Genomic DNA, 72,089 nt, shown 5'->3' on the forward strand with positions numbered 1-72,089 from the left:
AGAATCTCATCTCTAAAAGTTTAAAAAACAAATTTGGAATCGGGTCCAGAACACATGTGGTGGGTCTCACTGAGGAGAAAACTTCATCAAGAGTCTCAGCTTCTACCAGGACAAACCTGTCCAGTGTTTCCTCTGGTATAGACACACATTCAGATTTATCTAAAACCTTATTACTTATGGAGGATAAAGTATTCTTTCTGATGGTGTCTACCTTCCCTCTGAAGTGGGCTGCAAACTCCTCACAGAGAGCATCTGAGGGGGGTTTTTCTGAAGTGAATTGGACGTATGGTTTAAAATGTGGTTTATGGTGGAAAAAAGTATTCTGGGATTGTGTTTATTGTCTACAATGAGTTTGGAAATGCATTTCTTGAATTTCTTACTGCGTTATTATATGATTTAAGTAGCTCTGTATATATTTGATGATTTATAGTTATTTTATACTTTCTCCGCTCTGCGATCCTGCAGTTTTTCTTTAGTTTCTTTAGATTTTCATTTCTCTACAGTGAAGCACATTTTGAATTGTAGATTTTTGTGACTTTAAGTGGAGCGAGCAGGTCGAGAGCGGATTTCAGTAAAATCACATGAGGCAGTTGTCGGAGTGGGAGGGGTCTTTCTAAAAACTTCAGGAAAACCAGCAGCCACTTCAGGGGTGAGATGATGCATCCTTACCAAAAGTGGTGATGCTAAAACACACACAGTACTGGTCAGAGACAGCCAAGTCAACAACAGAGGACACCCTGGTGGACAGGCCATGGGTGATGACCAAGTCCAGGGTGTGTCCTCTGTTGTGAGTTGGCTGCATGACATGTTGACTAAAATCCGTGTAATTCAGAATATTTAAAAACTCCTTTGAAAAAGGGTCGGAAAGATTATCTATATGTAGATTAAAATCACCGCCAAATTGATCCTTTCAAAGGAGTTGTGCAGGATTGATAAATTCTAGTGTAAAACTGGGATTTTCAAAGAAAACCTGGATATTGGGATTAGCTCGCTACGTGGAATACCCCCCAGCATGTCAAAGGCGAAATAAATAATAATAATAATAAAAAAAAAAAACTGGCTGCTTGGCTTTTATTTTGAAGGTGCCGACCGGAACAGCAGTGATTTTAATGGTGAAGCTGAATTCCCGGTGGGTGTCGAGCTTAATGCTGGAGCACCAGTGTGTCTCTACGGCTCAGAGGAGTTGCAGCTGGCGCTTCAGGAAACCTGGATTCATCTGCGTCAGATGAATCCGATCCATTCGGTCTAACCGGGCGAACCGGAAGCTGTGTGTGTGCAGGTGTGTGTGTGTGTATGTGTGTGTGTGTGGGGACCACGCTGCACGTGAAAATGCGCTGAGCTACAGGTGAGTCAGAAAACATCCACTTTCACGATCAAACGTATTTATTCATTACCATATTTAGCTTGTCGTTGAACTCGCAACAAACTCAATGACACGACAGATATAATGAAGGTCGTTCCGCAGAAAATTAAACAAAGTTTGGATAATTTAACCAAAGTGTCGTCTAAAATGAATAAAAACTATTGTTAAACTGCTTCAGATAAATACAAGTTTTACATTATTGGCAACATTAAACAGTTAACTAACATGGATTTAGGGAATACAGTATATTCATTGTATTATCTACAGAATGAAAGAAAGCATCTTTGTTTTGCATATCAGTGACTAATCAGTGAACATGGTCCCTTGTGAGGTCTAAGCTCATCATGTCGCAACGTTAATAACATTCTCTGCAGGGATGAGACTCAGCTTGGACCAGTAACAGAACATCATTCTTTATGTTTACACATACCCAGGGTTTACACTGAGACAATGGACAATCCACATTAGCCTGTCAATGTTCAATCATTCAGTCAGTATCAGAGTTCAATGTTGATTCAGTTTTCTACCCACATTTATTATTGAACCAATTTATTAGCTATAGAGCAACACCATTACAATTGTATTTCAGTTAACCAGAATATTGAAACAGCATTGAAATGTCAACACAACTACAGATCAACGCATTTTCATTTATATCTTAACTGACAGAAATAAACCTCAAGAGGCCGAAGATAACATTAATTTTAGTGAACTAGCACACTTAAAAAAATCTGTTTATTCTCACTTAAGGAGTAACTAAACCCAAAAATAAAAAAAATTTGCTTAAAAACTGTATAATTGGGTCTTTACAAATGCAATCTTTCTGTTTCTGTGCATTTTTTGACATGTTTGTGTAAACTTAATTAAATCTGGAATCTAGGTCTAAAAACATCTTAGTGCTGCCCCCTGTGGGTTGAACAGTGGCTACTGCATTTTAAACTTGTGATTGAATGGGGCTGGTACAATTTCACTTCATTGGTACAGTCTCTTCCCACTCCCCCTCCCTCCCAGGATGGAGATCCCCCACACTTGGCCATGCCACTCTGTGCCTCCTGGCAACGCCCACTTTCGTAGCATTTTTCAAATCTTGACTAGGGGTGGAGCTACGTTTTCTGATGGAGTGCAGTCCCCCTTTAAAGTATATTTCCAGAGCATTTCCCTTTCAGAAATTGTGTGTGATTTTTCAAATATCTGTGATAATGCTTTGTATTTATTTTTGCTAAGCACGCCCCCTGCCCCGCAGAGCTACGTTCATACAGGACTTGTACTCACACGTGATTACGCGGGATGTGCGCGGACACGTTGGCAGCTTGACGAGTGCAAACAAACCGTAAAACAAACGGTACTGTCGCAGAGAAGAAGCACATTTGGGTGAAAGAAAGTGTTAAACATTATAAAATCCAGAAAAGGATGTGGAATGTACAGAGATATGTCATATAAAGACGTTGGGGACCAGTATGTGGACAAAATCATCGTTATAAAAGTTTTATCCACATGAAAGACCCAAGACCGGAGCACCAGTGGCATATTGTTACCGCTGCAGCTCTGCATAACGGACATTTTTGGCCATCTTTTTTGTGGTGTGAGAGGATGTAAACATCCGGATGTGAGGTAAACGTTTTATTTGTTGGTTTTTCTAGTAAAACTATCAAAATTGTCATCTCACAGCAAGATGTGTGTGTGTCAGTGCACCCGCATTAGCTTACCCGGTATGTGAGTGTAGCCTCTCTCTGTGTGTGTGTGTGTGTGTGTGTGTGTGTCCGTCCGTCCAGTAACGTTAGATTGCCGCTTACATGCTTCAAATTTAAGGAATATTTTGGCTAATGCAGAGTTGTTGAACTTTTCACAGACAAATCTTTAAAGTATAAATATATGACAACACAGCGTGACATGAGAATAATACTAATAAAACAAAGTGTTCTAGCTGTTTGTCGGCTACAGAAGCACATTTATAGACTAGAAACGTGAAGTCGCCATCTTAAAAAACAAAAGGAGAAACTGTTTGTGTGATGTGATTGTCAGCCACTAGATGGTGGCATCGGATCACAGAAATACGTTGGAAAGAGACTTGAAGCAGCGGTTTTATGTGCGTCAAAGCCACATAAAAATGTAACAATGCAAATGCAAACGCCTTGCTGACAGTTTCACCAAAAGGCATTCGCAATGGAAAGACCCTGAGCATAACCATGTATAACATCCACAAAACTTAAAAAGAGTTGCTTTGCAAAACCAAACTGCAGTGTGCCAAATAAACAAGTCAAATAAAAAAGATGCACAAACTCGGGTGAAAATAACATCAAATAAAACATTGATAAATGGTGTTATTGGTCATGGAAGTTTTCTTTGTTTCAAGTTTTAAAGGAGTTAAATTAATCCATTCACAGTGGTCTTTAATAGGAATTAATGCCTTGTAAGCTGGGGGGGGGGCACACTGGTGAACTAGACCAGGTTCTTGCTTTTTAAACCTTGGTCTAGGAACGTTCCACCGGAACCTCTGGGAGATGGGTGTAGGAGAATACTTTAATGTTCAGCCTGCCTGAAAAGAGTGACCGATTACATAAAAAAATAATTAAAAATTTTTTTCAGTGTTCCACACCTTTAACTTTACTTTACATGATCACTTCTACAATGCCCAAGTCCTCCTGACTGGTCCAGTGCATAACGAAGCCTTTTGTACCGCCTGACCAAAGACCAAGTCCTTCATCGTTAGGCCTGAGGTGATGACACATTTTGCTGGACGACATATTGTTCAACAATTATTGACGATAAACAAAATTATTGTCTACATTGTCGATACCAAAATAAGCACTTATATAACGGTAATATATCATAATAATGGAAGTACAGCCTTTAAAATGTAACAATTAAACATGTATTTAACATTGGAATATCCAGAACCAGAACTTCTAAATAAATAAATGAAACATACAAAAAATAAAATAACAAATAGAAAAAGACTTTCACTCTCTGTTAGAAAATATTGCACCAAAAGCAATAAAATAGACCCAAAACCATAAATACAATGGCCTATCCAGTGTCAACAACCAAAACTGCACTACAACGATAATAAATAATAATAGAGTTCTATCGTACGATTAATTGATTTTTTGATTATCAGCCCAGCCCTATTCATGAAGTGCCAGGTTACCGGGTGAGGGCATCTGAAACACACAACACACACTTTCGGTTAATCACACACTTCGATCAACTGCAGCGATGAAGGCTACTTTTAGCCATTAGGCTATTGTCAAACCTGCAAACGCGGAAAGTGTGCAAAAAGTAGAGCAGAGGAAGATAATCTAATAATCGATGCATTGAAATGCGGACATAAATGATTTTAAATAATCGAAGAAGCACACCATAATGTAATAGTTAGTTTTTTAACGGTGGCACTGGCGCCACATCCATCATATCAAAAGTAGGATGTGTCCCTCCCACACATTTGGCAAGTACGAAATATCGGTCCGCCTTTATGTGGTGTTGCAGGGCTGAGTGCTGGAGTTTTAGCCTGGGACCAAACCCAGATGGAGTAATTCTGACAGACTGAGTCGGATTTGGGCCGATGAATTATGGAAATCGGCCAGGTTGAGTCGAGCGGCTGTCAGGATGTAATCATCCATCTCTTTTATTTAGGGACACGTGGAAGTTTAGCTCCTCTAAATCTGAGACCATGGTCTAGATTCGTAAAAGGGTAGAATGCCTTCTCCGGGTCAGGGATGAGGTCCTGCCCCAAGTGGAGGAGTTTAAGTATCTCGGGGTCTTGTTCACGAGTGAGGGAAAACTGGAGCGTGAGATCGATAGGCGGATTGGTGCTGCGTCTGCAGTGATGCGGGCGTTGTACCGGTCTGTCGTGGTGAAGAGAGAGCTGAGTCAGAAGGCGAAGCTCTTGATTTACCGGTGGATCTACGTTCCTACCCTCACCTATGGTCATGAGCTTTGGGTGGTGACCGAAAGAACGAGACTGCGGACACAAGCGGCCGAAATGAGCTTTCTCTGAAGAGTGGCTGGGCTCTCCCTTAGAGATAGGGTGAGAAGCTCGGTCATCCGGGAGGGGCTCGGAGTAGACCCGCTGCTCCTCCACATCGAGAGGAGCCAGTTGAGGTGGCTCAGGCATCTGGTCAGGATGCCTCCTGGACGCCTCCCTGGTGAGGTTTTCCGGGCACGTCCAACCGGGAGGAGACCTAAAGGTAGACCCAGGACACGGTGGAGGGACTATGTCTCTCACCTGGCCAGGGAATGCCTCGGCATTCCCCCGGAGAAGCTGGCCCAAGTGGCTGGGGAGAGGGAAGTCTGGGCCTCTCGACTTCGGCTACTGCCCCCGCGACCCGACTCCGGATAAGCGGATGAAAATGGAAAATGGAAGTTCAGGAGAGTGAGCTCCTCTGAATGAGAGAGCAATCTTTGAGAAATATAAAACATTGTGCTGCTGTTCTACCTCGTAGAAGTTATTGTTCATCTTTATTTGTTTCATCATGAAAAATTGACGTTTAACTCAACCTAAAGAAAATCTGGGAGGAAGCTTTGGTTTACGTTAAGTTACAGTAGATGGTTTACTTGTTCACCTTATTCACTCCTGACCAGAGAGACGGTCGGTGCACCTGAGGAGATAATAAAAGCCAAAGTGTTCCCACTGGACAGGTTAGTGGAAAGGTTTGTAGTTAGCTAGTTAGTGAAGGAGAATAAAAATCAACATCCCAGATGTTATTGGAAGTTTTTTTTAGCAGTTTTAATTTCTGTATTAAACAGAACTTGTTCTATGCTCAGACATCCCTCAAATGAGACCAGTGGGTTCAAACAAACTCATCTAAACCAAAACATTCACTAAATATTTAACCCTAACCCTAGTCTAAAGCTACTCAGACATTCAAACTAATATCATGGATTTTCTGACCTAAATTAAAAATGAGGTTTGGGTGTGTTCTATCAGTGTTCTGTATTTTTTAATGTTTTCTTCGAATCTGCAGAGCATGCTTTTCCCACAGCCTGAGATGCGACTGTTGCATTGAAATCTGGGGAATTACACATAAAAAATGCATTAATCCATTTTGATTTTGCAAAAATAGGAATCATTGGTCTAAGCCAGGGGTGGGCAATCCCAGTCCTCGAGGGTCGCTGTCCAGCAGGTTTTTACTAGTTTCTCTGCTTGAACACACCTGGTTTGAATCTACTAGTGATTAACAGGCTGCTGCAGAGCCTGATGAGCTGCTGAACAGGTGATTCATCCAGGAATCAGGTGTGTTGGGGCCGGTAAACAACTAAAACCTGCTAGATAGCGGCCCTCGAGGACCAGGATTGCCCACCCCTGGTCTAAGCAGTCACAGAGCTTCAACCAGTGCATTATTCGCTGAGTAACGAGTATTAAAATTTGACGATCTGGTTGATTACAGGACTCTATAATTGATCTATAATGTATAAAATGTTTTACAATAAACAAATACAGTGGGGCAAAAAAGTATTTAGTCAGCCACCGATTTTGCAAGTTCTCCCACTTAAAATGATGACAGAGGTCAGTAATTTACATCATAGGTACACTTCAACTGTGAGAGACAGAATGTGAAAAAAAATCCATGAATTCACATGGCAGGATTTTTAAAGAATTTATTTGTAAATCAGGGTGGAAAATAAGTATTTGGTCACTTACAACAAGGAAAATCTCTGGCTCTCACAGACCTGTAACGTCTTCTTTAAGAAGCTTTTCTGTCCTCCACTCGTTACCTGTATTAATAGCACCTGTTTGAACTCATTATCTGTATAAAAGACACCTGTCCACAGCCTCCAACAGTCAGACTCCAAACTCCACTATGGCCAAGACCAAAGAGCTTTCGAAGGACACCAGGAAAACAATTGTAGACCTGCACCAGACTGGGAAGAGTGAATCTACAATAGGCAAGCAGCTTGGTGTGAAAAATCAACTGTGGGAGCAATTATCAGAAAATGGAAGACATACAAGACCACTGATAATCTCCCTCGATCTGGGGCTCCACGCGAGATCTCATCCCGTGGGGTCAAAATGATCATGAGAACGGTGAGCAAGAATCCCAGAACCACACGGGAGGACCTGGTGAATGACCTGCAGAGAGCTGGGACCACAGTAACAAATGTCACCATCAGTAACACACTACAACGGCAGGGAATCAAATCCTGCAGTGCCAGACGTGTTCCGCTGCTGAAGCCAGTGCATGTCCAGGCCCATCTGAAGTTTGCCAGAGAGCACATGGATGATACAGCAGAGGATTGGGAGAATGTCATGTGGTCAGATGAAACCAAAGTGGAACTTTTTGGTATAAACTTAACTCGTCGTGTTTGGAGGAAGAAGAATACTGAGTTGCATCCCAAGAACACCATACCTACTGTGAAGCATGGGGGTGGGAACATCATGCTTTGGGGCTGTTTTTCAGCTAAGGGGACAGGACGACTGATCCGTGTTAAGGACAGAATGAATGGGGCCATGTATCGTGAGATTCTGAGCCAAAACCTCCTTCCATCAGTGAGAGCTTTGAAGATGAAACGTGGCTGGGTCTTCCAACACGACAATGATCCCAAACACACCGCCCGGGCAACAAAGGAGTGGCTCCGTAAGAAGCATTTGAAAGTCCTGGAGTGGCCTAGCCAGTCTCCAGACCTCAACCCCATAGAAAATCTGTGGAGGGAGTTGAAAGTCCGTGTTGCTCGGCGACAGCCCCAAAACATCACTGCTCTCGAGAAGATCTGCATGGAGGAATGGGCCAAAATACCAGCTACTGTGTGTGCAAACCTGGTAAAGACCTATAGTAATCGTTTGACCTCTGTTATTGCCAACAAAGTTTATGTTACAAAGTATTGAGTTGAATTTTTGTTATTGACCAAATACTTATTTTCCACCCTGATTTACAAATAAATTCTTTAAAAATCCTGCCATGTGAATTCATGGATTTTTTTTCACATTCTGTCTCTCACAGTTGAAGTGTACCTATGATGTAAATTACTGACCTCTGTCATCATTTTAAGTGGGAGAACTTGCACAATCGGTGGCTGACTAAATACTTTATTGCCCCACTGTATATGATTTTCTGTGTATGGAGTCAGTTTATGGAACAATCTAGAATCAGAAAGAAAAGAAGCAAAATTCATTGACGACCAAATAAGAGTAAGAGCTTTATGGTTTCGGAGTTGAAAGCCAGGGAGAAGTTGTGTTTTTAGGCGTGATTTAAAAGCGGTGGTAGAGGGCGCTTGCAGGGCTGCCAACTCTCAGGCATAGGGAGCCTAAGTCACTTCCGCACCATGGTTCCCCGGAAGAACAAAAAAATTAATGCAAGTCAACGGGTAATGCTAAAAACGCTATTTTCTAATCCGCGTTGCCTTACGCCCTGAATCACACATATGTTGCACTGCAATTTAAATGAAAAGTAATGGTGGGGTTTCGACCACGCCAGTCACGTACTTTGACATTTATTAGCTTGTAAAAGTTCGTAATTAGCATGACTACACACCAAAAATTGGCACGTTGCATATGCGACATCACCACATAATCTCCTCTCCCCTAGCGTAGCAGCTACTTACCGCATGACCAGATTTATGGCGGTTCTTTCCTCCTGTGGGAAGTTTGCTGAACTTACAGCCCTTTTCCCTCGGTTTTCTCCATGTCTGGTTCGATGGCGTCACTTTCGTGAAGCACATTTGTAGTCCTGGACTTATTTTCACACAAAACCTAAAACAGCGTTTGCCCCCGTTCGAAAATAAGCACTTTCTTGGTATTAAAATGTGTCTTTTAAATTCAAGGACGTCATGTATGAAATCCATGGCACAAAACAAGCGGATTTAGAAAATAGTGTTTTTAGCCCTGTTGACTTGCATTCATTTATTCGTTCATCCAGGGACCCTTGATGTGGAAGTGACTGAGACACACGCACTCGACCCTCTTCGCACGCTCTCACGTCACATATTTCACGCTGAAGAATCCCCCCATGCTCACACGGTAGGCTCACGGAGATGAAACGGACCGTACCCCCCTACACACACACACACACACACACACACACACACACACACACATACACACACTCTTCTCACAGTAAATTCACAGAGACTAAACGGTCACACACACGCGCGCTTTGAAAATTTTCAAAAGTTGGCAGCCCTGCGCTTGCCTGACCTGGAGAGGTAGGGAGTTCCTAGGTACTGGGGCACAGATAGAAAGAGCTCTTTCCCCTCAGGTCTTCAAACGGCCTTAGGGACAGTGAGGAGGAGGTGATCTGTGGACCTAGGGGCATGAGGAGGGTGGTAGAAATGGAGAGGTTTGCTTAGATAGAGAGGGGCCTGACTGCTCAACAATTTGAAGACAAAAAGCAGAATTTTTAAATCGATCCTGATCTGAACGGGCTAATGGAGTGATTTAAGAATGAGTGTAATGTGCTGTCTTCTGTCAGCTCCACTCGGGAACCTTGCTCCTGAATCCTGAGCTGGAGTCGGGACAGAGCAGCTTCACTGATGCCGTACCAGCACGCATGCCCTGTTGATCACTTTAGACTACCTTGGTGGTTGAATGTACTATATACAGTTGTGCCAATAAGTTTACACACACTGGTGGATTTATTCTGACCATTTCTCAAAAAATATAAATGAAAACAGAAAAGTCTTTTTTTTCACTCAGTGAGTGATGTTGTGAAGCCTATCTTGTGAAAAAAACATGTGAACTCAATTCAAATCATAACAAAATCAAAGACCACAACGATCATGTAGAAACGTTTACACACTCCAGTTCCTAATACTGTGTATTACCCCCTTTAGCATCAATAGCCACGTTTACATGGGCACAATAAATCGGATTGAACGCCCAATCAGATCAAAAGTTCTGCATGTAAACATGTCAGTCGGAATAATCTGGTCCAATCCGGCCCGATCGGAGTGAAATTTCTATCCGATTGAGAGAGGTGGTTTTGTCCGATCGTCGTTCTGTTTGACGTGCATGTACACAGCCATTCAGATTGTTGGTGTAAAATAATGCCCGCTGCGCATGTGTGCAACAGCCGTCATTTGGACCGCCTGACTTTAAAATGACGACCCATTTTACGAGCATCGGCTTGTAAATTTGATGGCAAGCCGTCCCCGTTTCAGTAATATCGGATCCAGAACGTGATTTTTTTTTTGGAAGTAAAAATCTGATTATGCACAAATCATTCGACACACGTGTTCAAGTCTGTACTGGAAACACGCAGATTCGTTGCGGGTTTTGCAGCACGGATCCCCGTTTCTGTGAACGCAGCAGCTGTTTCTGCAGCAGGTGGATGGAGACGTGCTCGTAAAGGAGACCGGGTAACATCGGTTAAGCAGACCTGGTTTGGGTTTGAGGAGGCTGATGTTGGGTGGAAAAACATCCTCAGTTAAATATTCTGGGCGACTATCACGTTAACGCAGATGAGATGTGGTTAGTTTATTAACACATGATGAACACAGGCTTCCAAACTTTCTGAACATCTCCTGTTATTCAGTTTGAACCAACTTTTCTCAACAATTTCAGCTGATTTTCACATTTTATTAATAATAAACTACAACAGAGCTGAGTAATAAAACATGAGTCTGACACCCCCCCCAAACGTTCAGCCGTCACATCAGACCCACGTACCAGCTGATCAAGAGGCAGAGAAGAGGATAACCCTCCCTTATTTTAATATTGTTGTAATGCACCAAAGGCAGATCGCTGAGCCGATCTGTCGTGGTGAAGAGGGAGCTGAGCCAGAAAGCCAGGCTCTCGATTTACCGGTCGATCTACGTCCCAATCCTCACCTATGGTCATGAGCTTTGAGTAATGACCGAAAGAACGAGATCGCGGATACAAGCGGCCGAAATGAGTCTCCTCTGTAGGGTGGCCGGGCTCAGCCTTAGAGATAGGGTGAGGGGCTCGGACATTCGGGAGGGACTCGGAGTAGAACCGCTGCTCCTCCGGATCGAAAGGAGTCAGTTGAGGTGGTTTGGGCATCTGGTCAGGATGCCTCCTGGACGCCTCCCCGGGGAGGTGTTTCGGGCATGTCCTGCCGGCAGGAGGCCCCCGGGTCGACCCAGGACACGTTGGAGAGGGTACATCTCCAATCTGGTCCGGGAACGCCTTGGGGTCCTGCCGGAGGAGCTGGTGGAGGTGGCCGGGGAGAGGACGGCCTGGAGCTCCCTAGTTGGGATGCTGCCCCCGCGACCCGGACCCGGATAAGCGGAGGAAGACGACGACGTACCAAAGGCAGCGGGGTATTCAAAGCTTGGGGCTGCTAAACTGTTGCTTGGCTGAATCAAGCCAAGCTGCTGCCCGGCACCTGCCATTTATTTTGTGCCTGTTTCAGGTCTAAATCGCTGGGGTGTGTAAACATTTTGACATGGTCGAGTTGGTATTTGATTTGGTTACGGTGACTTGAAATGAGCTGACAAAGAAGGAACAACTTTTTATATAGTGCCTTTCAAGTTAAAAGTCATGAGGCGCTGTTCACAAGTACAAAATAATAAAGAGAATTCGCCATGAGTGGCAAAAAGGGGTTTTATGTTTTCTTTGAGAAATAGCCCCCAGGGTGTGTAAACTTACTGGCACAACTCTAAGTAACGAAGACTGATTCAAACTGGGAATGATGCGTGTCTCACAAAGTGTGTGAAACAACCGTTTTAGAGGAGTGGGGCTGTTCGGGAAGCTGTAGAAACAGACTAGATAAAAATCATGTTCATACCAACCTGTATTTGGATAGCGCCGTCCTAAGGTTCTACAACCCCCCCCCCACCCCCCCACCCCAAGGCACTTCACAACGCGAAAAGTAACTCACCCATTCACATGCTGGTGGGGATGAGCTACGATGTAGCTACAGCTGCCCTGGGGCGCATTGACAGAGGCACAGGCGCCACCGGTCCCTCCGACCACCACCAGCAGGCAAGGCGGGTTAAGTGTCTTGCCCAAGGACACAACAGCAGCATTCTCTCGGAGTCGGGATCGAACCTGCAACCTTCTGATTACTGGACAACCCGCTCTACCTCCTGAGCTACTGCTGTTTTATGTTGTTCTGCCTGAGTAAAAGTTATTTGCTAGTTGTTGATGAGGATTTTCGATGCTAAACACAAGTAATAATCAATCATACTGTGACCGAGTGCACTCCAATCAGAATGTGTCCTTTGATCTTTAAAGGCAACCAAAGCATAGCTGGAGGCAGCATTTCATATAGAGGAAGCAGAATAAATATAGTGTTCTCAATAACTGACCTCTGTGGTCCTCTAAAGGGTTTCAGAGGCTTCTACTGTATTTTATGTGCTATCTTCTATTGGTAGAGATGTTCTAAGACATAAGCGACTCTTCAAGATGGCTGAGTGAGGGGTTGGCTGGTTGCAGCCTCTCTCCTGTTAAACCTACTAAACTGATGGATTAATGACCTGTAGATATGACTACAGCTGATGATATGATTATAATACAGTATGACATCATCTCTTTCTCTAGACAGACTTAGACCAGGAATCAGTTTGTTGAATCTGCCCGATCCAAAAGGCCGGGGCTCCTGGTCACAGCGGTCCGGCTCTGCTTGTACTTTAACAGTTCCAGTCTATATTAGATTTCCACAGACAACCAGCATGACTACAGACTCGCATGGTAGCCAGATGGCTGTGTGAGCGGGCCACCTCACTCCCTGGAGCCCTTCTCATTCATTTAGGTCAGGTGTGTGGCAGCAGGGACACACTAGTGTTTGAAAGGGCCCAAACCCGAGGACCAGGGTAGGGAAACACTGTCCTACCTAACTGGTTGAACTGCTCATGGTAATACCAATGGCAAGGAAATGTCTGCCCATCTTGTGGTCTCTGACTCTAGTTCCAGATTCTCAGGATTTCACAGTCTTCAATTCTGTCCTGAGGGCTGATTAGCACCTAACCTCCATAGTACAGTATTCAGGGCGATTAAAGGGATAATCTGCATCTTTTGGAGTGGAGTCTATAGAAATGTTCTTAGCAAAAGTCTTACCTGTTGTGGAAGGTATTTGCAAAGCCTTAGATTGGAGGAACAGAGATTATTTAGGAAAGAAATGACAAGCAAGCAACTAAACTCAACAACATTTTTTATCCATCCATCCATTCATTTTCAGGCACTCATCTGAGAATCGGTGACTGGAGCAGCAGCCTAAGCAGAGGCTAGCTCCTCCTGGGGAATCTTATGCTGTTTCCAGGCCAGCCATGAAAAAGAACTCTCTGGAGGCAGGCGTTGCAGGTTAGCAACGTTAAAACCTACCTACCTGGTTACTCCACACACGTATTTCATGAGCGTTTTTAACTCAGAAGTACCCCTGAAGGGTACTTCTGAGGGGTACCAACTGAATTAGTTGTTTGTCCTTTTATCAAAACTCATTTTGCGCCTGAGAGGGTTAAAGCCAGGAATTAGGGATCGTAATAGAGGTACTTTTATCTTGCCCGGTTAAAACTGTATCATGATGTGCTACTTAAACGATGTCAACACATCATTACGCGGGTCAAGCACCGAGTTATTTAAGTTGTAAAGGCAAACATGGCTGAGATCTCTGTGTTCACTCATATGTGTACTCGGTCATTTGTGTTTCTGCATGTGATCAATTAAAAGAAGCACATCAGTGATTAGGTCCCCCCTTGCTCCTCCTGCCCCCCCGTGTGATTATCTGAAAAATTCAGAAATGATGATTAGACAGTCACTGTGTTCAGAAAACAAACCTACAGAATTTATCAGGAGATTATTAGAGATCACCATATAATTATTATTAAATATTATGAAACACCAGAGTACATATGATAGTAAATGCTGTAGTGGTTCATAAGGGTTATTGTCAGTGATGCTACTGTTCCTTTAAGGGTTAGGGTTTGGTGCCTTTCTGTAATTTTGGTGTTTCGGACAGAACTGAAAATGCCCTTTTGGGTCATTTTTGACAGAAAATTTTTGGTGGCCGAGTTTTCGGTGCATCCCTAATCACAGTACAAAATCTAAAGAGACAGGACATCCGTGAAAGAGGTCAATGCTTAACCAAACGTGTAGGGCTTGTTTGATGGGTTGCAGGAGAAAACCTTGTTTCTCTGTGAGAAATATGGCATCATCTGCTAAAAGTCTGATTGCGGAAACATAAAAACATGTTTTTCTCGACTGTATTATTCATTTCTTGTTTTCACATACATAGAGGACACAGGCTCAGGAATTACTGACCCTCAGGTCTGAAAATGTCCTTGTGCACTTTTCTGCTGTCTCAGTGTTCTTCCTTTAATTCACAGAACCTTCTCCCCTGATGGCAGTGATGGCAAACTCAACATGGCCGTACCCTGTCTTTGTCCCCCATTATCTGCTGCCTGGTGACCCTTTTGCTTCAAAACTCTCCAGAGAGGCTGACATCTTGGCAGCGTTCTACATCTGTATCATAGGTCAGTGGCGTACTGAGAAGAACCCTTCAGACTCATTTGTTCCATCAGTGTTAACTGTGGTCTGCAAGTTTCACCTCATGAAGCAGGGGAGGAGGAAGTTTTGAATTTTGAATGGCTACCGCTCCTCCCCCGCCCTTCCTGAAAGAGCCAAAAGCCACGTCTCCTAACCATGTTTCTGATATTGCTATTACGCTGAATGTGCCATTGGTGTCATCCAAATATTCTTTAATTCTATTAAAATTTGCATGAATACTCCTACTATTAAAGTGAATTATGGAAAACTTGTCCTCAGCCTTTATCACCTGGTTAAACCGAACATCTGAGTAATACTTGCTACAAGAGATCCTTGAAAGAAAATTATTTTCCGGATCCAAGTCACTTTCCATGTCCATAAAATTGTATTCAGTGTACTGAAAAATCTCAAAATCTGTATCCTGACTATCCAGATTAACATGATCAGAATTAGTAACTATTGAATCAGTTGATTGTGAGTCCACCATGAGATTTAGCTCAGTTTGTATGTCATCATACCTCCATTGGTTTAATACTTGTCCAACTACTCCATACTCCTGATATGCAACACCTTCGCTTGTTCAGGAGTTCCCTTCAGTTTGATATATATTTTACAGTTTGAAGTCCATTTATGTTGAATTTTTCCTTATTTTTTGAGGTATCTAGCCTTTCTTGCAATATCTGCGTTCTGTTTTGTGAGATGATCGTTCATGTAGGCATTGGTTCCTTTCAGCTTTTTACCTTGTTTGATGAGAGCCATTTTGTGCTTCCTATTGGCAAATCTTATTATCACAGCTTGTTTTTCACGGTTACTCCCTCGAGACAGCAGGTGACGTGCTTCAATGTTGCAAGAGTCCACTTCAACAGCCTTCGTCTTGAGGAAGGTCACCACCTGTTGTTCCACAGAAGTATTTTCTTCCTCATCAGGCTGTTGACCATTATTGGTATTAGCTGCTGCTCGGGCGTATGTTTGGGGTTTAATCCGTAAACCACTGACGATGACATCATTTAGTCTGGTGTACTGCTCCAATTCCGCCACTTTTGTCTCTAACAACAACAGACGCTTGTCTTTTTCAGCATTCTGCAGGTGGAGAGTCTTTACTTCCTCCACTAAGTTCAAAATGGTAATCTGCTGCTTTCGGATAGTAGAAATTTCCTCTGTCATAAAGTCCAAGGATTTTTTAATGTCATCTCCTTCTTCAGCTGTGATTCCTTTCTTTGGCCCCATGCTGGATCAAGCTGGCACCTGGTATAGCCCAAAAACCTCTTGCCCACACAGAAGCTGGTAGGTGGACTGTGGTCTGGAGCTTCTGGCTCACCCAGTGGCTGGCAGGTTGTGTTAACCTTGTTCCCAATTCCAGCTAGGCGCTTAATTGTCAAAAGGTAAGCTAACTGAGCTAACCAAACTAATCAGCGCTAACGGAGGTTGACGGGCGTTTTAAGCCATAAAACCGCTCTTGAGTGACTCTTCTACCATCTACCTAATAGGATGTAACACTTTTAACCTGAGGTCGAGTCTTTATTTCTGATGACACTCCAGCTATTTTAAATATCCTGTTAGGATGAATTCAGCGACATTATAAAGAGATTATTTCATTTGAAGCTTGTGCCTGCATATTTACTGCTGCTGTTGCCCATTTAAATGTTAATCCGTGCACCTTTAAAAACTGACAATCATATTTAGTCTGATTTGAATTGTTTGCAATAAATATTCCATTTACCAGAGATCAGTAAACTCCCTGGCTGCAGCTTTAACTGAAGATTAGATTTGCAGAAATGGGGACATGCTTTGGGGAGTACACACTAAATGTGGTTTATGATGTTTTTATTTATTCTTATGATCCGTTTTCACATCGACTGCATGTGGGAACGCTCCCAGGGCTCTGTCTTGGCCCAGAGCCTCCATTTGCTTTTGTTGGTTTTCCTGGTGCTGTGCATCATATGAGTACATGGAAAAAGAGGCATAATCTGCCCATTGTGGTAATTATTAAAATAATTTCCATACACCCCCACGCCTTGTAAAACCACATAAATGAAACTGCAGTTTAAGGGACTTGGGTGCAGATGGGGCAGACAGAATTTTGTCTTAGTTTGATGTGTACAGGATATTCAACCATGTATTTAAGAGACTAAACTACAAGAAAACTGCTTTATTTTCCAGCTGTTTGTAGCTTAAAAATACTTAAGGTTCTATGAAAATAGTTTTTCTGTTTGAACGATTTCTTTTACTTTTCCTTTTTTTTGTAAATTCCATCATTAACAACGGATCCACATTTTTGGACCCAAAGTTTATTTTTTTACGGTAGATCCAGAAAATGTTTAAATTAAGAAAATATGAGATATTATGAGTCTCACAGACACAAAGAATTATATTGATTTGTTTATTAGTGTGCCTACAAATGTGTTAATCATTAAATAAAAATATTCCAGCTGTTTTGTAAATTAATTTGCCCGTGTTGCATTAAAACTCTTTGTACGATAAACCAGACAGATCAATGTCACGTTATGCGGTTATGGACTCGCCCACCTTGGCTTGTGACTGCAGAAGGCTGTGTTGGTTTTGCTGTGGCGAGAGGCCAGAGCACCTCTCAGTTATTGTCAATGAAAAGATAAAATCGGTGTATTATCTAAACAGAATTTTCACAAGTTATGTACGTGATTTAACAATGAATGAAAAGGTCTAACTGCAGCTTCCTCTGACTTGCATGTATTTAGAAATTCTATTTTTACAATCCAAAAAAAAAAAAAGTCTGACATGTCGTTGCCTGTTTTCCCTTTCATTGACAGGAATCTTGTCTGCCATAGGGAATGGCTACGTCATTTATGTGACCATTAAACGGAAGACCAAGCTGAAGCCTCCTGAGCTCATGACTGTCAACCTTGCCCTATTTGACTTTGGCATATCAGGTATTTTAAAAATTTTAAAAGCTAAACAAACAACAGCACACACACACACACACACACACATATATATTTTTTTTTTTCTTAGGCCCAAACAGATGAGTTTCTGGCTACGCCACTGGTAGCTACGGTGAAAAGGCTCACTGAATCATGAACGAACAATAATTCAAACAATTAAAACCCAGAAAGCCAAACGAAAAGTTTAGGGCGGAACATTGACCCAGAGGATTTCTGATAGAGAAAACGCGTAATGACCTCTTAGAGATGGAGCAAACCACAGAAGAAGAAGAAGAAGAAGAAGAAATCATTTCTATAGCGCCTCTCAAGATAAAAATCACAAGGCGCTTCACAAAAACAAAAAATGTAAAAATATAAAAAAGCATTTAGAAAATGTTTAAAAATATATTTAAAATGAGCAAAAAATAGGCAATTGTGATTAAAAAATGTTAAGAAAGAGAGAGAGTGAACAGGAAAGAGGGAAATCAGTGGATCCTGAGGAAGGTGGAATAGGTGGGGAGAGCAGAATAAAGAGAGAGAGGTGAAGAAGGTCATACAAAAGCCAGCTTGAACAAGTGAGTCTTCAGCTGCTTTTTAAAGGAGACCACTGAGTCCACTGATCTCAGGCTCAGGGGGAGAGAGGTCCAGAGTCTGGGGGCCACAGCAGCAGATGATCTGTCACCTTTGACCTTTAGCCTGGTGCTGCACAACCAGTAGGCTTTGATCACTGGACCTCAGGGACCTGCTGGGGGTGTAGGGACTAAGAAGATCACCAATGTAAGATGGTGCTTGTCCATGTAAGGCCCTATAGACCAGAACCAGGATCTTGAAATGAACCCTGAAGTTGACTGGCAGCCAGTGAAGCTGGAGGAGAAGCGGGGTGATGTGGGTGTGTTTGGAGGACTTGGTCAGAAGCCGAGCACAGGCGTTCTGAACCACCTGTAGACGGTTCAGGGAGGTTCTGCTCAGACACGTGAAAAGAGAGTTACAGTAGTCTAAGCGTGAGGAGATGAAGGTGTGGAGAACTGTCTCAAGTTCAGAGCGGGACAGGATGGGACTCAGCTTAGCAACGTTCCTGAGATGGAAGAAGGAAGAGCGAACAAGAGAACTGACATGAGAATCCAGGGTGAGAGCTGGGTCAAAGGTCACGCCAAGATTCCTGACAGAAGGTTTGGTGTGGGAAGCAAGCTGACCAAGAGAGTCTCTGACTTTGGGAACCAGCTTGTCTGGGGCACAGACGAGGATCTCAGTCTTATCTTCATTCAGCTGAAGAAAGCTCCCACCATCCAGCTAGCGCTAGAGCTACAATCCCTCTTTTGTCTACCAATTAGTTGTAGAGGTATGTTGTGAAATACGGTTTAGTTAAGGTTAGGAACAGCTGTTTATGAAGGGGCACATTTTAACAGATGTTGTTCTGATGCCTGCTGAGAGATTTAGATGTTTAGATGTCCTTTTGCAGGAAGATGAAAACAAGTAACGAGCCAACTACTAACCTTACCTCTGTTGGTTTATGGTCTTAATAATTCGTGTTATGAGACAACAATCCACTTTTTTTACTTGTTGGAGAGTGTTTATAAGTCTCTGATGCCACATTCCATCATTTTATGGTTCTTTAGGATAAAAAGAAACTCCATGAGGCGTACTGAGGTGCTCTACAAAAACAAAGGACGGTGAAATGTGGAGAATTTCCAGCTCTGTCATGACCTGAGCTGAGACTCTGCCCTGCCGGTCTTCTGCGCGTGTTTTCGCGGTTGCAATACCTCTGCGCCCACAGGCTCTCCTTTTCTATCGTGCTGGAGGGCGTCCGGCGTGCATGCACCAGATACAGCATAGGGCTATGGTAAAGATTGCTGCACCCAAAGGGAACAGGAAATGCAACACAGGATGATTTGGTGGTGGTTAAAGTGTGAAATAACATTTTTGAACTACATCTAAATGCAGATTATACACAGCACGTATAGCCTATGATGTATAGATCATTAAGTTTCATTTTCATGTTTTTTTTTTTTTTTTTTTGTATTTTGTGGCTCTATCTTCTTCTTCCTGTGAGGTCAAAGGGCCATTTTGGTCTGAATTTTATGAAGCAAACAAGGAAGAGGCTAAAAGTGCAGTTCCGTCCTCATCCACTAGGGGCTGGCACCAAAACAGAGCCAGTTCCCGTTGACTCCCATGTTAAAACTGACAGATCATGGCCGAAATAAACATGTTTACAGCCTGGTTCAAAAAAACATTTTAGGTGTAGTAGATCTAGTTTACAGTCACGACAACTCTCAGGGGGGAGAATGTTTGTAAGCCTTCAAGTGCAACTACGTGGTTAATATTCTGAATGATTAATGAGCATTGGAGCCTCGTCAGAGCTAATGCTGGGAGCTAACTGGGGAAAGGCCTCAGCCTGGGCCTCACACTATCAGATGTTTGTGTTTGGATGGTAATCATATAATTATTTAGACACAAAGGGCAAGCTGTGGTTACTGACTGCACTTACAGACCATCCAAGAAGTTTCTGCTTCTTTTTTTATCAGTAAGTAAAATTAGATTTCTGCACTTTATTTTGCTGGTTGAATGGGGGGAAATGCTGCTTGCTCAAAAATGGGTTGAAATGAAACGTGTTGGTGGGGCTGGCTGACCGGGTACCAAAACTCATGAGCTACTAGCTAGCTAGCAGGGGCTTTGGGGCTCCACTGCGGCCAAAGATTTGTGAGATTGCTGCTGCCGAGAGGTTTGACGAGATTCAGAGATCCCCAGATCGGCTGCTTCATCCTTCTGGAGGAAGCCCAGCGAGACGGGCTCCCAGCCTCACCTATCTCTCAGCTGGGAACAGCTGCTACGCGCAGGTGGCCACAATGTTAGGTTTCAGTTGTGCTGCTCAAATGTGGAGCTCTCTGAGGGAGTTTACAGAAACACAACTGCTCTTTGAGTTGATTTTTGAGTAGCTTTTTACTGTGTTTCTCTCACTAATAGCGCCTGAGAAATTGTCGTTAGCTTGACTTAGCATGTAGCTAATCTCCCGCTGATCTCCAACCGAGATGGGGCATGACCTCAGGTAAGCAGCTAGGGCGCCCGGATCCAATCACAGCAGTCTGATGCTCTGCTTGCGTTTTAATAAAAAGCTCTACATGCTACCAGCAGGACAGCCTCACACAGAAGCCAGGTGGCCTTGAGGTTGGGCTACCCCGGAGCTCATTTTTAACTTACTGGGTTAGCTAAGTTAGCTAGTGGTGGTTCTAACCCTGTTGCAAATGTAACAGCCCCCACTCACAGCTCCACCTCTTTTCCAATCTTTGGATTGTCTGGGCACGAAGAGTCCTGTGAAACAGTCAAAATGGCGTTGGTTGGAACTTCCCATTTGGCTTCAAACCTGCACCCCACAGAGCAATGGGCAGGGTATGTCCATCCTTAATATATGTTGATGTGTGAGACTGGTGGGGCTGTGCCCTAGCGCCCCCTAGGGATGAGCCGCCACTGGTTAGGCATAGAGCAGCATTGGTTATGGTTAGGGTATGGGTTTGGCATTGCACAGCCACAAAAATGAATGGAAGTCAATGGTTGGTCCTCAATTAGATAGGAGGACAGGTGTGTGTGTGTGTGTGTGTGTGTGTGTGTGTGTGTGTGTGTGTGTGTGTGTGTGTGTGTGTGTGTGTGTGTGTGTGTGTGTGTGTGTGTGTGCACTCCCTAAAAAACGAGTAAAATGGCAGCAGCAGCTATGGGAGGGACACTGACTACAGTGTGTGATGTTATTGAGCTTAGTGGATGACTCTTAGTCATTTTAGTAAACTGTACATTGTAGAAACATGTTTGCTATAAAGCAGGGGTGCCCAATCCTGCTCCTGGATGGCCGGTATCCAGCAGGTTTTGTGGTTTTTCTGCTCCAACACACTTGATTCAGACGCTGAATCACCTGCAGCAGCTCATCAGGCTCTGCAGAAGCCTGTTAATCACCTGCTGATTGAAATCAGGTGTGTTGAAACGGAGTAAAAACTAACCAGCCCTCCAGGACCTGCTGTAATGCCTCCAGAATATATTTCTCCAGTACTGTGAAACAGAGACAATCCGTAGGTCAACCAACTGTTCATTTTTGAAAAGGGTGGGGGTGGGGCATGTCGCTCCATCCAAGTTCCAACATCATTCACCAAAACTAAAACACAGCAGAAAGGACATGATGGCAGACCTTTTTCATTATTTCCTTTTGCATCATCTAAAAATAAACCCTCTCTCAGAATAAATGCAGCTGTCTGGAGGTTGGTGCTGTCTAAAGCCACCTCCACATTAATATTATTAATTCTCCACATTACTGAAATGAGGTTTTGCCAAAAGAGTAATGGAAGAGTTAATCCTCAGGAAAAATCTTGACCGTCACACCAGGACCACCAGGTGAACCCTTTTAGCCAAATGATTTCTTTATTTTAAGATCATTGATGTGATCATCTACGAAGCTGTGATCAGCCGTGTGAACATGTGACCCTTATCAGTAAAAGACTATTGAGCTTCCAACACTTGCCCTGGAAGACAAATGTCTTTATATTTACTTTGTTTTACATATTAATTATTTTCTTAAGAGCTTTGGGACAAACTTGGATGTTAGTCTCCAGAATTCCAAGAAAATCTTTCCCTGCACAGCAGAGGAGGGATCGCACTGCAAACATTTGTACAGTTAATGCTGTTAAGCCCCTGAACATGTGAGCAATCATGTGCAGATGTGTGTATGTCTTGTTGTTTGTTAGCTAAATAGGAGCTTTCTACTATAATTGGTGGCATTTTTAGGACTATACTGTAAGTCCCTTTGAGAAGCTAAAGGAGTTACTAATGAAGCAGAAAGGCATGTTTGGTCAGCCTTAGAGGGCTTCTTTCCATCTGAAGAGTTTATGTGGAAAAGGTTCTGAGTACGATCTGTCTTAAGTGGATAGCTAACTTTGTAGTCTTTTTGGAGAAATGCTTTATTTTTATTTATCCTTTTTGGATCTGTGTTGTTGATTGGATGGGAGTCTAGTGTTCAGCTACCTGATAGGCTATAATGGAGTAATGGTCGTTTCTAGGTTTATCAACCCATTTCTTTTTCCATTGCACCACTCGTCTACCCATAGAAATATATCATTGTCATGGGCGGTGTCGGGCAGTAGCTAGGGGTTGCTAAAGCAAAAGCAAGATTGGGCCAAGCAACCCCAACTGTTGAATATAACAACATATATCTTAAAGCAAACCAAATTCTTTTATATCCAGAACCCAGATCTGAGAACAGAGATTCTGAATACATTATATTCACACACAGGTTCCAGATTATCCTTTAGTTCGCATCCACTCACAGTAAATAATAGTTTAAACAACTTGTCAAGTCTTAAGTGTTTGTAAATAAATTCTCACTTTGTTTATAAACCCGACTGGTTCTTGAATCAAAACGAAGTGTGTACGATCCCTTAATGAATAAGAGAATCTTAGAATCTTCTGACTAAAACAATAAGACCAAGCAGGTAGCATTCTAGTTAAAGAGAGTATCACCACTTATTGGTCACAAGTAGTGGTAATAATATAAATAACTTTTCAGGCAATTTACTTAACCCAATTTACCCTCTATTATCATATCATTACAACTACATGCATACATGCGTATGTAACTACTACATGCATACATGCGTATGTAACTACCACATGCATACATGCGTATGTAACTACCACATGCATACATGTGTATGTAACTACCACATGCATACATGCGTATGTAACTACTACATGCATACATGCGTATGTAACTACCACATGCATACATGCGTATGTAACTACTACATGCATACATGTGTATGTAACTACCACATGCATACATGCGTGTGTAACTACCACATGCATACATGCGTATGTAACTACTACATGCATACATGCGTATGTAACTACTACATGCATACATGCGTATGTAACTACCACATGCATACATGCGTGTGTAACTACCACATGCATACATGCGTATGTAACTACTACATGCATACATGCGTATGTAACTACTACATGCATACATGCGTATGTTACTACCACATGCATACATGCGTGTGTAACTACCACATGCATACATGCGTATGTTACTACCACATGCATACATGCGTATGTAACTACCACATGCATGCATGCGTGTGTAACTACCACATGCATGCATGCGTGTGTAACTACCACATGCATACATGCGTATGTAACTACTACATGCATACATGCGTATGTAACTACTACATGCATACATGCGTATGTTACTACCACATGCATACATGCGTGTGTAACTACCACATGCATACATGTGTATGTAACTACCACATGCATACATGTGTATGTAACTACCACATGCATACATGCGTATGTTACTACCACATGCATACATGCGTATGTAACTACCACATGCATGCATGCGTGTGTAACTACTACATGCATACATGCGTGTGTAACTACCACATGCATGCATGCGTGTGTAACTACCACATGCATACATGCGTGTGTAACTACTACATGCATACATGCGTATGTAACTACTACATGCATACATGCGTATGTTACTACCACATGCATACATGCGTGTGTAACTACCACATGCATACATGTGTATGTAACTACCACATGCATACATGTGTATGTAACTACCACATGCATACATGCGTATGTTACTACCACATGCATACATGCGTATGTAACTACCACATGCATGCATGCGTGTGTAACTACCACATGCATGCATGCGTGTGTAACTACTACATGCATACATGCGTATGTAACTACTACATGCATACATGCGTATGTTACTACCACATGCATATATGCGTGTGTAACTACCACATGCATACATGCGTATGTTACTACCACATGCATACATGCGTATGTAACTACCACATGCATACATGTGTATGTAACTACTACATGCATACATGCGTATGTTACTACCACATGCATACATGCGTGTGTAACTACCACATGCATACATGCGTATGTTACTACCACATGCATACATGCGTATGTAACTACCACATGCATGCATGCGTGTGTAACTACCACATGCATGCATGCGTGTGTAACTACCACATGCATGCATGCGTGTGTAACTACCACATGCATACATGCGTGTGTAACTACCACATGCATGCATGCGTGTGCAACTACCACATGCATGCATGCGTGTGGAACTACTACATGCATACATGCGTGTGTAACTACCACATGCATGCATGCGTGTGTAACTACCACATGCATGCATGCGTGTGTAACTACCACATGCATGCATGCGTGTGTAACTACCACATGCATGCATGCGTGTGTAACTACCACATGCATGCATGCGTGTGTAACTACCACATGCATGCATGCGTGTGTAACTACCACATGCATGCATGCATGCGTGTGTAACTACCACATGCATGCATGCGTGTGTAACTACCACATGCATACATGCGTATGTTACTACCACATGCATACATGCGTATGTAACTACCACATGCATACATGCGTATGTTACTACCACATGCATACATGCGTATGTAACTACCACATGCATGCATGCGTGTGCAACTACTACATGCATACATGCGTGTGTAACTACCACATGCATGCATGCGTGTGTAACTACCACATGCATACATGCGTATGTAACTACCACATGCATACATGCGTATGTTACTACCACATGCATACATGCGTATGTAACTACCACATGCATGCATGCGTGTGCAACTACTACATGCATACATGCGTGTGTAACTACCACACGCATACTTGTGTACGTAACTACCACACGCATGCATGCATGCATACGTAACTACTACATGCATACATGTATATGTAACTACTACATGCATACATGCGTATGTAACTACTACATGCATACATGCATATGTAACTACTACATGCATACATGTATATGTAACTACTACATGCATACATGTATATGTAACTACTACATGCATACATGTATATGTAACTACTACATGCATGCATGTGTATGTAACAGTGATTTTGATTGGCAGAATAAAGGTTTTCATCTTTTTCTGTACTTCATTTAGTTCCATTGGAATTTCATGTTTTCCAACATTAAGTAGCCTCTGTTCCACATTTGGTACGTTTGGTTCTGGTCAACCCACCCCCATGCTCCGCCTGCGTTAACGGGGAGCAGCGACCCCAAACACTTACCAAGCAACTGTACAACCACTGAAAGGACAGGAACTGCCATTTGGATCCTGCTGTTTATAAAAGTTTATGTGAAAACGATGTTGATGTGAAATGGGGCTGATTCTGTAGCTACCCAAAGGAAACTGCCATGGTTTTGTGTCTACATATCAGCAGTTCTTTTTCAAGTAATTCCAAGAAAACATTCGGTTCATCCTTCCTGCTGTCCTGCCCTGGAGGCTGTTGGATGTGTATCTCTTTTATGTTGCATTAGGGCTGGTGTGACACACGGCTCCGGGCTGTTCCTCTCTCCAGGAAAAGGCCCACATCTGACACACCAACAGTCAGGGACACGGTGTATTGAGAGGAATGACCCGAAGCCCTGAGCTGAGTTTATGAACTGTAGCTCTGTGTAAAACACATTCCTAGGAAAATACCAGTACTCTGTAAACACTCTTACTTTTGCACATAAGGATGCACATTTCAGAGGTTTAATGTTAATCTGTCAGCTCTCCAGGAGTGAATCACACGTAGATGCTTTAGTTTCTGTTTGTCTTCTGGTTGAGTCACCACCATCATGACTTGTAGCTGTGGCGTCTGGTGAATGTTTTTATTTTTTTAGTGGGGCGCAATTTAACAGGTGTGTCGAAATGAGCATGCCAGCTGAGATTTGCATGACCCGTTATGAGAAGGTGCATATGAATCTGTACTACTAACATGTTATTTGCTTCTTTACAAAATGATAGTTTATGGGCAGATAAATAAAAAAAATTACGGTTTATTTGAAGAAAAAACTTATAATAAATCTTTTAAGAAATTTGTAGTTTTGAGACACATTCCTGTTTTTTTAAACCAACAGCAAAATTCAAGCAGGCAGAAAAACATAAAAATACTCACTAAACATCAGTCTCTAACATGTTTAAATATAACGGTTCAAAAGCGTGAGCACCACCTCACCCCTGCCACATGGACCTCAAGGAATAAACCATCAGTCCTGCTCAGTGGTCAACTTTCCTCGCGGGGTCACCCATGAACATAGTGGGAGGGTTAAAGTTGTAATAATCCGTGTTTTAGACAGTGGCGGCTCATCCTTAGGGGCGCCAGGGCACCGCCCCACCAGTCTCATAAGAAGAAGAAGATAGGAATCACAAAATGTTTTTAAAAACATGAAAATTAAACTAAACCATCTATACATCATACAGACTATAAGTGATGTGTTTAATCTGCATTTAAGTGTAGTTTAAAAATGTTATTTCTACTTTTACCACAAACATAGTATTGTGACGTATTCCTGTTACTTTTGGGCGCAGCAATCTACCGTAGACCAGCGCTAACTGTGATCATTCCATGCAAACATGAAATATCAATCTTATTGACCTTTGAATGTTTAATCCAAAGATTATAGTGTTCTTTACTTATTCAGGGACCATAAACACACTTCGTATTAATTCAGACAGAGTCAAGTATATCGTTTATAAAATGAATGTATTTCTATTCCCCTAAACTAATGATTATACCTGACAAGGTATGAATAATAGTGAGTAATGTAATGGATATGAAGTGATTTAATGCGATGTGTGAAATGCTGGAATGGAGCTTTGATGGTTTAGCAAAACATTTCTTAAGTATCTGAGAGAATTTGTGAAGTCTGGGTTGTAAAATACTTTTGGCCGTTTGTTTAACCACAGATTTGTTTATAAAAAAAACATCCGATGCAATCTGTTGAATCTACGCACCCTTATGTGAAGATCCCCATTCAGATCCAGGGGGTCACGAGGTTGGGATGGACATGGACATCGAGGTACCAGGAACTCGTAGATTAGCTCCCATATGACCCGTCTAGTCTTGAGATATCTCCAGGTCACAACAGGAAGCTGGAATGCTTGTTTCCGCCTAAGGCTGTTGTTGTTGGCTCGTAGAAGAGCCGTTTTGTGTGTGTTACTCGCGGCGTTGCAGAGAGGCTTTGACTGGAGTTCAAAAGAGATGGTTTCAGAATCGCTTTTCTCCCGATTTGGTCAAATCGGGAGTCAGCTGGAAACTGAGTTAATCGGGAAGTAATCCCTGTTTTATTAAACCCATTGCTTATAAATTTTGGCAAATCAGAATTTGATATGTTTGAGGGCTTTATCAAAACATTTCTCAGACGTCCCACCTTCCTTCAGATACAAAGATGGTTAACCCTTGGTGAGGACGTTTTATGAATGTTTTAAAACACTTTTGTGAAGTGAATATTAACATTAATAAGTATCTTATTACAATTTTTATGAGTGTAGATATTGATTAACTTGTTAAATCAAACACATACTGATCCGGTGGGGATAAGATTTGAAATGGATCATTGTAAGAGCAAAATTCATTTTAAAGCCATCATTGATTAAAGCACAGATTATTCAACATTTGATTTCAACATCATGTTCATTCAACACACAGGATTAATTCCGATTTATGAGCTGTAAAGTTATTTATAATTCACGATGACTTTTCCTCAGAGTGAGAATGCAGGACTCTGCATGAGATCTTGAGTGAGAAGGTTTTGTCTTCTTGCAGTAGCAAGAACTGGGGCAGAGTCTTGTTTTGGATTTGGGGCCAAACAGATTGTGGGCACACGTCTGCAAATGAAAGGTTACTTAACCCCCAGAGACCCACGGTTGTAATATTGCAACATCAGATTTAAGTCTACAAAAATAAACCTTCCCCATTTTTTTTCTTTTTAAAACCACATTTACATTGCTAATAGGTCCTATTGTTCAGTTCTGCAACACTACTGGCTGTTAAAATGTGTAAATAGGCCCGTTTATCTGGCCTCCTAGAACAACATGTGAAAGGTTAAAAAAAGATTTTGCAGTTGTTTTCTAAATTTGGGTTTCTGGGGTTAATCAGAAAAGCAGGAAGAAATGTTATTTCTGTTTTGGCTTTCATCTGTCCCAGGAGCCCTCATACAGGTCATGCTAATGCTGTGAAAAGAGCTAATCACTCCTCCCACTTGGCCAGGACATGAATAGGCTAATGAGCTGCTTGCTGATTGGCTGGTTTAAACCAGAAGGCCTCAGATACTGGAGACTGCAGATTGGAGGAGGAAGGGCTCCACATTGACTACATTTAGACGCAGCCAGGTTATTTTGGTTTCTGAAATTTTTGGAATAACCCGTTGACATGCACGAGTAGAGAGAGTTCCCCCTTTAAAAATGGAATTTCTAATATCCCGATTCCATAGCTCGTGCTGTGCGTAATCAAATGTGCGCTTTCTGAGCTGAAGAGGGTATGAGATTCTGAACTTTTGCCTCAGACAGGCAGCTATTGAAAGGGTTATCCGGATACGAGCTTACATGACCTGATATTCGGCTTAGGAAAGGGTCACCCCAGGGGCAATAACCCGGTTTTAAGAAACCTAGTTATGAGCATAACCGGGTTTTTGCCGGTGTTAACATGGCCTTGTGGAACCGGGTTATTGCAAATAACTGGGTTTTGAACGGGTTATTGTTTATTATGTATATTTATTGGCTGCATGGAAACACATTCACTGTGACGTTTTTATGAGGTTTCTCAGAAAATAAGTTTTTTTCTGACATTTTTAAACTTTCTAATTTACAGAAAAAGTAGGTCACACACGGCTTTTGACTTTTTGGCGTGACCATCTAAGCTGTCTTCATTCACAAACAAGAAAATGTTGGTTTAAATTATTTGTCCCCTTGTGACCCTGTGCGACTATTGTTTTCAGATCAGATTTAATTTCATACATGGAAATCTCAACTTCAGAGTAGAAATAATGAACTGGAACACCCCCAAGGTCTGAGAATAAAAAAAAAATTCAACTTCGAGGTTCAATATAGCAGCTTCTTGTAAAACAACAGTAGCTGTGGTGGAGACGTTATTTTAGAAGATACACTTTTAAGGTCGCATCTAAAATCATTGGTATGTACAGTTGTATGTTTTCCCAGGTAACAGGAACGCACCGTGACGTCCGTCCTCCACGCAGCATAGGCAGAGAAGAGTAGAGGCTCCACCGACTGCTATGGTGGCGCATTTGCTGTGGTTAACAGAATGTTTTAGCTAGGCTTTAGCTCCGTGGAAATCTGGAGCTCGAATGGCGAAAGAACGCGTTCACAAACCTGTTCGTGCACGCCAGAAGGATCGCATTCACTTTAACCTTCATCAGGCAAAATACGAACGAGTTCATACTTTACAGCGTTCATCATGTCCTCTTCTTAGATAATAAGATCCTTTTCAATTCAGACACGTGAGGTCGTTTTGTGAGTTCTTATTTACCTCGACGAGTTTCGACCAACAACTGCGGTCCTCATCAGAAGTGTTGCCGATGTTTGACCTTACAAACAAAAAGGATCTTGTTAATTACGAACTAGATCAGTTCACGTTCACAAAACAAACAAACAAACAAGTTCACGAATGGTCATTTGATGGGGCGACGGTGGCACAGGAGTTAAGCGCTCGCCCCGTAATCGGAAGGTTGCAGGTTCGAGCCCCGCTCAGTCTGTCGCTGTCGATGTGTCCTTGGGCAAGACACTTAACCCACGTTGCCTGCTGGTGGTGGTCGGAGGGACTGGTGGCGCCAGTGCTTGACAGCCTCGCCTCTGTCAGTGCTGTGTGTGTAAATGGGTGATTGACTGATTGTGTTGTAAAGCGCCTTGGGGGGTTCCAAGACTCTAGAAGGCTCTATATCAAATAGAATAGAATAGAATAGAATAGAATTCAACTTTATTGACATTGCACATGTACAGGTACAGGGCAACGAAATGCAGTTTGCATCCATCCAGAAAGTGCTTTAGCCGTGATATAGATGTATTACAATATATGTTAGCAATAACATAGATGTGTAAGTACATTACAGAAATGGATCTATTACGTATGTTATAATGTACACGGTATGAAGTATGTTATGAATATTCTATGACTATAAGTATGGACAGGCTGTGGTTAATACAAGCAGTCCATGAGTTTAACGTGGGTCATGTGTCAGGAGGCAGAGTTCAGGAGTCTGACAGCTGTGGGGAAGAAACTGTTCCGGTACCTGGTGGTCTTAGTCCGGAGGCTTCTGTAGCGCCTCCCAGAGGGCAGCAGGGTGATCAGTACATGTGATGGGTGACTGTGGTCTCTGATGATTTTCCTAGCCCTTTTCAGACACCTCTTCCTGTATATGTCCTTTATGGCAGGAAGTGGTGCTCCGGCGATGCGCTGGGCAGTTTTCCCGACCCTCTGCAACGCCTTCCGGTCTGAGGCGGAGCAGTTCCCATACCAGACTGTTATACAGTTGGTCAGGATGCTCTCGATGGTGCAGCGATAGAAGTTCACCAGGATGTCTGAGGACAGGTTGTTCTTCCTCAGAGTCCTCCAGAAGAAGAGGCGCTGGCGAGCCTTCTTGACCAGCTTGGAGCAGTTGGTAGTCCAGGTGAGATCCTCGGAGATGTGGACTCCCAGGAACTTGAAGCTGCTCACACGCTCCACTGCCGTCCCCTTAATGTGGATGGGTGGATGTGGGTCAGCATTCCTCCTGTAGTCCACGATGAGCTCCTTAGTCTTCTCAGTGTTGCGCAGCAGGTTGTTTGTGTGGCACCACTTAGTCAGACGGTCCACCTCCTCCCTGTAGGCGGTCTCATCATTGTCACTGATGAGGCCAATCACCGTGGTGTCATCTGCAAACTTAATGATGGTGTTGGAACCATCAGCAAGTCTGCAGTCGTGGGTGAAAAGGGAGTAGAGGAAAGGGCTCATCACACAGCCTTGTGGTACACCAGTGTTCATTGTGATTGTTGATGAGCAGCGGTTATCCAGTCGGACATGTTGAGGGCAGTTGGTCAGGAAGTCCAGTAACCATTTGCAGGTGAGGGAACTGATCCCCAGGTCTGTCATTTTCCTGATGAGTTGTGAGGGGTGGATTGTATTGAATGCTGAACTGAAGTCTATAAACAGCATTCTGGCGTAGGTGTTGGTGTTGTCCAGGTGTGAGAGGACAGAGTGCAGTGTAATAGAGCTCCGGACCCCACGTGACTCTCAGTTAGTGGACGCCATTTTGGCATGCAAAAAAGGTAAACAAACACGGATGTAACCATGAACATGAACGGGATCCGCTTGGATTTTACTTCGTCGGAGTTTACTTCACACTTTAAAACAGAAGAAATCGTTTTATATAGTCAGAAATCAAATAGACTAAACATCTCCGACCCTTACCGTGCCCCTGGGATACTTTTTAAAAACGCCAGAAGATGTCGGAGCGGACTTCTTACCGGCACAACACCGGACCTGGGGGAATCCCAAGGGGTTCCCCCGGCCGGAGGAGCTGGGGAGAAGGTCTGGGACTCTCGACTCTACTGCCCGCTCCGACGCCAGAAGCTGTCAGAGCGGGCTTCTTACCGGCACAACACTGGACCTGACCGGGGAACCCCTTGGGATTTACCCGGAGGAGCTGGCTCCGGCGGCTGGGGAGAGGGAAGTCACGCTACTGCCCCCGCAACCCGACTCCGGATACGCGGATGAAAATGGATGGATGGACGGACAAATAACAGATTTACACGTAAGTAGTCTCGGTGTGTGATCTGACAATTGATCAACCATTGCTTAAAAATTAAATACAGCTTAGCCGGTTAATTGCTGTGATCATAAAACACGTAAACGGCAGCACGCAGAACTCACGAGGGAACGTTTTACGTGACGTTTACTTGCTGCTATGAGTAATAAGACAGAAAAAGCCACGCCAAAATAAGTTTAGGAAGCCCACTAACAATCATAATAAAATCATTTAAAATAAATACCACACACAGTTGAGGAAACGTTGGTTTAAGTACCTGACATGAAGCTGTTGCTGCATAAGTGAAAACCTTTACTCTCGGGATCCCACAGCTTCATTTTTGCCCGGTCACTAGCGCGTTTTATTACAATGATCCAACGTTTGCGGCGCTCCGGATCTTGGGGAATCCTGTAGATGGCTCATTCCTTATGTCGTCTGCGTCTGTTCTGCATCCTGGGGCACAACAGGAATCTACCATATTTCCCGTTTGATTGAGTTTTCTGACGATAACAAATAGTCCAGCTGCCGGCTTCTGCATGCCAATATGGCGCCGTTTCGATTTGAACTGTTGCATGCCGGGAGATGTGACGTCAACTCCCGGAGCTCTATGGAGACTGCATCCTCTGTGCTCCTGTTCTGGTGGTATGCAAATTGGTGGGGGTCTTGGGTGGGGGGGAGACAGGATTTGAAGTGTGCTAAGACCAGCTGCTCTAAGCACTTAGTGATGATGGGGGTGAGTGCTACCAGGCGGTAGTCATTGAGGCTAGATGGGTTGGAGTTTTTGGGTATCGGGACGATGGAGGTGGATTTGAAGCAGGCCGGTACCACAGCATGGGCCAAGGACAGATTGAATATGTCTGTGAGCACTCCTGCGAGCTCCCCAGAACACGCTCTGAGAACACACCCAGGGATGCCATCAGGGCCTGCAGCCTTGTGGACATTGATCCTGCTCAGCGCTGCTCGTACATCGGTGGGGGAGAGAGTCAGAGGTTGGTGGTCTGGCGTCATGTCTGTTATGGTTGTGGTTGTGAGGTTCCCTCGCTCAAAACGAGCATCAAAGTTGTTGAGCTCGTTGAGCAAGGAAACATCAGAGGATGCGGGGGAGGTTTTGGTGATCCTGTAGTCTGTGATGGTCTGGAGTCCTTGTCACATGCGTCGGGGGTTGGAGTTGGAGAAGTGTTCTTCTATCTTCTGTTTGTAATGGTGTTTGGCTTTTTTGATGCCCTTCTTTAGATTAGCCCTGGCTGTACTGTAGGCGTGTGCATCTCCTGTCCTAAAAGCGGTGTTGCGGGTCTTCAGTAGGAGACGAACATCCCGGTTCATCCAAGGCTTCTGATTGGGGTACATGGTGATCCTTTTCTGGGTGGTGACACTGTCTGTGGTTACGGAGATGTAATCCAGTACAGATGAGGCGTACTGGTCCAGGTCTGTGTTGGTGAACATATTCCAGTGTGTGTTTTTAAATCTGTCCTGGAGCACCGCGTCTGTCCCCTCTGACCACACTTTAATTGTCCTCACAGCAGGTTTCACACGTTGGATGAGTGGTGAATACCGAGGTGTGAGGAACAGGGAGAGATGGTCCCATTGTCCAATGTGGGGGAGGGGTGTTGCTTTGTAGGCTCCAGCCAAGTTGGAATAAACATGGTCTAAAGTCTTGTCTCCTCTAGTGTGGCAGGAGACATGTTGGTGGAATCTGGGGAGGAATGTCTTTAGGTTGAAGTCGCCAGCAACAATAAAAGCAGCCTTGGGGTGTTTATTCTGGTGTTATACACTGCAGTAAGTATGATCGAGGTGAGTTCTCTGGAGAGATAATAAGGTCCGCATTTGACCGTTTAAAACTCCGCATTGGGTGAGCAGTGACTCTCAGTAGTAGTGGAGTTCATGCACCAAGCATCGTTAATATAAATGCACAAACCTCCACCTCTGGTCTTGCCGGAGTCATCTGCTAGCCTGTCGGCTCGGTGTGTGTGGCGTCCTGCTAACTCGATAGCATTTTCCGGGCAGCTGTTGTTCAACCATGTTTCGGTAAAAAACATGGCATTTGAGTCCATAATCCGTCTGTTGTTAGTCATGGTGAGCCGTATCTCATCCATTTTGTTTGCCAGAGAACGGACATTGGCGAGGAAGATACTGGGTAAAGGCAGCCGATGTGGTGTTAGCCTTAGCTTGGCCCGTAGCCCTCCACGCCTACCTCGCCTTTGTTTACGTTCTCGGCGCCGTCTGCATGCATACGGTGTTCTGGAGATCTCTGGGATGAGTCGGAGATCGGCGATAAAACTGTTGGAGTTATAAGTCCAGATGTCCAGAATCTCTTGTCTGCTGTAGGTCAGCCACGCACAGCAATTCTGGATGAATAATCCGGTTAAAAGTAGATAAAAAAACGCTAAATAGCAGATTCTGGAGAGACACTGAGCCTCGCGTTGTTCACGCGCCGCCATCTTGGATCCATTAATACAGGCCATTTACCATTTGCTGAACGTGTTCGGGGACAACACCGCACACACACCACCTGGGGATAACTTAAAGTCTCTAATCAACCTAAAATGAGAGAGATCATAGAGAAAACATGCTAACTCCACATAGAAAGGCTGTGCAGGTTGATTCCAAACCAGCAGTGCTAGTAACTGCCCCACCATTCAGCCCCTAGGTCAGTTTTCATCATTCAGGCTTTGGGATTAAATAGACCAGTTAAAGAATATTACTATAAAATCATCAAACCAACTGAAAATTTAGTTTCCAATGAAGGTATAATTTTTCCATTCAACTGAACTAACACTAATTATTTTTTTCTCTCATCCCCTTTGTCTCTGTCCTCTTGCTGGTTTTTGCTTTTCTCCCTTTGGAACGTTTTTTCCTACCTTTTAGTTACAGGAAAGCCCTTTTTTGTTGCATCCAGTTTCTCCCATCGCTGGTTGTTCGGTTGGAACGGCTGTCGCTTCTACGGCTGGACAGGCTTCTTCTTCGGCTGTGGGAGCCTCATCACGATGACTGTTGTTAGCCTCGATCGATACCTCAAGATCTGCCATCTCCAATATGGTTCGTCAGAAATGTTCACTAACCCTTTAAAATGACAGCTTACAGGTCTGACGGGTTATGAAAGTAATCCTAATGAAAGCATTCAAACTAAATGAACAAACTCTTGACTAGTCTAATGCGAGTATAGTTGGCTTCATTTGTTGACATTTTTCTTTTGTCAAATAAATGTCACGTTTAAATAAACATGTTAAATTTGTTTCATTACTAGACTTAATTTTCTGAAGATGTTTTGCTTCTGACTCAAGGAGCTTTTTCAGTTCATACAGTAAGTTGCAAAGTACTAAAGGTATTATTTTTGTATTGTTACAGTAGCTTTTTGTACTAAATCCCTCTCGCATACAGAGATCTCAGCAGTTTCTATGCTAATTCCACTTATTGTGGGACTTTTTCAAACATCTCTTCATAGGCACATAATTCCTTAAATCAAACACTGATAGAAAACGGATGGACAGTTTTTATTCACATTTGGAGTTTTTAGAGGAGTTACCGTAATTTCCGGACTATAGAGCGCACCTCAATATAAGCCGCACCAACAAAAAAAAGGTTTTCTACAAACACGCCATACTCGAGTACAAGCCGCGGCGCAGCAGCCACATGCAGGTCTGCGGCGCACAGCGCATGTACGGCCGTAACATAAGATAATCAGACAGAAAGACGCTACACGGAGGTTTTTTGTTGTTTTAATTCAACAAAACTAATTTTAAACACGGGTGAACGTGCCTGCAAGTGTAGAAAAGAAAACAGCACTGATAGCATTCATATTTCTGGATGTTATAAAATAAAAACAGCACTGACACGTTATTACCGGTCATTTGCATGTTTAGAAGAAAAGAACAGCGCTGACTCAGCATTAATAAGCCCTGGATGGTTAGAAAATAAAAACTGCACACAAAACATGCCTGGTTAGTAAATAAAACACACTTGCCTACCAGAAGAAGTCATTCGCTCTCATATTCCTCTTGTGCACTAAAGCCATTAAAGTCCTCTTCTTCAGTGTCGGAGTTGAACAGCCTCAGAAGAGCTTCGTCACATACCTTTTCTGTGGCGATGTCAGTGTCGCTGTCCGTGTTGCTGTCATCATCCCCGGGGTGAAGCTGGCTTGAATGAGTTCTTCCCGCTGCCGTCTCCAGCACCGAACCATGGATTCATTCATGACAAGCTTACGTGCGGCAGCACTGTTTCCCTCCTTTACTGCCAGATCCATGGCCTTCAACTTAAATGCGGCATCATATGAACTCAAACGTGTAGTTACCATGATGAGGGGTATGGATTTGAAACAGATTCTTCGTGGTGCCGGCTGCTTGCATGTGCTAAATTAAAATGAGCACTTTCTTCGATTTCCACTTTTGACTTCCACCTGTTTCACTTAATGCTAAAGCGCCCCCTAGTGGCAGGTGCAGGAAAATCTTCAGTAAAGCCGCACCTCATTATAAGTTGCACGGTTCAAAGCGTGGGAAAAAAGTAGCGGCTTATAGTCCGGAAAATACGGTAGTTTTGCGTAATATGTCCACTATGTCTATTGGTGGAGCTGGACTCCACCAAGGCTGCCCTTTGCCACCCATTCTTTTCATAACTTTTTCCCGGCAAGATCCGGCTCAAATAAAGCCCTGATTATAACACTAGAAGCATTGCTAGGACTCTGACTCAGTGCTAATGCTAACTACAGCTACGCTACAGCATAAACACTTGCGGCTAATCCGAGTCCACTGCAACAAGCCTGGCTGAGACCGCGATGCTTTTATAACTTACAGCCACAGAGGTCTGACACCTTACATGGGACCCGGTTACGTTGCATGGGACCTTTCACCCATTGGTCGAGACAGATTTCAAACTGCTGTTGTAAATTTGTGTAGAATATTTTTGAGCTGAAGAGGTCGCTGGACTGAAGGTTTTAGGTTGAATCTTGATTTTTTTTTAAAGAAAATGCACCAAAATGCAAAAAGAACGACTACACATGTCTACAACCATGGACGTAATATTTTTTTGGGGGGGGGACATGCCCCCCCCCCCACTTTTTCCAAAGTCAAGTTTTGACCCCTGCACTTTTTACCATCCAAAAACAACATTACGCTATATTAAATTGACACTGGTTGAGCTCTAGGACCAAGCAGAAAACAACCGTTTGTGTTGAAGCCTGTTCCCCATTAGAGCATACTGTAAAGATACCCCCCCCCCCAGTCCCCCCCACTTCTAAAGTGAAAATTACGTCGATGTCAACAACACTATAGTACACTTATTTATACAAGTTATCAGCAAAAAGAAGTTGATTTTGGTGTGACTTGCTCTTTAAAACTATCAGTTTAAAGGCTTGGTACTTTGTTCTCTTCTGTTTGAACTGATAAAGCTTCTCAAATGAGAAGTAAAATGTTCCCTTTAATGTTTGAAAATGCATTGAAGAAAGCAAACTTTTCTGTCGTATAAATGTTCTGTCACAATCTCTAATGCACACTCTACAAACCTCCTCCGGCTTTACGCTGCAAACATGAAAAAAAAAGTCTAGCCATTTTCTCTCAGTTCCTTTATTGTGCCATCATAATGAGGGAAATTAGCATAGAACCCCCCAAATTACCTGTTGACGCTAAGGGAACATGGAGGAGCAGCGGCTCTACTCCAAACCCCTGCTGGTTATCAGAAGTCATCTCCTCACATCAGCCTTCCAGCACTCGCGGAGTACAGACGCTTCTGCTTTTGCTCCCTTATCTTTTTTTCCCAAGGCTCTTTGTCCTGTCTGCCCACAGAGCACCTCTCTGCATTTCTTCAGAAAAACCCTATTTTTTTAGAATGGATTTAATTAATTGGTCATTCAACGTGATTGACAAGATTTTTTCTACGATGAGAACGGAGGAGGGGGCTCCCACTTGCCCGCAAGGGACACACGCAGCGGGATATATGCTCGATTCCTGGAGGAAGTGGAAGATCGTATGCCTCTCTCAGTTGTCCATTGAGGATGTTGAAGATGTGTGGATATTTGGCCTGATGAGCACTGGATTTCTTCTGATTGGAGTGGGAGGATATCTGGTTTTCTGGAAATTTGGGAAGACGGGAGCGATTGGAGGGCGACCCGCACCCACGGAGAGCACCGTCCGTGTGGAGACCTCACAGACTGGGACGTTACTCGAGGTGAATCGTAAGCTGGTCAATGTTCTAGCTGCGATACCGGTATTAGTGCTCAACATGGATGTCATCTCGGAGAGGGTCACCGGACGGTGTGGAGATGTTTAAAACCTGAATTGGCTTCACTGGAGGACTGGAATGATCAGTTACAGACTTGAAGGCAGAGAGGAAATTATCTCTGCCTGACCCAAACAAAGTCTTGTTATCCAAATCTGACACCATGGCAGCCTTGTGATGCCAACAACAAACCCCCCACAAAGGAATGCAGACAGATGCTGTGAAAACCCGATCTACCCCCCCCCCCCCCCCCCCCGCCTTCGGGTTGGTGGACTTCAGCCTGGCGAGGTCATCAACCTGCAGGTGCTCTGTGCTCCTCACAAGATCTCCCTCCCACCTGTGGCTACAGTGGCTGAGCGCCATAGGGCTGCTCTCGCTGGGGAAACAGGATCCCAGCCCCCCCCCCATCTTCCTCTCGGTGTCTCATGTTGTGAATTGTTGATGTTTGTGCTTATATGTTTGAGGCGGTTTTTTATTTATTTATTTATGCATAGTAAAGCTACGCCCTGCCGGGAGTAACTCTGGTATGCCTTTTGTTTCCCTCCCCCAATTTATCCTCTTGTAATCCCCTTTTCATCTAATTAACGGTAGCGCGACTCTTGTTGCGAATGACCACAGCACCAATTCTTCTGTACTGAAACAATTGCCCCTCGGGGACAATTCAAGTTTTTTTTTATTTGAATTTGAATTTGAATGGGTGGGTGTGGGAGTTTTTAAAACATGTTCATGAGTCATCTTGGGCTGCTCTCAGAAATAGTCCTCCCAGTGACTGACCTGTGGTAGTAGTTGGATTTTAATGCCTGTATTTTTGAAATTCGTCAAGTATTTAAGAGGTGGTACATTTTTCTTCACAATGTTCCTCTGTCAGTGGTGCACATTCTGAATTGCAAAGGCTCTTAGAAGTTATACAAGCCCAAAAAAATAAAATATATAAAGCTAAATAAGGACATTAACCATAACAGTGTTCTGATGCTGCAAGGTTTGCTTGAAGTAAATCAAACATAAAGTATAACATGTTTCATCTTTGTCCCTTCTTTTCCACTTAAAGGGACATGGTTGAAGCGCCGCCACACCTTCCTCTGCCTGGCCTTTGTATGGGTGTATGCAGCCTTCTGGGCTACTATGCCTCTGGTTGGCTGGGGGAACTATGCACCGGAGCCATTTGGGACCTCCTGCACTCTGGACTGGTGGCTTGCTCAAGCCTCCGTTTCTGGTCAGAGTTTTGTCATGACCATGCTTTTTTCATGTCTCATTCTCCCAGCCAGCATCATTGTCTACTCCTATGTAATGATCATCTGCAAGGTCAAGTCCACTTCTGAGGAGATCTCACACTACGACGCCCGGATCAGAAACAACCATGCTCTTGAGATGAAACTCACAAAGGTGACTTAGATATTAGAGGAATGCAAAACTATGGTGTCATAAAGAATCTGTGATCCACTCCTTGTTTTCCATCATCTCCCAGGTGGCAATGCTGATCTGCGCTGGCTTCTTGATAGCTTGGATCCCTTATGCAGTCGTTTCAGTGGTGTCAGCGTTTGGAGAGCCAAACTCTATCCCAATCCCTGTGTCTGTTATTCCTACGTTGCTAGCCAAATCATCAGCAATGTACAATCCCATCATATACCAGCTCGTGGACCTGAGGCGCAAATGTTCATCCTGCTGTCTCATGGCCATGAAGAAAAGGAGGAACTTCAGAAAAACAAGGTAAAACAGGTGTGCACTCACAAATCCAGGAACTTGTTTTAAAAGTCTATGCTTGTCTCCTTATTTGCACAGAAGCGTTGAGTAGTTGATAAATGCGCTTTAAATATATGCATTATTATTATTATGTGTGCATTCGGCTGAAAAAGTGAATACATATCAAAGCTGCTATAACAAATCTACAGAACAATCTAGATTTGAACGCAAACACAGTCATGGAACACTCACCCTTCCCCTCCGGCATCTGGCGTGGTCGAAACACCCATCAGTACTTTTCATTTAAATTGAAGTACAACACGTGTGATCCAGGGCGTAAAGCTTGGTTTATGCTTGACGCATTCACTTTCCGCGCGGTGATGCGGCTCGCGGCTGGAAAGCGCTTCACAACTCGCAGCGTTTATGGTTCATGCGGCTCGTCTCTGCGGTGAGCCAATATTCTCCCAAACTGTAGGGGGCAGCATGGAGCTCTACAGCATGCATCCAACACTACACCATAGTAGAAGTAGAAATTACTGTTTACAACATGGCCTTTCAGCATTTTTAACAGCGTTCTCGTCTTTTCCGACAGTGCGAGCTATTTCTCTCCAAGAATTATTAACAACATGTTGATCACGGTGATCTCTGAGAGCTGAGTCATACAAATGTCTGTATTTACCAACCTCTGCCGTGCCGGTCCGCCATGTTTTTCCGCGTCCGACCGTCCGCGTGGTTAGAAATTTTCCGAGGTGCGCGTTGCGGAAATCTTGGGCCGTGCGGAGACGCGGTGGAGGGGCGTGGTTGTTAAAATGATGCAAAATGACGCAACTTTTCCACGTGGAGCCGTGCAGACCTCGTGGACGCGTCAAGCATAAACCAACCTTAACGCTAAGTTTATTAGAAAACAGCTTTTTTAGCCCCGTTGACTTGCATTCATTGTTTTGTTCTTCCGAGGACCCATGAGCCGACCGGAAGGAGGGAGACTTAGGCTCTCTATATGAAAGAACTTAGGAATTATTTTTAAATTTTGACAAAATATTTGTAACTACAGTGGTGTGAAAAACTATTTGTCCCCTTCCTGATTTCTTATTCTTTTGCATGTTTGTCACACAAAATGTTTCTGATCATCAAACATATTTAGCCATTAGTCAAAGATAACACAAGTAAACACAAAATGCAGTTTTGAAATGATGGTTTTTATTATTTAGGGAGAGAACTAAATCCAAACCTACATTGCCCTGTGTGATAAAGTAATTGCCCCCTGAACCAAATAACTGGTTGGGCCTCCCTTAGCAGCAATAACTGCAATCAAGTGTTTGCGATAACTTGCTACGAGTCTTTTACGGCGCTCTGGAGGAATTTTGGCCCACTCATCTTTGCAGAATTGTTGTAATTCAGCTTTATTTGAGGGTTTCTAGCACGAACCGCCTTTTTAAGGTCATGCCATAACATCTCAGTAGGGTTCAGGTCAGGACTTTGACTAGGCCACTCCAAAGTCTTCATTTTGTTGTTCTTCAGCCATTCAGAGGTGGATTTGCTGGTGTGTTTTGGGTCATTGTCCAAAGTTCCATAAACATGTACTTTGGAAGCAAGAGACAAAGGCTGAATTTGAGGATACTTCTGAACAGCATTCATTTGTGAGACTTCCAAAACATTCACATTTACAGTTTTCATGTTCTGCACTGACAATGACGGTGGAAAGAGGGTAGGACCACTTAGTGGGCCATCAATAACTGATGCTGGGTTCAAAGAGGACCAAATTATTCTTGAAGCTGTGGACGTCAAGCACAACTCTTTTGAAAAAGCCGTGTTTGGCCTCAAATCTCAACACCACAAGGAGTCGGAATGAATGAAACAGTTGGCTTTATGTGTAACATGAATTGTAAATTAACATCTTTTCGGATTCAAGTTTAATTTCATTATCTTTTAATACTTACAGTTAAAATTGTTACTGTCAGTGCAACAAAGAGATTAGTGTTTTCTCTCTATTTTGGAGTTTAGCCTAATTTACAACATACACTGTAAAACCTGATAAGTTAAGTTAACTCAAATAATTTGGGAAACCAATTGCACAAATTGATTTAAGTTTTGTTACTCAAACTATTTGAGTTGATTTAATTATGCGAGTAGAGTCAAATTAATTAAAAACAATTATTAAAAGTTAACAAATGTTTATGAAAATGTTTATGTTTATTAACTATTTTTATTTTGTATAGTCAACTTAAACCTTTAAATATGTGGCACTAAAATGCCGTATGTATTTTAACTTATTCAATATGCATTCATCTTTCATAATCCGATTGAGTTAAATGAACTTAAATGGTTCTTAGTTGAATAACTTAAAACTCTATTACAGTTAGTCAGTTCTATTGAGGAAACCGATTGCACCAAACCGTATTAGTAGTATTAACACTACAACAAACTCAGGCTTTCTCCATTCAGTTTTATTAACTTGAACTGCAGAAAACACTGAATGATTACAACTGCACATTTTTTTTCCAATTTGCTAAATGCTTTTTTACACTGTGTGTACAGAAAATGTTGCGTGAGAATAATTCCAGTATTATTAGTTGACATTAACCATCATGACCTAAATTTTAATTAAGAATATCCAGATTTATTGACATGCACCTAAGGAAAATGCAAACAAAGCTTAACTACAAGGATCTCATCAAGCACTATTAACACATACTGTAGGAATACAACATTAAATTTCAATGCTGTTATTGTACAACAGTTTGCTTAAAGATTAGTGTCTCCTCAACTGCTGGGGCCAAACCTCAATGGCAAAATGGAAAGATCTCATCTGACAATAAAATGCAATGATTACAAATGGACTGATCGTCAGTTACTATTTAACTTTGAAACTTACTGACATGAACCTATAATAAATACAAATATATCGTAGAGGAACAGTGATTAGTCTTCTTGAATACTGTAAGAATGCAATAGATGAAGTCAATATAAACATATGTAAAAAATAATCTGCAAAGATACTTGTAGCCTCCCAGTTTACCTTAAAAGTCTATCACAAAACTGTCAAGTATTTGAAATGTTTTTTTATTAGCTTTCTGCATATTGCTGTTTTAGAAGACTGAGAACCTGTACGTATAAAACTATTGACTTGAAGCCATTCAAAGATTAATGAACAAGCATGAACATGTGAAAAACAAACCCCATCTACACCAGCTCATTTTTCAGTGTCTGCAGTTTTGGTTTGAGTTGCTTTCTCTCATTGTCTTTACCGACTGTACACTCCACCTCCCTCTGCTCCCCCACTTGTCCAGATCTAGGCTACCATCAGATTTTAACCATAAGCCCTATCAAATAAAAATGTTTTAAGCCTAGTCTTAAAAGTAGACAAGGTGTCTGCCTCACGGACTAAAGCTGGGAGCTGGTTCCACAGGAGAGGAGCCTGATAGCTAAAAGATCTGCCTTTCATCTGATTTTTAGATACTCTGGGAACCTCTATGAAGACCTCTGCGTGCCCCCTCCACATCTTACCCTCATCTTTGTTTAAAAGTGCTTTTCAGTCCATCGGTCCCAGCGTGCTCTCTATAATTAATGCTTCTCTGGTCTCTGGTCAGGTCCCTGCTTACTTTAAGAATGCTGTAATCCACCCGCTTCTTAAAAAACCGAGTCTCGACCTCTCTCTCCATAGCAGCTTCAGACCCATCTCTAAACTTCCGTTCATCTCCAAGATCTTGGAAAAGGTTGTGGCTAAACAACTCACAGCTGCTCTTGATGAACATAACATCTATGATAGCTTCCAGTCAGGTTTTCGTAGAGCTCATTCTACTGAAACAGCTCTTCTTAGGGTCTCTAATGACCTTCTGACCCACAGTGATGCAGGGGACTGTTCTGTTCTGGTCCTGCTGGACCTGACTGCAGCCTTTGACGCTGTGTGTGTGTGTGTGTGTGTGTGTGTGTGTGTGTGTGTGTGTGTGTGTGTGTGTGTGTGTGTGTGTGTGTGTGTGTGTGTGTGTGTGTGTGTGTGTGTGTGTGTGTGTGTGTGTGGGTGTGCTCTGTCTTCTCCATCCCCAGTGAGCCGTGGAGGATGGCTGCTTATACTGAGCCAGGATTCTCTGGAGGTTTCTTCCTGTTAAAAGGGAGTTTTCCTCTCCACTGTCGCTATATGCTTGCTTAGTATGAGGATTGCTGTAAAGTCACTGACACTAGTCAGTGACTTGATGCAATTTGCTGGGTTCCTTATATAGGAAACAATTTACTGATTGGCTTAATGAACTGACCTGGATTAGAATGTTTATTATGTGAAGTGCTTTGAGACGACTCTTGTCGTGATTTGGCGCTATATAAATTAAATTGAATTGAATGGAATTGAATTGTTGACCATCACCTGCTACTGGAGAGGCTGAGAGACTGGGTAGGCCTATTGGATCTGCTCTGGAGTGGTTCTCCTCTTATCTCTCTGAGCGCTCCTTTTCTGCGGCCCTCTCCAAGTTTAGGTCCTCCACCACCTCCCTTACCCATGGTGTCCCACAAGGTTCTGTGCTGGGGCATCTGCTCTTCCTCCTCTATCTGCTTCCTCTTCAGCACATCCTGAGCTCCTTCAAAGGAATCTCCTACCATCTTTATGCAGATGACATCCAACTGTACATCTCCTTTAAGCCCCATGAGATGTCTAAGCTGCAGCTGTTACACACCTGCTTAGACTCTATCAAAACCTGGATGGTGGGAGCTTTCTTCAGCTGAATGAAGATAAGACTGAGATCCTCATCTGTGCCCCCAGACAAGCTGGTTCCCAAAGTCAGAGACTCTCTTGGTCAGCTTGCTTCTCACACCAAACCTTCTGTCAGGAATCTTGGCGTGACCTTTGACCCAGCTCTCACCCTGGATTCTCGTGTCAGTTCTCTTGTTCGCTCTTCCTTCTTCCATCTCAGGAACGTTGCTAAGCTGAGTCCCATTCTGTCCTGCTCTGAACTTGAGACAGTTCTCCACACCTTCATCTCCTCACGCTTAGACTACTGTAACTCTCTTTTCACGTGTCTGAGCAGAACCTCCCTGAACCGTCTACAGGTGGTTCAGAACGCCTGTGCTCGGCTTCTGACCAAGTCCTCCAAACACACCCACATCACCCCGCTTCTCCTCCAGCTTCACTGGCTGCCAGTCAACTTCAGGGTTCATTTCAAGATCCTGGTTCTGGTCTATAGGGCCTTACATGGACAAGCACCATCTTACATTGGTGATCTTCTTAGTCCCTACACCCCCAGCAGGTCCCTGAGGTCCAGTGACCAAAGCCTACTGGTTGTGCAGCACCAGGCTAAAGGTCAAAGGTGACAGATCATCTGCTGCTGTGGCCCGCAGACTCTGGACCTCCCTCCCCCTGAGCCTGAGATCAGTGGACTCAGTGGTCTCCTTTAAACTCACCTGCTCAGGTTTGGTGGGACCTTCATCACCTTCTCCTTATTCTGCTCTTTCTACCTATTCCGCATTTCCCATGGTCCACTGATTTCTCTCTTTCTTATTAATTTACTTACAATTTTAATCACATTTTTTGTCAATTTAAAAAAAATGTTTCATTCTTTTTATATTTTAATTTTTTTGTTTTTGTGACGCACCTCTTGATTTTTTTATTTCACGTATATTTATAAATGTAATTAAGGGTGAGAAAAAAACAAATCTATCCAGTTTGTTCCCAAACTGTTAATCAGATCTCTTCACCTGTTTGTTTAGAGTTAAACATTTAAAACTTAGTTACTCCTTTGTAAGTATAATGGAAATTGATAAAACAAGATAATTTCTGTCGTTTAATATTGAACTTTGTCACTACAATTTTAGGGGGGTTAAAGACTGTAAATGGTGTTTATAAATGTTTATTAATCATTTTAAAACCTACTGCACCTTTGTGGTGTAAGTAGAAGAAAGCCAACTTGCATACGCTTAAAGAAGGTTATAATGATGTATTTAGGACTCTGCTAGGGAAGCCTCGGTCCTGAAGTGCGAGTCTTTTATTTTGTAATGCTCACGTCTGGACTTTCCAGGCTTTGCTGAGAAATTTAATCTACAAGTTAATCCTGCAGTTGAAGAGGGAACAGGCTTGTCCGGATGCTGGTGGATCCCAGTTTTAGTGCAGTGCCTCACCAGTCGTGTGTGGAGACACTGGCATGCACGTCTTTTGTCATTTTTGCACAGCTTTATTTGTTTTTATGTTTATTTGTTCTTAAATGTGGATCCTGAGTCTGGTCATAAAGTTGATGATGATGATCACTGGTGAGGCTTCTGGAAAAGTCACCTTGAAAGAGTTTGTATTTGATGAGGTAATATTGAGTCGTTGAAGGTGACGCTGTCCTCTTGTCCTCCCGTGTTCTTTCAGGTTCTTCGCCATCTCTGGCTCGTTTAAGGACCCAGCACCAGACAAAGAAGCCCAGATTGAGATGTGAAAAACAATATGACGTGTCTCCCTGCTTCTACGTTGGTCTGCTTGCATTGTTCCCAATTTCCAACCAATAACAAGCTGCCCGCTGTGAAGCCCAGTTGGTCCAATCAAAGCTTCATTTGGACCCAGTGGGGTTACAATGACCTGGAGGACTGAAAACCTTGGCCTGCTGTGAAGTTACCATGCTCACGTTCCGAGTCTGATTTGGTTTTTCCTTCCACCTGAACCGTCTCGTGTTTCAGCTTCCTACATCCTCATCATCAAAGCTTTTCCTCCCAGCAGCACTTCCCGTGTTCTGCAGCGATGCATTTTCTTTACATGTCCTCTAACACACACAGGTGACATGTTGCACGTACGTTCCTCCTCTAGTAAAGCAGAATAGTTTTCTGTCATCGTCAGAGCAACGACTCGTGTTTGAGAAGCAGTCACATGATGGCATCGCCTTGGTGAACTTTCATGGTTGATTCTGTTTACATCATTTCGGATTTGGATGAATCTGCTACAGACCTTGTTTTGTCCTCCGCCTCTGGATTATAAAACGTATCTATCAGGATAAAGCACCGAATCGCCTGATGGATGTCAGAGGAAACACCATTTCATCGCTTTAGCCGATGAGATCAGAGCGGAAACAGATTGGAACGTTGATCCGAAGACGAGTGGAGTGGAAACCTGCACTACTCACAATGCACTGATCACAGTTTTGTCTTTTTATTGTACGTTTTCAGTAGCTGCAACACAGATACAGAACAGTATTGACATTAATACAAATGTTTTCTGTATGAATAGTTGTTGTGGTTGCAGGAACCGTGCTCGGTGATTTGTTGACGGTTTCTTTTGTTTTGAGCGCTCTCTTGTGGCCGTCCTGGCTCCTGATCCTGGTTGGTTCACACAGAACAAACTACGTTTGAGATGACTAACAAAACTCCTCCCCCTGAGGGTCTTTCTGTCCGGGACCACACGCGGGTGGTTTTGGTCTCATTCCTGAGGCTGTCAGGACTAGAATCATGACTTCCTCCAGTTTATTCAGGTTTTCACTGACAAAGATGGACTCATTCAGTCTTCTCTCAGGCTGTTGGTTTTCTTCTGCCGTCCTCAGACGAGTGTCCCAAATCCTTCAGGTGGAGCTCTTGAGCTGATGGTTCTGGACTGGTTGACTGGTTTCTCCCCCACACAAAGCTCCGAGCCTGCCATGCTGCTCTGAACTGCCTACATGAAACTACCACCCAGCTTCTGTTTGGGTGGTTGGTCCTTCAGATGAACCCGTTACGTGGAGAACCCATGGCACGTCAGGGGTACGGGCTGGGTGTGTCGTTCAGGGTTGGATCCATCAGGAAACCTGCAGGAAGACGATTCCCAGACGAGCAAACCAGTGCCATGGGAGCATACTTTCCCATGGCGGTGCTGTGATCAGCCACACACATGGACGTAATTTTGGGAGGGGACAGGGGGGACATGTCCCCCCCACTTATTCCAAAGTCAAGTTTTGACCCCTGCACTTTTTACCATCCAAAAACAATATTACGCTTAGGGATGGGTACCGAATTCGGTACTTTTTAAGGTACCGACCGAATTCCGTAGTACCGACCGAGCACCGATTCACGTCATTTCAAACGGTGCCTCGTTTCGGTACCCATCCATCATAACAAGAACTTGCCAAGACAGCTGCGCATGCGCAAGAGCGTTTTGTTGCCGCTGTGAACCAGTTGTAAACAGAGCAGCATGGTAGAGAGAACGCAGGCTAAAGCTTGGGTCCACTTCACTAAATGTGATGGGTAACTGGGTGATGATGAAACCAGCGACAACTATCTAAGTGAGACATCCTCATCTTAATCTGCTCCGGTAGGTAAATATAATTAGCTTGATATGTTAGCTTCCGTTTCGCTAATGGTGCGTTCGCTTTCTCCTCGGAACTCAAACTTTCCGACTAGAACAACATGAACGCGCTCTAAAGTTTGGCTTCACTTTACTAAATGTGACGGGTGAAGACGAAACCAGTGACGATCTAAGTGTGAGGCATCGTTTTAATCTGCTCCAGCAGCTAAATAAACTGTTTTAAGATATCGTTAGCTTGATATGTTAGCTTCCATTGCTACCATTGTTATCAGCTAATGGTGCATTCGCTTTCTCCTCGGAAATTCTAACTTCCCAGTAGGAAAAATCAAATGAAAAAAGATGGCAAAAGGAATGAAGATACACGGTAAATTTAGTTCACAGTAAAGATGTTTGCTTCAGTTTAATTATCAGCTTATAAAACTACAAGGACGATGTTAAAATACAAACAGTTGTATGTTATTTATCGTGATATTTATCAAATATTGTTATATATTGAGAAAAATATATATTTAATTATAAAAGAGAATTAAAATAATAAACACTCAAAAGTATCGAAAATTGGTACCGTTAAGTACGGGTATCAATTCGTAGGTACCGGTAATTAGTACCGGATCGATTCAAATGTCAAAGGTACCCATCCCTAATTACGCTATATTAAAATGACACTGGTTGAGCTCTAGGACCAAGCAGAAAACAACCGTTTGTGTTGAAGCCTGTTTCCCATTAGAACATACTGTAAAGATACCCCCCCCCCCCGTGTCCCCCCCACTTCTAAAGTGAAAATTACGTCCATGGCCACACACACGTTTAACATGTTTATATAGGTATATGTAGTAGCTTTGTATAGCAGCGTATTGCCACCAGAATCCACACCCTGCAGCACCCCACCCCTTCACACACGAGAAGGAAGTGACAGATGCTGCGCAGGCTCTTCACACATCTGGCATCTAAATGTTTCTCAGCACCACACTCTTCAAGAACATCTCCTTAAATGTAACTTGGAAAACAAAAAGCTGAATGGAACATTCACTCTGACACGTGTACGGTATGTAAACGTGAACACAAGCCATCATCTTCGCCACACAGGGTGAACAAAGAGCAATAAACAGAGTCTGTCGTACTTTTATGATGACACACAAGTGTTCCTGTGCTCCGGGTTGGCGCTGATGAAGCGCTGCGTCATGTCCACTCTCCAGCTGTCCCACATTATCTCCATGCAGGTGCATTCGAGGTGTGCAAGCCTCGCCGTTCTGTTAAATTCCCGTCTGTTTCTACGTAAATGCCCGGTCGTAAGGTGAACCCTGGTGTCGTGTGATTCCGTTCCGACCTCTGTGATATACGTACCGTGTGCTTCATAAAATAGTTCCTTCACATTCAACTGAAATGCGAAAAATCTTCCTTTTACGGTCGTGCTTTAAAGCGGGAGTAGTTGGTTATGGGCATGATGAGAAATTAGTGAATTGTTGGTCATGTGATCAGTTTGGACCAATGTGGCAGCCATATTTAGTTAACAAATATTCAACATGGCTGTCTACTCAGGACTCGAAAGCAGTGACTCTGAGTTAAATCTCCCAGAAACATCTGAATAGACACAAAACGGATTCCAGACAACGGACCGGCTATTCGAGCCCCACAACAAGTCAAGAAGCGACAAGACAATCAGGTGAACTACGGATGAGTACCTTTATTTATGTGTACAACATAGCTAAGTGTGTGTGTGTGACGTAGAAAATACAACCAAATATGAATAATTCCATGTGTAATTGTGTTCAATTCAACTCAGAACCAAATCTAAATTCAACATGCATGTTGGGGGGGGGGGTTGCTTCACCACCCCTAGGTCCCACGGCTTTGAACCACTCAGTCAAACATTCACAAAGCCTATTTTATTGGTGCAGGAGTTTCTCCTGCTGTCTCCTCCGTCTCATAAGATCATCAAAGCAGCCGGAGCGCCGACCCTCTGATGGATTCAGCGGGATGGTTAGGGTCAGGGTGGCAAGGCTGGGATCGTGGAAAAGTCTCCCGGTGAATGTTGGAGCAGCTCGGACTCTGAGTAACGTAACACAATGCTAAAGACACATTTCTATGACCACGCATGTTTAACTGCTTCTTCTTCCGTTTTTATTTGTTGTGTTTTCATATTCGCCCTCCTTGGGAAACACTTTGTTCAGGAACTGCTGTTGTGGATTTTCTTGCCCTTCTGCTACAACCACAGCAGGAGGAAGCGAGACAGACCCCTCCAGGTCCTCACGGAGGAGGAGGAACAAAGATCCCTCGGATCTGACCTGATGACCTGGTCCTTGATAAATACGTAGGGTTCTTTAGCTCTACTGAAATCTTTTTATTTCATACACTTTTTACATTTCTGTTGCACATTCCTGAACGGAACTGAGGAGAGGAAGAGTCGGACTTTTCCAGATATGTCTACCAACTCTTTTGGTGGGGCACCAGTTAACCTCATGGGTTGGCTTTGCTGGTATTCCCCTGAAACACAAATGCTGCAAACGTCAGGAGACAATAAATGTTCCTGAGATTTGAGTTCCTTAACTATGTTTTGTGAGAGAAACGTAAAACGCCGGACATTTTGGCAAGATCTGAAATGCTCTTAACCAACTCTTGGTAAGAAAATAAATTTTTGTTTCTTTTGGAAAGGTACGTGACGTTTAATTAACTCTATTTTCTGAAACCTGGCGGGTTCATCAACCAAAGTTCTGTATGTTCATATCTGCTCATAATAAAATATTTGATCTGGTCGTGCATTTTCACTCTATTCAGCATTGATTTTAGAGTTGAATGTTGAAAAGTGTTTGAAGAGACTAAAAAGGTAAACGGTAAAATAAAGATCTGAAAAATGTACGACAAGAAATGGAGGCATAGTGTTACTGGATTCAATTCAATCAAAAAAAAAACTTTAATCATCCCCGAGGGGCAATTGTTTCAGTACAGCAGAATTGGTGCTGTGGTCATTCGCAACAAGAGTCGCGCTACCGTTAATAAGATGAAAATGGGATTACAAGAGGATAAATTGGGGGAGGGAAACAAAAGGCATACCAGAGTTACTCCCGGCAGGGCGTAGCTTTACTATGCAAAAAAAAAAAAAAAACGCCTCGAACATATAAGCACAAACATCAACAATTCACAACATGAGACACCGAGGGGGGGGCTGGCATCCTGCTTCCCCAGCGAGAGCATCCCCATGGCGCTCAGCCACTGTAGCCACAGGTGGGAGGGAGATCTTGGGAGGAGCGCAGAGCACATTGACACCTGCAGGTTGATGACCTCGCCAGGCTGAAGTCCACCAGTCCGAAGGCGGGGCGGGGGGGTAGGTCGGGTTTTCACAGCATCTGTCTGCATTCCTTCGTGGGGGTTTGTTGTTGGCATTCACAAGGCTGCCATGGCGTCAGATTCGGAAAGTTTATTACTTCTGCAGGAAAAGGTCATGAATCAACTGAGAGGTCATGGCTACTTTAAATGAAAACACGTTTCATAGTTGTTTTTTACTTTCTACATGAGAGTAGACGTCCACAGATTGTCAGACTGAACAAAATGTTGAAACAATTCTGGAGACGAAAAATGCTAAACTGCTTATGAGGGACAGTCGGTACATAAAATGTGGGGAGAAAGAATTCTTTTTCTGATTCCCAGATTCCAAATTATAGTTGAAATGTGGAGAAAAAAGGACAGAAAGCCAAGGGAAAGCATCTAAAGACTAGTACAGGATTAGTCAACCTTCTCAGTGGCCTAGTGTTCACCCTGGTACTGGGTTATCGTGGGTCAAATCCAGAGCCGGATTAAATAAATGGACTACACTAGGCAGGCTGCATTTTATGCCCCCCCCCCCCCCCCTCCATCGATGTTATTTAATGAATTGAAATCTGAAACTTACCAAAGTTACTTATAAAAGTTCATTCACATTTTACGTAGCCTAGTCGTTGGTTACAAATTGGTTGTTTGTATGTAAAACATTCTATCAGACAATTTTTGATATGAATTATACGTCATTACACAGCTGTGTTAAATGCTAATAAATGATCCTCATCTTATCCATTGGGAGTGCCAATGTCAAGGCGGTACCAGTAAATAACCACTAGGTGTCATTATACTCTGTAAACAGAGCAAATATATTCATCTTATTTGCTCTGTTTACATTTAATCAACACATTTAATTAAAAAGATTTTCTGCTAAATACAATAGCTTACAACATTTATAAATGATGACAAATTAATCCCATGATGGTGGAAAGACATTCAAGAAGAAATAGATTCATTTGAATGGACTGAAGCATGTTTTAAAGGCGCAAAAACCAACTATAAACACGCAGCTTAAATGATTACAGTATAAATTTTATACAATCTATAATCTTAAAAGAAAGTATTTTAATAAAATGAAAACGTTATCTTAAGTTTTGATCTTGCTTTATGCTCATTCAGGCTGTTGTTGCCTCTGCTGAATCAGAAATTCTGTGTCTATTTTCTGAGTGTGAACTTATTGTTAGTTTTGTTATTTGAACATTAATAAAAATATTTAAAAATAAAAATGAATAAAACCAGCAACAGTTACCAAGGAAACCATTTAGCACGCTCCACTCCGGGATAATCTTCAGCCTTCCAGCATCACAGGCCTCAGTCGCAGCAGAAACACGTCTAAAGAAATGCTCCTTGGTTAAGCTTCGGTTCGTGTCTCCACATTTCCTCTGTGATGCAGAGAAATATGCAATATTTTGAGAGGGATGCTTTAGTGCAAAGTACTCACGCATCCTGTCATCAGTTTGGTTACCTGTAGTTTAGCTGGTTCCCTCTCAGCTCCTCTTGCCTCACAATTACCCTCTGGTGGAGGATCCTCCCACTGAACATCTTGTAGCGGATGCCAGAGTTGGGCTCATTTCTGAAAACAAAAACAAGACAGAAAAAACATTGATTGCTTAATCAAACACACAATGTTTCATTATGAATATAAAATAATAATAATAAGTACTCCAAATGTATATCTGCTCCAGAAGCTGGTGTACTGACAGCTTCTGGATGATCTCGCCTCCAAAGACACAATCTTTGTCTTTCATTTGCAACAAGATGTCATCTTGCTTCAGCTCAGCAGCTTTCTGTTTTCTGCAACTGGCCTTCAGTTGAAAAATTACAATTCAGTTAATGAAGGAGAAAGTTGAGAGTGTGTGTGTTTGCCTATATGAATTTGAGCTTAAGTATCGTCAGCCCCTGAAATCCCAAACATTGAATAAGCCTATATTTAGTCAGGTGAGAGTAGATACCATTCCATATCATACCAATTAATTTGTAAAGTTTGTTAAATAATTATTATGTAAATGTACAGTATTTAAAAAAATAATGATTGACTTCAAAAATGTAGAAAATATTCCATTAATTCGACAGATCAATTACGTTTTTCCATTTAAATAACTAATTTCACAAACTTGCATTGTTTTATTCTCAGTTAGCTGACATATTTTGACTGGTGGTTAACTGAACATTTTACAATGTAGATAAAAACAAACGTATTTAATAATATAATGTGTTGGCAATTTTAATTCAAGTCGAAGCATTCGATATAAAACAGGTGCGTAAACTCTCATTACCTTTCTCCTCAATGTTCATCTATGAAAGATGGAGCATTTAATAACATGCGCCTCCATCGTTTTATGTTCCTTGTGTATTTAGCATTAACACTCACAAGATGGTAGTGAAGGACCTCCAGCCTCTGCCCTTAGTGGAGACTCATGATTTTCAGCTGTTGGTGAGGGTTATTGACGCAAAATATAAACTTCCCAGCAGAAGCAAACTCACAGAGACCCATATCTCTACAAAGTCAAAGTTAAAATCTACATATGTCACTTGAAGGTCGAGCAAAAGCCAGGTTGAACAGTTTTCAGCTGCTTTTTGAAGGAGTCCACTAATAACTATTAATGAAAAGATAGAAAAAGTCGGCCTGAGTTTGTTTTAGTCGGAGGTAGAAGGTCTGCAGGTGCGTGAGTTCCTCTGACTTACACTTTCACTTCTGAAGTTACTCATGTCCACTTCTCTGTTGCTACCCGACTCGCGCGCGCTCACACACACACACACACACACACACACACACAATAACCACGGATTAAAACGTAAACAAAAGGCTCGTCCAGGTCACGTGATGCGGAAACAACAACCCCGCTGATGCAAACAGCTGCTACTTGCAGTTCCACCCCTCCCCCTCCCCCCCCCCCCGCCACGCACGTGCGCGGACGTACGTACGTAAGCGTGACGTCATAAAAGAGCTATCGCATTACTTTGTTGCCTCATCAGAAAAAAGACCTCAGTCTGTTAAGGTCGTTGTACGAAATGGATTACATCGCAGCTCTCTACAGGAACCGCTTACCACTGCTTAAGTCATCAGGTAAAACGCCTCGTGAGCTGAATCTTACAGAGTTGAAGTTTATATTAGACCAGACTAAGGCCAACGAGAAATTACTCTTAGCCAAAGTCAATGAACTGACATCAGAAGTTAAGAATTTACAAGAAGTTTTCTCTGAAAAAGAAACTGGGTGGAAAAACCAGTTGGACGATTTAACAAAGAAAAATACCAGATTTCAAAGGGAAGTAAGAAAGCAGACAAGTCAGCGGTCTAATGCAGTGCTTCGGCTGACAGAAAGTACGGCAAAACTAGAAGAAACCGAGAAATGCCTGGAGTCCTTGAAGAAGGAATACAAACATGTCAAACAAAGGCTTGAAAAAGACTTGGAAAAGCAAACGTCAATCCAAAAGTCCATTGAGGAAAAACTAAACAATTCAGTGCAAACAAACACTGAATTAAAATTACAAAACGAAGAGTTTTCTAAAGAAAATGAAAAACTTCAAGCTTTAAATGAGTCGTTATCAAAAGAAAATGATACATTGAAACGTTCACTGGATGACGAAAGAATTAGAAGAACAGACTTGAAAAAGAAATTTGAAAACTTAAAAGCTGAACATGAAGAAGTGGAAACGACCATCAGGACAAAGGTTGAAGTTCCGTTAAAAAATAAGATTAAAGACTTAATGGGCCACATCGACCGACTGAAAGCTGATGCTAAAAAAAAGTCTACATATGTAACACGTTTAGAAGCAGATAAGAAAACGTTACTATCAATAAAGACACAGCTGAAAAAGAAAAATGATGAGTGGCCAGAGAAATACTTTGAAATTACTCAGGAAAAACAAAAGCTTGCTAAAGAATTAGAAAACACACACATTCTTCTTGACAAAAATGCCAAAGATATCCAAAATCTAAATTTTAAATTACGCAATGCTGTCAGTAAACGATGTGATGTTGAACGAGAGAAAAAGGAACAAATTGAACTGAAGGATAGCAAAATAAAGAAATGGAAGACGAGAGCAAAACTCCAACTAAATGAAACCGCACTTTCTGAAAGTCTAAAAACTGAATATGGAAATAATCTGTTTAAAGCTCAGGATCAAATTCACTGTTTGGAACAGAAAATTAGTGTACTTACAGATGCCAACGCACTGCTTTCAACAGAGAAAGAGTCTTTAGTCAAGGCGACATCGTCCCTGTCTTGCCAGCTGAAGGAAGTTAAGATGCAGTTAGAAAACACAGAGCAGCAACTGTCGTCAGCTCGGAATAAAGATGCCCAACAGTCAAGCATCTTAGCAACTAAAGAAATGGAGAATGAGCAAATTACCAAGGAGCTTGAAATAACAGCGACAGAACTACAGAACGCAAAAGACGAAATTAGCGATTTAACAAAGAAAACTCAGGAACTTGAATCTGAAATCAAACTGTTACCCAGAGAGAAAATGGAAGTTCAGGGAAAACTTGACCAGCTAGCTGAAGAATTCTCTAAAAATGGCTTGAAATCAGTAGCAATGCACGTGAAAACGCTGCTAAATGGTATGAATGAAAAAGGCAAGAATAAATATACTGTTGGTCGTTTAAACCTGGAGTTAGAAAGCAAGAATTTTATGAAAACGATCACAGAACAGAAGACAGAAATTGAGGAACTGAGAGGCAAATTGCATAAAGCTATGGCTGCTCAGAGTAGAAATCTGTTGGCTAAGAGGAGAATCATTGATGTCAACAGGCCCTCATCTTCACATGAGTTAGTTATTAAACTGAATAATGACAAGTCATTTACAGGTCAGAGGACAAATATGGTTCAATTGAAGAAGCCCTGCGTGTTTCCATCTATTGGTGTAGAGGGCAGAACCGTCTGTGGAGCAAACTTAGACGATGGTTTCTGGATGGGAGTTACTGAGGATGCACAGTACCCCCTCCCTCCTCCTTAGAGCACTCAAAGACACAGAAAAGATTGTGGATGCATGATGGAAAGATTGACACTTTAGTCTTGCAGTGAGGTTTCTAGTTCAAATCCTGGCAGGAACCTTGCTTGGTAGCATCTTGTCCTTCAAGTATGCGTGGGTTTACTCCAGGCGCTCTGGTTTAAACAGAGCATCAGTCTTCAACAAACTAACTTCTATAGCGCCTCTCAAGATAAAAATCACGAGGCGCTTCACAAAAACAAAAAATGTAAAAATATAAAAAAGCATTTAGAAAGTGTTTAAAAATATATTTAAAATGGGCAAAAATAGGTAATTGGGATTTAAATGACTCGCCATCTCCCCCACCTGGAAGCAAGCTCAGAGATGGTTTGTTGCAGAAGAACATTCACCCCGGCTCATGACATCCGCGGACGTTAATGTGGTTCGAATGGCAGCATGCACACCCAAAAATTATACATCAAAACAAGCAGCTCGTCGGTGGGAGGTAGGCTGTAACTTTTGTACACAATTTGATTTACCACGGCAAAGTTATTAGCAAAAAACTTCGGAAAATGTCTGAAATTTGGGCAGATTGAGTTATCCTTTCAAACGTTGAGTGTGTGGCTTTTTTAGATTTGCGTTAGCACTGTCTTGTGCCAGGTGGCAGGACCCTTTTTATTATGTTTTCAGGAATTGTCTAGTTTTTCTTATGCAGCTCGAACGACAGCATGCACCCCTAAAATTACACATTAAAACAGCCCGCTCAGCCGTGGGAGGTGTGGCATATTATTATGGGTAGATTACCCAAGCTGGACCTGTTTAGACTTAAGAAAATCACTTTTTTCACTTTCTTCCTCATCGTATTGAAAATGAATCCAAATTCAATTCAATTCAAAGATACTTTATTAATCCCAGAGGGAAATTAGAGTTTCAGTGCACACAATCTGAGGTCAAACATACATACATAGGCATAGATACATGACAAGAATTGGTGACTGTGGTCATTTGCAACCCGAGTCGCGCTACCCTAATAGAGATCAGAGGGGTTTCTATATGAGGATTGAGACAGGTGGAGGAAAAAAAGGCACGTCAGAGTTACCCTCCGCAGGGAGGGCAGCTTTGCTATGCAAAAAACACCTCAGACAGAAATGCAACAGACTTCAGACATTACACAACATAAGTGTCCGACATAAGTGTTACGCATCATAACAAATGCTCAAAAAGTGAAAGAATAGCAGTAAAATCCTCTAAGCTTCACAGCACCAGAAACAGAAAAGCAAAAAGTCCAAAAAATACCGTTTTTCTTGAGAAACTAGAAGAAAAAATGTCCAAAAAAAGGCAAAACTTACATATAGTCAACAGAGCTACTCCAACATGCAGCCACCCAGAGCAGCGCAGTTCCACTTTCAGATTCAAATTTCATTACTGTCCTATAATCAATTTCCTTTTCTTTACAACTCAAAAGGTTGCCAGTTATGAGTTGTAAAGGTGAATGTAAAGGTGAACTATTTCTTCATGTTTAACAACGGCAAAGGTGTACAGGCTTTTATTTTGACAGCGTCATATGTATGTCGATGGTAGGGAGGCGCAACACAGTAGAAGCAAACGTAAATCTATTAGAAGTAAAGACGGAGCAAAGGGTAGACTATTAACAGTTCACAGAGAAGAAGACACAGAAAGTTTGAAGAATACTTCTGTCTAGCTTCAGTTGATAAGGGGAACAAGGTTTGTAACTATAATTCAGAATGTTGTTATGAAAACGGAACGTGTATGGGTACCTATATGATTGTATTAGTTGTGAAAAAGGCTACCAGTGTAATCAATTATGCATTATGGTTTAGTTTATGATGAAAATGTTTTATTTAAAATTTCTCTGTAGTTCAAGGTAAAGTGTTTTAAGAAAACTGCTAAAAAGAAGATCTTGTTATTAAGTACACTGGCAGGTAAATGCATCTGGTTGGCTCAGTATCACATAGTTTCTCTTGTGTTAGAGATTTTTATTATTGTGAGTTCATATTTTTATGCTTTATTAGGGAAAACACCCTGATGGCTGTAACGGCAGTATGATTTAGAGAAGTGGAGAAACAGTTACACATTCCTACATATCACCCTGTATTGATGAAGCACTACTGTCAAAATCTTGATCTAACAGTGTGGAAATTCCTCATTAAATTCCTGTTTTACCACAGATTTTGGGTCAGCTACTTCTGTTTTATCTGTTAGGTTAAGTAAAGGGAGCTGCCGTGTTTGTTTTCAGAATTAGCTCCACCCACAAAGATTTATGGGTGAGGTTGACAGAAAGAAATATTGATGAACAGACCATGAAATAGTGAATTCAATCATGAAATATGTTTTTTTAATGAATAAAATATTTGTATTGACACAATCCATACATTTTATTTTTTAATAATTTTTTATATATTTTGGGCTTTATCTATTTATTGAATTGTACCACTTTTGCCCCTCCAGTTGAATCATATTTAATTTCTTTATATTTGATCTTAAAAACAAACAATCTTATAATTATATAGATGATTCAGGGATTATAAAATTTAGAGTACATTACATTCATAGACAGAAGCTGGTTTATTTCATTTCATATGTATTTAGTGTCATGTTCTGTGTCCCTTTGTTCCCCAACCCCTCCAGTTCCCACTCCAGGTTCTCCTTTTGTGTCTTATAGCGCCCTCATGTGTCCTTTGTCCGCATCTCATTTATGTGTCTCCTGTGTTCATTTAGTTATCCTCTGCCCTCCCCCAGAGGGTGACAGTGTTTGGTTCTCCTGAATCTAAGTGCTGCTTTCGATATTGTAGACCACACTATTCTTTTAACTTGTTTAAAACAGATCGGCCTCTCTGGTGCCGTTCACAGATGGTTCACATCTTACCTCGCAGGCAGGACTTTTATGGGGAGTCTAGATACCTGTTCCTCCAGGGTCCATGGGATTGCATGTGGTGTGCCCCAGGGTTCAATTTTAAGCCCAGTGCTTTTTAACCTCTATATACCACCTCTTGGTGGTGTCATCAGGCACCCTGTGACGGTGTCCTGGCTGCTGCCGTGGATCTGCTGCTTTTGGTGCAGACGGCTCCCCCTGATGGTGTTTCCCTTCGTTTCCTTACGTACCTAACTCATCTGACCTCAGCCCACTGTTTACTTTTTTTCTCAATTGTGTTGTGTGTGTATGTGCGTGTCCCTGGGTTGGGGGGAGGGGTGGTTTAATTGTCAATGACATTTGTGGGATATGTGGGGTCTTTTTAATCTGTAAAGCACTTACAGTTACATTTTCTGTATGAAAAGTGCTTTATAAATAAAGTTTGACTTGATTTGATGAGGGGCCACAGGCCTGCCCTCAAAGACCTGCGGAAGACAGAGGAGATCCAAGCCCAAGTTTGGCTCAGCTGTTTGTTTGCTTCCACTGAATTTCAGACTAAAAGACCTTTTCCAGATAAGTGATTATGTACAATCTATTTTACATGAATGAATGAACTTGTTTAGATGAATCAGTTGCACTTTTACTGGACAAGGTAGAGTAGTTGTTCTAAAGTTCCTATTATTTGAATCCATTTGGGTCATAATTTCCTTCGTTGAAAATGACAGCAGCAGTAACTAAAGCTATAACGTCCTTGTGGTCATTTCAACACGGTAAATAATGTCTTTTCTGAAAGTCTAACTGTAAGAATGAAGTGGATGAGCACAGCTGGAATAGACTTAGTGCTTCTATAACCCTGAACAGGGTTTGACAAACAAAACATGTAGAGCATTAGCGTCGCTCTCATTTTCACTGAGGCCACAAACGCATCATGACCGCCCTCAAAGGGCTGGTTTTACCTGGAGGTCTGAATAAGTGCCATGGTGTTTTTGATAAATAACAGTCTCTGAGTATTACCTATTCTACTAACATATACCCACAATCAAATCATACTTTCTAACTTTTCAAGCAAAGAACAAAAAAAACAACTAAAATAAATGCCATCTTAAATGTCAACATAGGAAATAAACATAAGTTATTAGATTAACACTTAGTCACTGTTTGGAGAAAAGGCTCTCAATAGGTCGTCTGGTTCTGCCCCAAAAATATTCTAATGAACCCTCCTGCACATTTTTACACTTCTTAGTTTCTCATTTGCTGCACTCTGGTGCATTTTTTTAACAGGTTGTTAAAGAGCAAGTCACCCCTTACAACAGAGTTTCTCAACGGGGGCTGTAGCGCCCCCCAGTGGGCGTTCAGACTATATAAGGGGGCGTTGAAAGTTTTTTGCCACCGAAGGGGGCGCTGAGATGCTAATGGTGGGCGCTAGCGATACAGGACATTCATAACAGACAATGGCTCAGAATAAAAAGAAGTGCTGACAGTACAATGTGGACTACCTTCGGTATGGATTTAGTCCTTCACCCACGAATCCACAACTCCCCATGTGCCTGCTTTGTGAACAAGTTTTTTGAAACGAAGCAATGAAACCCTCCCGGCTTAAGGAGCACTTGTCCAAAATGCATCCAGACAAAGCTTCAAAGGAACTGAACTACTTTCAGGTAATTAAAGAGAGACACTCTAAGAGAGGTAGCATTAGCAGAATGTTTGCTCGAAGCATGATTTTACTGGACCGAGGACTATCGCTTCCTACAATATCTCGTTGTTAATACCTAAAACCACTTTTTTATGATAAAGTTTTTAATGACATATTTGTATGAAACTGTTTCAAACTCAAGGTTGAATTGTATATATATATATTTTTTTTTTATTATGATTTATGTATCAAAAACCTTTCTGTTTCTCTGCATGGGACATTGGTGGGCAGTAAGGGATTTCAGCATGACTTGGGGGGGGGGCATTTAGCTGAAAAAGGTTGAGAAACCCTGCGAAGCGTACTTCACTCCCACTTCATGTTTGAAAAATGCAACAAATGCTGTTTCCTAGCAGACCGAGAGGGTGGAGCCGCTAACAAATACACACACTCATGACATCGTGACATCATAATGTACCAGTTTACATCATAGCATACCTCTTAGCCAATAGCGGTGGCAGATTTAAATTCAAATGCAGTGCTGAGTTTTTACCTGACAACGGCACAACACTGCCAGTTTCAGGCAGAAAATTTAAATTTTAACTAAAATGCACTAAAGTGCAAAACTATTGACTACACGTGTCTGCAGCACGATTAGACACGCATTTATATAGTTTATCAGGAAAAAATAGTTGATTTGGGGGTGACTTGCTCTTTAAATAAAACTTAGATTATTATTTTTCAGGTAATAACTAAAATAACTGACCTTTGAAAAATTAAAAGTGTGGAAGACTCGTTGAAGCAATGCATTTGCAATGGTTTCATAAGAACGAATGCCTTGTAAGTCATACTTGGGGGGAAAAGCTCAGGTGCACCACTTTCAGGAACTAGTAGTGAGCCACATTAGAGCTGAGCTTCAGACAGCATCTTATTTCCAGATGTTTGGACATCTAGGCAGTGGAACTCTACCACTGACTCTGGTTGCTTTGACACATTCAGGTTTTATCTCCACAAATAACACAAGCCTCCCGAAGGAGTTCTGCTGTGTGCTGGAGTAGCTAATGCTAATGGTTAGCATCAACTGATCAACTAGTCAAGACATTCTCTGATGTTTCCTGGACACTAAACCAACAACAGCGCCATGAATGTTTAGTGACAGCGTGACGTAGATCTGTCAGGATTTTCTAAACCTAGAGTTTCTCCATCTATTTTCTATTGGAAGCTAATGCAGGAGATAGGTGTGGGAGACAATTTTCTTGTTCATTCTGTATGAGAAACAGAAACAAAAAATAATCATTAAAAATGGTTTGTCAGAAAACCACATCTTTAAAGAAGCATCACTGAAATGTCATGGTCTGCATCTCCCTCATGTGTCTCCTGGTGTTCTCCATCCCCCTCTAGGATCCCCTTATGTGTCTCCTTGTGTTCCTCATGTGTCCCCTTGTCTACAGCCCCCTCCAGGTTTCTCCCTCCAGGTGTCCCCTCGGGTTCTGTGTCCCTTGTTCCCCAGCCCACTCCAGGTTCTCCCCTTAAGCTTCCTGTGCCCCTTCTTGCCTCCAGCTCCCACCAGGTCTCCCAGGTTCACCTATTCTTGTTTTCTTGTGTTATCTAACTAGTTTTTTCCTATAGTTCTCATAGGTTCAGGTTTTCTTCTCCTAGGTTTCTTGGTCCTTCCCCGCTGGTTTATCAGTTCTCCTTAGATCTTTATTTTGTTCTCCCAGTCTTTAGGTTTTGGTTATTATTCATAGGTCATGTTTATTTTACCTTCTCAGCTTAGTTTCCTCTCCCTGATTAGTTAATTGATTTCACTAGGTTCTCTCTCCTCACGCACCTGCATCTCATCTCCCATTCATCCCGCCCCTGTGTATATAACCTTGTCTGTGTCTCTCTGTTGTTGGTCCATTGCTCTCTAGGTCTCTCGTGGTTTTTTTTATTTCTCTACGTTTTGATAATAGGATTTTTGGACTTTGGTTTTTGGCTCCCTGCCTCCTTTGGATTTACTCCTTATTAAAGGATTTTACGTTTTTTCCACCTCCTGTCTCGTGTCTCTGGTTCTGCATCTTGGGTCCTAAAATTCCTCCAAACCCACATCCTGACAAGAAAATACATCAACATTAATAAATAACACAATGTTTAGGCATACTTTGTTATTTTGTTTGAACCCATTGGTCTCACACATCCACATACATATATGGACAACGGGTTTCCATAGGCTCCAATAACACTTTTTTGAAGAAAAATGGGAGGTGGCCACCACCGCCATTTTGACCGTGTCACAGGTTCCGTCAAGCCCAGACAATTCCACAAAAGGGAAGAGAGGTGGAGCTGAGGGTGGGGCTGTAAGGCTGGGATCAAGTGACGACACCGGGTCGAACTAGCTACAAGCTAACCTGAAGCTAACTCAAAGCTAACGCGGAGGTGGGAGCTAAGCTAATGGAGGTAGCTACCTAGCTACAACCGGAGCTAACTCTGTGGGACACCAGCGACCGAAGCTCATACGGAGTTTGTGTGGAGGTTTGCGGCGCTTTTTCATGAAAACTATCTTTCTGTGAATAAAAAAGTATTAAATTGGTAAGTTTATAAGTTATTTCCTTAATGAAAATATATTTTCCTTTGAGCAAGTTTTCAATATTTTTAACGTACCGTATTTTCCGGACTATTAAGTCACTCTGGAGTATAAGTCGTACCAGACATAAAAAGTATAATGAAGAAGAAGAAAAAAACATATATAAGTCGCATTTTGGAGGGAAATTTTATTATTTTTCTTACAAAATCTGAGACCAAGTGCTTCACATTGCAAGACAAGTACCGGTAACAATAACAGAATAAACAACGCGGGCGCAGCAGCGCGCCACACTCTCCAGCAGAGGATGGCGGTGTTTGAAACCCTCCCAGCAGGACAGGGGAGCTCATTCCTGGATCGGAGCCGGCCCGCAGCAGCGCGCCACAGGCTGCAGCAGGTGATGGCGGGGCAGAGGAGCTGAAACTTGGACCGGATCCAGTGTGCAACAGGCTCCAGCAGGTGATGGCTGTGTGTTTTTTATTCCCAGCGGGGCAGGGGAGCTCAATCCTGGTCCAGAGCCGGCCTGCAGAAGCGCAGTATAGCCTACATAATTTGGTATATAAGTCGCTACGGAGTATGTCGCAGGACCGGCCAGACTATGAAAAAAAGTGCGACTTATAGTCCGGAAAATACGGTAATTATCAGTATTTGAGATAAATTAGCAGGCTAAATACATTTCATATATTTCTAAAACGTAATACTTGTTTGTATCTTGTACAGCCAAGTAGCCTTTATTCTGGACTCAGTACAATTCACCAAAAGTAAAGAGACGTTATACAGATGAAGTAAGCACAAGATAACTTACTGGAAGAAACAGAATTATTATCATGAGAACCAGAACAAGAGAGCCTGATAACAGTCATGTGAAAATAACAGTTAAAAAGTATGTATGTATAATAGAAATAAAAATATATTAGAATTAGTGTAACTCACTGTGATCCAAACAATAAATCAGCCATAGCTGATTAGCAATCATGAAATGAGGTCTGGGAGTTTTTAAGTTTCATTTTTTATTACATTTTTTTCTGAGATCTGTTAAAAGGTCACCATGGCAGCCTGTGTGTCTTCAACGTCGGCCACACAAAGCAGCAAGTGTAAGTACCATGTACCTGTCTTGACCACTTCATGTATGGTTTTGTACTTTGAACAGCTAAGGCAAACCTGCTTTTTTTTTTTCTCCATAGCTATTTGGATCATTGGTGACAGCTGCGTGAGGCGTGGTGCCCAGAGAGCTGCAAAGACCCTCGGAGACAAACTTGGCCTCCCTGATGTCCGTGTCTCCTGGTTCAGTTGGGGCGGACTGAGGTGGAAAGACCTTCCCCCCTTCTTTTTCCACTCCCTGCGAGGAAGAGCAGCTTCTGATGTCCTTCTCATCCACTGTGGCGGCAATGACATGGGGGTGATCAGCAGTGTGAAGCTGGTCAACATGATGAAGGACCTGCACCGGCTTCACCTTCTACACACTCATATGATGATCATCATGTCATCCATCACCCAAAGGTGTAGCTGGAGGCAGGGGGGCTGCCAGAGATTTTGGGCCCCATGAAAAAATATCAAGTTGGGCCCCCTGGGGGCTCATCCATAGCTGGAGCTGGGGTTCCACCCTCCCAGATTCGAAGGGAGAAAAAAATATAATATATATACTTTATATTAGTGTTTCAGTTTTTTTTTAATTAAAGTAGGTCTACATGCATTCTTACTTATTTACATATCATTTTCACCAGCTGTCTCTCATTAAACAGTGAATTTCCTTCAACAGAATTAGCAATATCACTGCTGGAAATAGGAAATGCACATGCTGAAAGGTGTTAATCTCCTTTTCCCTATTACTCCCTTAAAATATGTTTATTCTAAAATTTTATTTGATGATAAAATTCAAATTTGGATATCTGATTAAATTTGCACGTTGTGTCAAAGCTTTACATAACTACATTTTCAGCTGTCTTTCCTCTTGAAATCAAGTATTTCTGTATGACTGACAAAAGTGAAGGATTCACTGCTCACAAGGTGACTTCTTTATTAAGTCTCCATGACTTCATCATAGACACAAAATGAATAAGTACATCAAACCGGAGTCAGTTAGGGTTACATAAAATTTTAAAGTTGGATAACTTTGCATGAATACGTATATAAGTCTCTAGACACCCATTTTCGTCAACAACAAAAAACAGCTAAAAATATATTCAGCCTTGATTGTACACAACAAGATTTATTATTTACAGTGATATAATTAATGCTCCTGAGTGACATACTTAGTGACGGACTAAATAACAATGTTTCAACCTGCCCAGCATCAAAAACAATCTATACATTTTTACAGATTGATATAATTATCATTATGTGGAAAAACAATGTGTTTATCACCAAAAATAGCCTTTTTATATTCCTTTGTATTAGTACTGATAGAGAAGAGAGCCTTAAGTGATTCCCATAGACCCCCTTAAATGAGGCTGCTAGCTAACATGCTACATTGCTCACCTTCTTGAAGTTCATTGGGTTGTGAGGGGACACCTGCTGACATATCATCAACTGCTGATTCTGGTAGGGACAAGGACAACAACCCATTTACCATAATTAGATGAAACATAGTTCCTCTCACAGTGGATATCAGAGCTAGCAAACAGGCTGAATTTAACCACTCACTAAGGCCCTGTCCACACGTAGCCGGGGATCTGCCAAAACGTAGATATTTTTCTACGTTTTGGCCTGTCATCCACACAAAAACAGAGTTTTTTCACACGAAAACGGATCTTTTTAAAAACTCCGGCCAAAGTGAAGATCTGCGTTTTCTCCGTTTTGGGTGTCTGCGTGTGGACAGACAAAACCGGAGTTTTAAGGTCTGCAACGTCACTTTCCGCGACAAAAAAATGCTGACATCACGTGTGTGACCTGTGTTTACACTAGCCGACAGCATGGATGCCCTCAGAGCTGCGCTCGCTTTATCAATTGTCCAAGCGCTTTTTGCTTGTTTGTTTTTGCAAGAGGAATTACTGCTCCTTGCGGAAGACCACAGACGAAGGACGAGGTTAAGAACGGGGGAAGTACTGCCGCCTACAGGTCTGGCATGTCCTTAACAACGTATTTATCCGGGTACGTGTGGACAGAGTTGTTTTTAAACGAGGTGGTGTGGATGTAAGTTTTTGGAGGGGCGGATATTCGTTTTTTTAAAAACCCGGCTACGTGTGGACTAGGCCTAACTAAACCCACCTCTCTTTGAGAAAAACTGTGTGACATACTGACGCCCGCTCTTCTGCCTGTCCTTTCTCTTTTCTTTCTTTCCTTTTCTGTGACCCAGACTTTGTTTTTGCAAACATATTCTTTACTGCAGCCTCGGTGCACTCTGCTGTCTGACTGCTGCGTGAGCTGGCCTCGCCTGCTAGTACCCCTCAGCCAGGTGGACTGTACCATTTTATGCCGTTGGGGGGGGGGGTGGGGGGGGTCAAATTGATTAGTCAAAATAAAGTAGGAACCTCTGAATAAATATACATTTCATGAAGACTAAAAGATTGTTTGTTTAATGTCTTACATGAGAAAAAATACTGCAGAGTACTTGTGATTTTTAAACTTTATTTATTTTTTATTCAACTTTGAAACTTTTTTGGGCCCCTGACAGCTGTGGGCCCTTAGAATCTTCCTAATCTTTCACCACTTTACAGTGCCCCTGGCTGGAGGGCAGGTGTAAAACCTGCTAAAACTGAGAAGGCCAGGAGGTTTAACAGTGTTATGGCTACACTTATTTCTAGCTTAAATGGTGCCGTTGTTGTGCATCCTCACATCACATCTTCCTGTACCGGCACTTTGTGTCCTGTTATTTTATAAAATGCGATGTAAAAAAATAAATGTTTTTGCTCAATTACTGGAATTTCTTTGGTTTAGACAAAAAGGAAGGAAGAATCATTTATGCCAAGTTGTTTCTACAACAGGCCCATTTTAAGTCCAACAGTTTCTTAGCAGCCAATTGAAATGTGTTCTTTACTAACTTTACTTGGTTTAAAAATCTTACTAAAATAAACCTTAGAGGCTGCCGTATTGCAAAACCCAATCATACTTGTTATGTAAATATTAGCTTTGTAGATATTTGTAGATATTTGTGTGCTAAAAAAACCCATAAACTTAAATAATTTGTCATTCTTTATTGAAAAACAATAAAATACAGGTATACAGAAAGTGTGGGAAAATGATAATGTGAAAGTATTGCACTATAAATGTAATACTATTTATCTTTAAAAAGAAAAACTCTAAAAATGTCCTGTACATCAACATGACAGAAGAATGGTGGTCTGTCTGTCAGAATGTGCCGAACAGATTTGTTCTACCAAGAGGAGCGTTTTGTGTACGAGTTTATGTTTTTGTAATATTGGTCTGGGTTATGTATCGCCACATCAGCATGTAAATGCTGAACCAATCTGGAATAATGAGGGTTGATAGAGGACAAACAAGTAAATAAGAGAGAAAAATAAATACAACTAGGAAACCAACATAACAAACAGCAACCAGCTGCTGCACCTGTAAAACATTTCTAAGAGTCATCAAGAAAACGTGGGAAGAACAACTATAAACATGTAAACCATGAACAACAAACATCAACAAGCATGTGTTCGTGCGTGGGCTGGGATGTGAAGTGTGAGACCTCATGGACCATGCTTTCGTGCTTTTTTAAACACAGAAACAGTTTTGTTTACCTGTTTGTAGCTACAGTTTCGCCGACGGCTGCCGGCCTCTTCAGGCTGACGCTGATGGTGGCGTGTCACTTCCTTCTCCGTTTATCTGCGGGCAGCAGAGGACGTTGTCGCCCTCTACTGCCCGCTCTCCCCTCTCCGACGATGCAGTCCCATGCGTGGTCCAGCGTGTAAACTCCGTCGTCCCTGTTCATGGTCCCACATCCACGTCTCCTTATCTCGATTGCTTCCTTGATCCATCTTTTGTATTTTGTTGTTCGGTGGTTATGAGAGCGGGCAGTAGAGGGCGACAACGTCACCTTGGGGTTCCCTTTGCTCTGGGACACCAGGTTGGAGAAATAGGAAACCCTGGCGTCTCTGACTGCAGAGTTAAAGGATGTCAGAAGATCCTTTAGGTGCAGCAGATGGACGTGGAGATGGGTTTTCTTCCACAAACCCTCAATTTTTCTGCATTGGCGCTTCAGGCCTTCAGGTTGTCATTAAACCAGGGAGTAGGGTTCACTGCAGGAACTGATCTGGTTCTGACAGGACAGATGTTGTCCAGAATGGAGAGGCAGTGCTCGTTAAACTGAGAAGTTAAGGAATCTGGGTCGTTATCAGAAGAACAGGGTGGCTCAAAAGCAGCAGAAACATTGCTAGCTGTGCTCTCATTAAGAAAACGAGAACTAACCATACGGCGAGCAGGAGGTGGGGACGCAGAAACTGACAAGTTAAAGAAAATGCAATGGTGATCTGAAATATAAACGTCCTCAGGACAAACACTGTCAGCATTTAGACCCAAGGTAAAAACAAGGTCTAGAGTGTGCCCCTGGTGTGTGTGGGGCCAGAAACATGCTGGGTAAAGATGAAGGAGTCCATAAGGCTGGAGAATTTCATGGCAAAGTGATCAGAGGGATCATCAACGTGGATGTTAAAGTCACCAACAATCACCAGTCTGGACAGCTTCACAGTGGAGGATAGAAAGTTACTAAACTCCTGAAGGAAAGAACTGTTTGGACCAGGTGGACGATAGACCACAGCACAGTAGAACGGGTCCTTACGCCCGACTTTAATCAGCTGCAGTTCAAAGGAAGCAAAGTGACCAGAGGTTGTAGAGCTACATGGAAGATGGTCTCTGAAAACAGCAGCTAGGCCTCCACCACGACCAGAACCCCGGGGCTGGCTAAGAAAAGAATAACCACTCGGGCAGAGTTCAACCAGAGCAGAATAATCAGATGTTTGCTGCCAAACTTCAGTCAAACAGAAAATCCAGGTTTTTAGAGAGAATTAGATCATTGAGCAGGAAGGACTTATTGTTAACAGAGCGGGTATTTCATAGAGCCATGCTGAGTGTGGTGGAGGAATCAGAAACTACAGAAACAGCTGGAGTTAGTGGACGTACATTAGCAGGGTTAGATCCACGGTGTTTATAAAAACCACTTATGGAGGGAACAGGAGGAGAAACCACTGAGGAATGAGGAGAAACTGACCTTAAAAAACTTGGATGGACGAACCGCGCCGCAACGCGGCCTGGCGGGAATGCGGAAGTGGCGCTCGAGCCACCAAACAAAAGAAGAGAAGCTAGAAGATCGCCCCGATGTTTACCAGATAAACCACGCTTTAAGAGAAGTCTTATTCTCACCTGGATTCCTGTTCGTTTACCTCTTTTCCTCCGACGTTTTCCAGGGACCGGACAAACAACGCTGGAGGCGCGCAGATCGGGACCGTCGTTTGGCTCTGGGGACAAAAGAGACAGACGAAAGAGTCTGGCGATCATAGGAGATGGTAGCAGGGACACTACTGAAGAGGATCGCAGACAGGAGCAAGGTGGAAAAGAGGAGGTTAGTGGAGAAAAGTTTGAAAAAGTGGCCGGTGACTGCAGCTAAGCCAAGCACAGGCGCCATCTTGTTGCCGACCGGAAGCGGAAGTGTCCCTCCGAGAGCTCCGTCATATTTCAACCCATTTTTATGTTAAATGCACTGGGTTTAACCATGGTTTTACCCATCAACATATACCCTATTAATTATTTTACTGTATATTACATCTAAATTTCATGGTTAAACAGTACATGTTAAAATGGTAGTTCTTTGATAAGCTCAGCTAGTGAAAAAGCGGCAGTGACCTAAAATACATCAATATAATTTTACTTACCGGAAAAAATGAAGTGGAGACTCTTTGAATGCTCCATTAGTGCAATTAATGCCACAACAAGTCATTTTGTCCAACAATTGCACAAATAATATCCAAAAAAGAATACACAAACGCTACAACTACTAGTCTAATTTCAGAGACTAAAAATCGCGGAACAGGTTTCAGGCGAGACCGAGGCTCTACTGAGGCCTTTCCACGGAGCTAGCTCTGCGGTCACGTGGGTCGGATGCTCATTAATTATACAGAATTTTAGGCTTTTAATACACTTAAACAGAAGAGTGAGAAAAAAATTCACCCCCCTCAGAGTTGTCATGAGTGTAAACTAGATCATTTAAACCAAAAACATGTTCTGGTACCAGGCTGTAAACATGTTTATTTCTGCTGTGAAATTGGTATTTTTAACATGGGAGTCAATGAGGATTTGCTCGCTTCTGACACCAGCCCCTAGTGGATGAGAGTGGAACTGTAATTTTTGGTACCTCCGGGTTTGACTCCATTTTTGAGCCACATGGTGGGGGCTTGGTCTCACAATAAACACCACTGAGTGTAGAACATCGAACCTTTTCAGAAAATTGATCTTGATTTTGGGGGCTTTCATAAGCTGTAAGTCATAATCATCACAATTATAACAAATAAAGGCTTGAAACATTTGGCTTTGCATGTAATGAGTCCGTCTCATTTATTAGTTTCACCTTTTAAGTGGAATTATTTTAAATACCTGTAGAGGGGAGTGCACAAGGAGTGTGAGGTGGAAGTTTGGAGGTGCTCTCTGAAGAGCTGGGCCTTACAGAGTTTCATGAAGATGGACAGGCTTGTCCCTGTCCTGCTAGCGCTCCAACTGGTCATAGACATAGGCACTTAGGAGAGGAGAGAGCTGCTAACATGAAAAAAAAGGCATCTCTCTGAGTCATTTGGTGTTACAGACAAGTGTGATTCAGGTACAAAAGGTGAGAATAGAGCTGTTTAAGGTTTCAGTCCGTGCCAAATGTGCTTTCTGGCCGCTGCGGACCTGCCAACCTTGTTAAAATGTTCTGAGTACCACATGCGCTGCGTTTTGTTGCAGACTTTTGCAACTCCGTGGCTTTCCACGCTGTAATGTCCCGTTCACTGGCTGGAAGCATCTTATGGAATAGTACCATGTATTTAATATTAAACAGTAAAACTCAAATGTTATAGTTGCTTACCTTATATAACATGTGTGTTTATACAAGCTGATAGCCACAAGTTACTTGCATTATTTCATTATCTAATTAATCAAAAAGAAAAATATTTTTCATATGTATTTTCTGGTAATGATTTATTTTGTATATTGCAACAGGTGGTTCTGTTTTCAAGAATGTAATATCAAACTGGCTTAAAGCACATGCGCACACACCACCGGGGCTCACTTATACATTACCTGCAGCTCCCTGGTGGCTCATGTCCACATCATAACTGCATATTGTGCCAAATGCATGGTGAGGTAGTTTAGAGGGTCGCAAGCATGGCCGCCATTTTTAAATTCGATTTTTTTTCTCAATACTTTGGCTAAATTTTTTTCATTAAATCTTCCCATTTTATTTTATTCATTTGTTA

General features: G+C 42.4%; 1 protein-coding gene and 1 long non-coding RNA gene across 3 annotated transcripts; one reads left to right on the forward strand and one right to left on the reverse strand.

Annotated features, from left to right (window-relative positions):
• Positions 1-855: 855 nt before the first annotated feature.
• Positions 856-51,152, forward strand: opn5 (opsin 5). Of its 2 annotated transcripts, XM_015974359.3 has the most exons (8): positions 856-1,345; positions 13,438-13,559; positions 14,582-14,728; positions 17,528-17,647; positions 35,148-35,318; positions 39,538-39,872; positions 39,955-40,196; positions 46,504-51,152. In XM_015974359.3, exons 2-8 carry the CDS (start codon positions 13,526-13,528, stop codon positions 46,568-46,570), a joined length of 1,116 nt encoding a protein of 371 aa, XP_015829845.1. In that variant the 5' UTR covers positions 856-1,345; positions 13,438-13,525; the 3' UTR covers positions 46,571-51,152. The 2 variants fall into 2 exon arrangements, with proteins under 2 accessions (XP_015829845.1, XP_015829846.1); XM_015974360.3 differs by lacking the exon at positions 13,438-13,559.
• Positions 51,153-51,278: 126 nt separating this feature from the next.
• On the reverse strand, positions 51,279-54,589 carry LOC129154143 (uncharacterized). Its single transcript, XR_008559784.2, has 4 exons — positions 54,397-54,589; positions 53,177-53,284; positions 52,961-53,093; positions 51,279-51,823 (listed from the first exon to the last, which is right to left on the reverse strand). It is a non-coding gene; the product is annotated as an uncharacterized lncRNA (long non-coding RNA).
• Positions 54,590-72,089: the final 17,500 nt, after the last annotated feature.

The sequence above is a fragment of the Nothobranchius furzeri genome, chromosome 2 (assembly GCF_043380555.1).
Source record: "Nothobranchius furzeri strain GRZ-AD chromosome 2, NfurGRZ-RIMD1, whole genome shotgun sequence".
NCBI classification, from domain to species: domain Eukaryota; kingdom Metazoa; phylum Chordata; class Actinopteri; order Cyprinodontiformes; family Nothobranchiidae; genus Nothobranchius; species Nothobranchius furzeri.

Bases quoted from the DNA above. Each gene is read 5' to 3' on its own strand.
- opn5 (XM_015974359.3), top strand. From the start codon at position 13,526: ATGAAAAAGAACTCTCTGGAGGCAGGCGTTGCAG. The intron at 14,729-17,527 runs GTCAGTGGCGTA...TTTCATTGACAG, and splicing joins GTTCTACATCTGTATCATAG to GAATCTTGTCTGCCATAGGG. The intron at 40,197-46,503 runs GTAAAACAGGTG...GTGTTCTTTCAG, and splicing joins AGGAACTTCAGAAAAACAAG to GTTCTTCGCCATCTCTGGCT.